We start from the raw sequence: 59,775 nt of genomic DNA on the forward strand, positions 1-59,775 counted from the left end.
TGACAATATCATGCACCAAAGATTTACGACCAGAAGAGTCTGTAAAGATCGTCAAATTTGTATAATTTAGCAAGTAAATTAATGGTATTTATGATTTCGTAGTTTATAGGTGGAGGTTGGGCGCTTGTTATCTCGAAAGAGATTCTTAACATTGAATTATACGTTTCGTAAAAATCGCACAAGTAGAAACAGTACAGGGACTAATCAGACACTATATATATATATATATATATATATATATATATATATATATATATATCTAAACACTCAAAATAAAAAGTATGTATAACAATCGAATTAAAAAGTATGGATTAAAATTAATGTTACTTTTAAAATTAAAATTAGAATAGATGCATAATTAAGATTTATTCATTTATGTCTTAAAAGCTAATGAAACTTCGTATAATTTAAGCAACCAATGAGTTTATCACTATTTCTAAAGTAATCTTGATACAAAATCAAGCACGCACATACACAAGTTCCTGTTTGCTATCCAAATGCATGTGCAGCCGAATCCTTGGTTCACTAATACTATGATTAATCATCAACAGCCGCGTTCCATTACACCCAAAAATCCTGGCACTCCGAGCAATGAGAACAGGTAGAGAATCACATCGTTGGAAGACACTGACACATAAGCATAGGAAGAAAGCAAAATCGCGGTTCTGCTTGCGGAGCGACAAAACAACACGGCATAAGAAAGAGAGATAGAGAGGGGGAATAATGGTGGAAGGAGTAAGAAATGCAGAAATATACAGAAAGAAGAAGATAGAGAGAGAGAGAGAGAGAGAGAGAGAGAGAGAGAGAGGAATAGTAAGAGAGAAAGAGGGAGAGTTATCGTAACTGACCACTCGTTTACCACTCGATGGCCAGAGCCAGACTGACGTTCCTTTTACGCATACAAGCAATACAAGTCTAAAGAGCAAACAGCTGGAGCGCGCGCAGCTTTCCTACGCCGTCGTGCAAAGTATAAGAGAGAGAGAGAGAGAGAGAGAGAGAGAAAAGAACGTGCCGTTGAGGCCGAAGTCCATTTAACAGCGAATCTTCGGAAATGTATACTGTATTTAGAAATGTCGTAAAAGAATTAAGAATATTAATTATGGGAAATTATACAAGCGATAGTGTATATTATAACACATTATTCTCCCTTTTTTCGTTTAATAATTATAAATACAGTCACAACATATTTTTCAGGTTAATAACGTGATATTGGCAAAAAATTTTTGGGAAGAGTCAAGTGCAATGAAATCAATATTAAAATCATAAGTAATAGAATTTTCTATTTTATTTCTTGTTTCGTATTCGTTTTATTAATAGTTAATAATTAATTCAACTGTATTTGTATTTATGATTAATATTTTATAAGTACCGGCTCCTACCAATAATAATTACTTATTATAAGAAATGAAAACATGCCAAATTATATATCTAATTATATCGAACAATAATTTCTAAAAATATTAATGCATGGAAATATATAAATGAAAATATAAAAATATATAGAAATATAGAATATTAAAGAGTAATATAGTTCATTTAAAAAAAAAATTTTTATTTGCAATTTATTTATGTATTTAGAAAATAATTAGAATGTGAAAGAAGAACTAACGCTATTCTAACATAAACTAAAAGACGTAACGTAAAGAATAGCCGATTATATATTCAGTTTTTCCAAGAAAATATTTTATGCTGATGTTTCCATTATTAATGCCATTATTGATTAATAAATAATTTACATATAATTATTAAATTTCATTTCTTACTTTCTCAATTTTATAAATAAGTAGACTTTTAAGTATCTGCGATTTTTTTTTTTAATACAATATTCATATAATACTTATTTAAACTCACTATTTTTCTCTTTTTTTTTCTCACAAATATTGACTTTTTATTCGAAAATGAATACGCTTACCTTTGCAGATATATTCATATTCTAAAATAAGCTTATTAGGAAGGTCAGTTTCAAACTCGTATAGAGAATTAAATAAGAGGTGCTATTCATTTATAATGCATAAGATAAAAAATTTATCATTTAAGTATTTTGAATTACTTGTGAATATTATTAATTTTGGACCAAGTAGAATCATCTTTTTTTGTATTAATTTTGGATTACTTATTTGATTTGTGTCCGATACATGAACATTATAATTGATTTCGTATAAAACTTACTTATATATTAGATGAACAATACGTAAAAATAATGCTAGAGAAAAATTTAATAAAAAAAAATCTTTCTAATTTTGTAGTAAATATTAATAATTATGTATACAGAATTAAAGTGATGATAATCTTATTTGTCACAATATTATCATTCTAATTTCTTCAATATTTTTACACATTGAAAGTCATTTTTAAATTTCATCATCGTCATATATATATATATATATATATATATATAACAAAATAATAATATTTTCTATAATTAACCTAACATTTGTAATAAATTTTTCAAAAATGATTAATTCATACTGAATAATTAATTCATGTTCATACTAATATTTTGGATGCGATGAATAAGAGATATAATTTATCCATTACAATAAAGAATTTAAAATATGAATATTTAACGTCTTTTTATATTTAAAGGAAATAATAAAATATATTCTTAAACTTTATTCATTATAAAATTTTCATAAAAATATTGTAAATAAAAAAAATTGCTGAATAAAATTAGGCTTACACATACACTATATATATACAATAATATATATAATATAATGATTAAAAGTATAATCAATATTATCAATAAAACTTACATGAAAATTAAAATTTAAGATTATGTTCTGAATCCAGCAATAAAATTATTTCATACTTTAGAGATTGAATTGTCTTTTTAATCATACAATATGTTTAATGTTTATAAAATAATAAAATAATGAATTAGTTAAAAATAAGTTGTAATAAATATTACATTTAAAATTCTAACATATTTCTACTATAATTCCAAAACAATTACGTATGCTTACATAATTAGGTTATAAATTTTGTATTTAAAATATACACAAAATGCATAATATATTTAATATATTAAAATAATTTTCATCAAATTATTATAAAAGTTAAGATGAATTTTTGATTAATGAAAAGATTAATATATAAACCATACTTAATATTATTCTTTACTTTCATTATATCACTCAATATTAATGTAACTCGAAAAAGAAATTTGCTTGTACTGTATCAAACGCCGAAGCCAAAACTTTCCATTTACACATTTCCTTAGCTGAAAAAGGGATTTTACAAATGTTCTATAATTTTGATAAATATAACCTGAAAATATAATAACAGAAACTATAATATATAACACTGTTCCACTAACACTAAATTTATATCATTGAAAAGTTTTTTATGGAAAATGAATATTTTTCAAAATGTTTGATAAAAATTTAGTCTGTGATTCATATTTATTACCTGAATTTCTACGTAATTTGAATACATAAGTTTAAATAACATTAAAAACTAATTAAGTATGTTTTAACTCATAACAATTCGAGAAAAAATATAATAAAAAGCGTTGAAATAATTTCCTAATTGTGTTTATAATTTGAAAAAAAGAAAGTATTAAATAGAATATAATTTTTGTGTAAATTGTTGTTACATATTAAAGTATTTTCAAATAGTAGAATGTGCAATACTTAAAATAATAGTGAAAATTCTATGAAATAATACATGTTTTAACTTATTAATATGCATTATAATAATTGAAGTTCATTGTCAAATTAACAAATAGCATTTTGTTTGCTTCCTTGTAGCGGAATATTACCATTGGCATTAAAACTTAATTAGTCTGAAACAGAATAAAAAGAAAGATACGTACAAAACTTCATCAGAAATAAAAACATTAACCGAAAATATTAGTATGTATAGTTAAACAAATATTTAGTAACATAACACAAAAGGACTAAAAGGTAAGCGTATACAAGGATAATAAATTAAGAGATAAAGAATAAACAATATTTTTACATATAATAGAATATTCATAAAAAAAAATTAGAACTATCTTACATTTATGTCAAAAAATATCCTTCAACTCTCTCTCTCTCTCTCTCTCTCTCTCTCTCTCTCTCTCTCTCATCTATGTTCGCAAACAGTTGTGAGTGAGCACGTACTTGCTTGTTTACAACAGAATATAACAATCGAATCAAAAACATACGTTATTAAATATACATCTTTATATAAGTATAATTGAATATGTCGAATGATTAATCAAATTAAGCAAATAACTAATCCAGAAATTATATTCATTTGATTTAATTGCAGTGGAAACATTTTAAATAATAATCATTTCTTTAAAATAATATATTGCTAATACTTTTAAATATAAAAATACGATGTTTTTATATTTGTTTTTATATATGTTATTTTTATAAAAATAGAATTTGAAACTTTTGTTTTAAATTTATAAGTACTATCTATATTTTAAAATAATAATATATGGAGCAAGAGGAGGAATAATTAAGTGTGATATCCTTAATTTAAAATAATAAATTAATGCAATTATGTCTTAATATCGTGATTATTTATAGAATTTATAAAATTACTAATACACAGTTTCTAAAGACCATAATAACTCTTCATAAGTATGATAACCTACTTAGGTTGCTTATTTTCAATTAAATATATAATTCTATATGCATAAGAATAAATTAATAATTAGACGTATTTTAAAAATGATTCGATGTTTTATAAATTAATTATGAACTTAGTAAAATAATTTTCTGTATTATTGAAAATTAATTATTAATACGTGAACCAATCATTTTCATTGACAATACTCCATGCGCTTCAATAAATATAAATGGCACGTTATATATATATATATATATATATATATATATATATATATATTTATTATTTATATATTTAATATTTATTATTTCAATTATCCTTTTTTTTATTTATAATATATTTCACAACAAAGAAAACAATATCATCTGAATATTTCGTAATCAAACGATAACATTTATATATTTGCATTGTTTGGTAACTTATTTTTATTGAATATAGAGTAGTAACATATATTTTAACGTATATATGCGTGCGCATGTGTGAGTGCGCGCGCGTTATGCGGTGACAATTAAATAGTATTTACAAACATTTTCTAATTGATTTGAACTCGAGTTGTATAACCTAGCATTGTTATTTAAATTTACTAATTAAATTTATGTAATAGATATTTGGCATAAATTTATAATTGGATGTTAATGTTCATGCTACAGCATCATATGACACGTGTTTAATTCAATAATTTTAATCGAATAATTTCGAAACAAAAAATCATAATAAAAAATCAGCATCGTGTCAACAGATACTATGCACACAATATTTATCAAATTGTTATTTGATAGTCTTTAACTTAAACATGATTTATTTTATTCAAATTTCATTCAATTCAACTTTATTTTTAAACTAATCTCAAGATTTGTCGGTAAATCGAATAAATTTTAAATTAATATTTTAAATAAGATAAAGAAAATATAACTTCGTGCTTAATCAGTTTCAAAATTCCGGCACGAAGTAACTTCAAGCAAGATAGTTGTGACTTTTCAAAATTGATTATGTATTCGTTAAAAGCATATAATGCAGAAGCAATCGAATTCTTTCGACCATAATTACAAAATACTAAATCGAATACTAAAATAGGCTGTATTCGTTTAATTTACTACCTAGACATTCCCTACGTAGATATCAAGCTAAAATTATAAAGCCAAACGATTAGACTCACATATACAAGCAAAATTAAGTAGATAGAGGTATATTTTGAATGGCAAAATCTTAATTTAAAAGAAATTGTTAATTTTTTATCGTGTTCATTATTCATTTTCATAATTCATATCACGATCATTGCTTTTGGTATTTATAATTAAAAAAAGTTTAATAATATTTATTTAACAGTCGAATTATACATCGGCATCCAAAATTCAATTCATCATTTAATAACATTTTTAAAGAATTCTTTTACAAAATGAATCACATGAAAAAGCTTAGTACTTTAACAATTGGGAGATTACGTTTATATTATATATAAACGAATATAGATATTATTTATAGGATGTCTTTTATGAATAATGTTCCCTCCTTCACATCCGCCATTCAAAATGCTTATCAGATGAGATTATCATAATAAATTATCAAAACTCGAGCTAGCGTATAGCCATATTGAGCTACACTGGAGCTGAGCAGGTAATCCAGAACCATTGCCATTCCAATGCAAGTACCGGATATTCATGTCGGATAAGATAAATGGCGAATAGTTGGCGACGAACGAAGATGGAATGGAAAATCCGATTTGCGTGTAACTCAAGTCAAGGTTAAAGCTACGGGCACGTGCAGAGTGTAGCAATCGTCATCTTCAAACTTTTCACGTCCATTAGAGGATCTCGTATTAGCGACTTTGCGTCTCTTCACTTTTCAAAAATATAATTAGCTTGATTATATTATACTCATTTTTGCAGCTTCATACCATACCTGCAATTTACTATTGTAATGCACTCGCTATCACGTTAAACGTGTCGCCTTGTGACGTTCAAGTGGCCATATACTACGCTTGACGTATGTTCTCCGATCTAAGAATTGATTTAGCTAAGGAATGAAACTTTACGCAGATATACGAGCAAACGCTATTTTTAACATTGGACTTTAAGGTTTGCAACAATGGAAAATAAGAGAGGAAAGCCCGTATTTTTCATTAAAGTTATTTGTACATTATGTAACTATGACCATTTTTGTTATGCAGTATAACTTGTGTTTGTTATTGTGTTAAATATTTTCTGCAAGTTTTATTTGAAAAAAAAAAAAAGAATCTTTTAATTTGATAATATTTTAATATGATTATTGTGTTAATTTATAACGTGTATTATAAAAATACTTTGTACAATGTAAACGATGCCGTAATTTTAATTCTATAATTCAATATATTCTAATTAAGAATGGTCATAATACATTTTTGCATACGTCATATCATAAATTTATGGTCGATTTAATAACGCTTTAATATTTTTCAAACGTTTACTCTTAATTATAATATTTTGAAATGACTAATCTTTAAAAATACAATATTAGTGCCATTGTAGTGAAATCCTAGTTGTTGAGCATATTTTTTAATATTTTTCTAAAGAGGGAATACTATGGCCATCAACTGATTTTTCAAATAATTAAAGATAAAAAATTTATATAAATACCATAATAATTACTGCGAAATTAAAATCTTATTCATTTATAATTTTATTTAAAATATATTCTACGTTTAATAGAAGTCAAGCACTAATTTACAAAATTTATTAATATTTTTTATACTCATATTACAATTGTATTTAAAATTAATATAATAAATTTCAGTAATCAATGATAATTCATTTATATTGTAGTAGATGTTAAAATTGTAATATTATAAAACTAAGTTTAATTATTTTAGTAAAGTAAACAAGGTTCAATTATGGATTTGTATGCAAAAACATATATTACGAATGTGATGATTTAATGTTCAAGAAATAAATACTGTTTAATTAACCAATAAAAATAATTATTTTCAATCATTCATATAAGGTAATCAAAGATTGCTTATAACATTTTCGTATAAAACGCCCTAAATAACGTTGGTAGCTATGATTTTGGCGATGTAATAATTCAAGGAGATAATAATCAGAAAATGTACAGAAAATGCTGGTCAGCCTATATTTGACGAATTTACAGTAATTCAAGGCTCGATTTCTCTATATTTGTATGTGAAATAAATGTTATATTTATAAAAGATAACTTATTTATTAATAATACATATATATATATATATATATATATATATATATATATATATATATATATTTGTAAGATATGTAATATAATAATATAATATATATAATATATATAATTTCATCAATTTTAAAGAATAATAAGTTATTTCAAAGTTTTAGTTTTCCATAACTATTATAGTTTGATACACTAATTCTAAAAATGTATATTATCATTACTCTAGGTTAAAAAAACTTTAAGAGAATTTTAGGAAATTATATTTTATTTAATAAAAAAAATAATCCACAATTTAAAGAATGAAAATATTATTTAGACAGTTTTTGTTACAAATTTACAAAATATTTACTTATACATTTAATTCCACATTCAGTTGGCTACGTTATAAAATTTATTGTTGATGATTTTAACATACGTATAATATATTTTTATAATTATTGTCCCAATATGACAAAATCATAATATAATAAACAATATGGCGCAAATTTACCATCTTGGGAATTAACAATTCTTTCGTAAACTCAAGTGTTTGGCTCTTTATTGAACTATCGCATTTAATTGTCTAATAAATTGTTTTCAACCATTAACAATTAAGATATAATAAATTTCATTCAATACACAATATTTTGAGCTAATGTACATGACATTTAATAATTAATTACCACATAATTAATTATCACATACATATTATTAATTTATTTATTTAATAAGTTTTATATAAATAGTTCATGTATAGCATTAATTAGGTACGAAAATAATTTTCTTGTATTGCATAAAAATTCATTTCCATTAACAACATTCATAATAAAATATTATTTGTATAAAATTAAGCTCAAAATGTACGTACATAAGCTGATTAACAGCGGTAAATAAAGTAATATGAGCATATGTTTTACAATTTTTATATTAAACCTAATCGCACACGATATCACAGTTAAATATAAAAAATTTTAGTGATAAAATGTTGCATAAAAATGTAGACATTAAAAAAATATTACCGATTTTATATAAAGTGACAGAAGTACTATAAGTGTTTTTTTGCGTATATCTGGATATCTGGCCATATACTGTCTGTCGTTTTACCAACAAATGATTTGAGAATATTTCGCTTCTTATAATAATCAATGACTGGTTTTGTCTTTGATGCATATTCACGAAGCCTTGCTTGAACTATTTCCGGTCGGTCATCAGGACGTTGACTTAAAGGCTCGCCAGTTACATCGTCCTTTCCCTGTTATAAGTGTTAAATTTAATAATTAATATAAATATTTTAATTAAAGACAAAGTCGTATATTTTCAGCTGTTTTATAAAATTATACTACCTCTTAACAGTATTGGGTAATAATAACATTTAAAAGCTATATTCTACTAAATAGATTTATAAATTAAATGTTTTTTTATAATTTTAATAACTTTTTGATATTTGGTAATATAGGTAGAGCACGAAAATCATTTCGATATTAAAGTAACACCTTGTATTATTTTAATTACTATTCTTTTAAATAGATTTTTGCTAATTTGTGTCAATCGCACTTTCTCAATATACTATGTGACATTTTTATCGCGCTAACGCTTAATCATTATTTGTTATTTTTATTCTTTATGTTGTTTTTGTCACTGTTTGTATATTTTACTATTTTAATGATTAGAAGAATTAATAAAATGAAAAGTAAATGAATATGAGACTTGAAATGCAGAGTAAACGATGATTTTTCTCACCGGCACTTTCGGATCATTAAAGCCAACATTGTAAACTCTACCGCTGGGTAAATGTATCCAACGATTTTTAATTCTTTCTATAATCACAGAATCAGGTACATCAACGTTGATCACTAAGGATACAGGATGGATTTTTTGCAATGCTTCGGCTTGGGCTACAGTCCTCGGAAATCCTGTTCGACAATATAAAACGATTGAACGATTGATCAATAAGATTTGTATTCTTTATATTGATAAATACTTAATTTCCATTTATATTTTCGTTTAAATCATAGATAAATTAACATTTGCAAAAGTAAGAATTCATTCAGAAAAAAGTGATATAACACAAATTCATTAAAATTGATTTGCACATTTATCGATCATGCGTATTAAATGATAATGTAAAAGTAAATTATAGACAAAATATAAAATAATAAATGAAAAAATCTCACCGTCTAATAGCCAATTATGATTGTCGATATGTACAATTTCCGTACTTATAAGAGCAATCATCGTCTCATCTGGGACAAGACCCCCGGATTCCAAATATCTTTGTACTTCTTTGCCGAGCACTAAAAAGTAAGTAAAGAATTTCAAAATATTTATTAGCTTTCACGATGCTATTAGTATTTATTTCACTATGATTTATCTAATATTTTTCTAATAATTTCACCGTTTAATATCACAAAATTTCTATAAACTCTTATTGTCCATGATTGGTGGTATAATTAAAATTTATGAAACCATAACATTATGTTAACTATCGTTGTAAAGTCAATTAAAATTTGCATATAATATAAATACAGATTCTTGACTATATTCCCGCCAAATTAATTTTAAATTTATATACAATACGATATTCCTAATGAGCAATGCTAACAATCGTTATAATAATAACCTATTAATCTAATCAATCAATTAACTTACTTGTCTTATTAGCAATATGGAACCTAAGCTTATCACCGCTCGAAATGTGATTGACATTGAATTGCTTGACGATGCGAGATGATATGGTACCCTTTCCAGAACCTGGGGCACCCAGTATCACAGCCTTAAATGCCACCTGGGCAGCTTTGCTTAAGCGATTTGTTATGGCCACCATATCTCAGCTACCTTTAGATCCTCGTAGCACGTATAATTTTCTTAAAATGTTCACCTCGTTATTTTCAATTTGACTCACTTTCAAATTGTTGTTTGATCTTTGGATAAAATAAATACTTTATATTTTATTTATAAATGATACATTATATAGCTTATATAATAAATCAAATCAATATAATTTTTTAAATTGTACTAAGCTTGAGTAAAATGTTAGTAAAAATTAGATAACACAATTAGGCGCTAATTTGTATTAATTATATATTACATTATATATTTATTTATATTTAATTCACTAATTAAAATTAGCTTGTGTTCGCATGTATTTATATTTCAATAATTTATTTTTATTTGCAAAATCAATAAAACAATCATTTTTTTCTGAATGACATTGAACTAAGATTATTACATATTTTACATATTTATCGCTGTCTTCGATACAAATTGTCTTAATAATGATGAATCTATGACTTTTTCTTTACTTAAATCAATCGACTGGAATAAAACTCCTCTATTTAAATGATTATCTAATAATCATATTATGATAAAAAATATTCGGTAAAAAAAATCGATTGCTTTCATAAACCTAGTATTATCTGATTCATAAGAGGAAACAACTTATTTTTTGGTCTATTCTTTATCCAGCGAAATTAATTAAAAAGTGAAATTAGATTTCAAGATCGAATCATGTAATATATAATATAAATAATAATTCGAAATAAGTTAATCTTGATAAAATATTTTTGTTTATATCTCTATGTATGTGATTAGAGTCATTTAGCAAATTCATACTTATTTATTGTACTGATATTATAAATTTTGTTCTTTGAAAATCTAAGTAGATTTAACAAAGCAGAAAAAGAATATCTTGCTTAAAAGAAAAACTTATTTTAAGAGAAGTAAAAACTGCATATTTATATAATTATTATTATATTTATATAATGCCTAAAAACTTTATATATTAAATAAAAGATATTTTATTCACTTCAAAATTTTCCATGAACAGAATCATAATCTAATGGTGTATATTATGAAAAGTAAGAATATTATTACAAAGCTTATAGAACTAATAATTTGTTACATAATGAATATTTAAAAGGTATACACAAGACAACAAAGATTCACGCGAATTTAATTAAGTATTTCAATTTAAGTATAACTTACCTACATAGTATTTCTAATTAATAAATTAATAAATATATAAATATTTTAAGATTAGAAATTATCATTTGCCATTACTTATGCTTATAAACACGTGATACAGATTAGCATAACAAAAATTGTTTTAACATACAATTGGACGCGTGCGATAAATTAAAAAATTAATGTAGTTGGCTGTAAAAAAATAATGATGTTTACTTACATATACAACAATAAAAATCGTTGCATATGTGTTATTAAAACATGGATTACGTGTTATTATTTTACGTATTAAAATTTTTAAAATACAATTACCTATTACTATGATAAAATTGTATTACAATATAATTTAATATCACTAATAGTAAAATATTGTGAATTAAAAATTTTACCAAGTTGTTACGGATATTTAAGTGTATTTATTGCGAATACCTAATTAATATCCGAAATCAATATGTAAGAAGAAAAAAAACACTAGTGTACAATTTTGTGGTGTTTAACCTTTAAAGAAGTCATAGATTTCTTTATTATTTTTATCGTTGAACTCTTGAACTATTTCGACATCCATATATGAAGATAAATAAATATTTAATCGTAATTTTTGTTAGTATAACTAATGTATGAACGCTTTATAATTGCAATAAAAAAGAGTCACATTACACAGAATCAGCTGAATTTTTGAAAGCAGTGTATTAACTAATAGAAAACGAAAGTACCTTAAAAAGGAAATGAGCCATAAAAATCATAATTCTTTACAGTTTATAATAACAATAATGTGCATATAATAATAGCTTCGAGTATATAAATATAGGATACAGAAATTTATTGCACGTTGTATCACGTTGATTTAATTTCTACTTTACATAAATCACAAAAGTCGCGCTTACGCGTAGTATTTCAAATCCTAACAATGAAATTAACTATTCAGCCATTTACACTTTAGAAATATGACAGAATTCGTTCAAATCTCATCATTCTATTTAAAATAATGCAAGCATCACTTTATTTGTGATATGCTGATGAACAAATTCTCTTGCGGAAAAAGGACAAAGTTCGTGACTTTATAATCAAGATCAAGAACACGTATTAAGTATTTTAAATATCTTTTATTTATCAAAGTTCAAGTTGTTAACACCGAACTAATATTCTTACGAGCCATGAACTGTAATTACTGTAGCTCAAGTGAAATTTTTCTTTATATAAAAACAATGCTTTTATAAATATTCCCTCTCATTTCATTACATGGTAAATAAATACATACATAGTAAATAAAATAAATTAAAATATTATTAAAATTGCTTGCAAGGCTTTTTAATTTATTAAAAAGAAAAAAATTTCTATTCCAAAACAAGTATTTTATATTATTATTATTGTTTTTTTTTTTTTTATGTTAATTAATTGATTTTATTCAAATGGAGTAATAAACATTATTTTTTTATTGATATTATTTTGATTATTAACTTAAAATAAAAATATTGTTACACGATGTAAAACAGACATAATTTTATATAAAGATTTACAAAATATGTATTAATAACATTATACATTAATAATATTCATATAAATATCATTACTAGTATAATGAATATAATAAAACTTTGTATACTTTTCATTTGGAAAGCTGAAGCAACAGTAAAAATGTATGTTCGAATGATTATTTTTGTATAAATGTGGTGAAAAATGAAAAACTCAGTCTGTTTATTGCTTATGAATCTCATTTTTATTTGACCTTCTCATATGATCAAATATTTAAAAAAAAAAAAAAAAACGAGTGTTCACTATTTTATGTATATTAATCAGTACAAGTCAAATAAAAATCATTTTGTAAAATAAATAATTACGTGATATATGGGGAAATATTTCATATAAAATTTAATGTTTTTAACTGTACACTTATTATTTCTTATAATATAAAATTTTCCAGCTAATATATTTGATCTATGCTTATATGTTTAAATATAGATATAATATATATGTTATAAATATTAATCGTGCATTGTAAATGAGATGATAATGAACATTTTTTGTTTCTTGTAAATATTAATATAAATACATATTAATATTAACTCGTATTGTGTTAAGAAAGATAAAAAAAACTTCTACAATTTTTACTTATATTAAAAATTCAATGTTATAATGTTTTATTTATGATATTAAAATAAATACAAACGTTCGTTACTAATAATAATTATAATTATTTTATATTTATAGTACTGCGGGTACAATGAAAAATACGAGACAAATAAAATATTTCAGAATAACATAAAATTTTTAATTTGCTTTTTTCTAACTTTGATTATTGAGTGACGTAAGTCTCAGGCAATTTAGACTTTTAAATTCAACAGATACTACATGAAAATGAATTTTGTTTAAATTTTAATACTAATGGCCAACAGAAAAGTGACTAAAGCAACTAACGGGCTTTTACACAAATTAACTGAAACACGCAAATAATAAAGATAAAAATAAACATCAAAGCGATCGTGCGAAATCTCTGTGACGCGAAACCAGTTGGACTTACTGAATGAACGAATAAAAAACATAGTATTTCGACGATGATTTATAATGTACGATGCAGTCATTGATGCACCATGCAGTCACAATGATGACTAGCCCAATGATTTCCATCGAATGCATGCTTAGATTTTTTAACTCTTAAGGTTTCATTCCATGATTAGTGTATTTAACCTGGAATTAAATTATCTTATTACGAGCATGCGAATCGAATAAACGAATAACTATCTTTAAGCTGTTTATCGTTAATAACCAAATTCATTGTGCTTAAAGCAATTATTTTATATTATAACTATTTAGACTAGATATAGAAATAATGTATTATCTTCTCTAGGAATTAATTGAATACTTAATAGTTATATTATTATGTTCATTTTATTATTATTATTATTTTTTTTTTTATCAATTTAATTATTATTAGATTATTTTCATTCAAATAATAAAATCACGTTGGGGGAGTGTTATTAATAAAAAAAAAAATTCGAAATAAAATATTAACTTAATTTCAATTTTTTAATTCATGAATTTTCATTACGCGTTAATTTTGGATTTGGAATTCGAAATAAGATTTTTAGATAATTTGAATTATAAAGTTATATATGTTAATATATGTACACTTTTAAAAATGTATTCCAAATTTTTTTAAACTTGATTCGTCAAGTGGTCAATCTACCGTACAATGTAGAATAATAAGTTTCTTCAAATTTTGTATTATTAAGGCATCATTGTATTATTATGTTTATAACGGTTTATCATGCTAATGAGTAAATTAATTTTTAAACGTTACCCAATTCTTTTCATCCGAATGATTAGTGTTATATGTATATATATATATATATATATAATATTGCGATATAAAATTTTATTGTAATAAATATTGAATAAACTTTCCAATACTTCTTACTTACTGCGACTTTTCTAATTTGACTACTAAGTAGTAAAGGAACAAAGTAAAGATATAGTTTGAGCTTTGCTACTGCGATCTGTGAAAGAACGAAACTATAACGATATGACATTATAGATTTCTTTTTTCGCAAATAAAGAATTTACAGCGTAAAACCAAGAGATCGAACAGTTAGTGAAAATCGCTTTTAACATTTTTTACTTTATCACAAAATTCTTACGACTAATAATCAAATAAGCACATACAAAAGAATTATTTATACAATTAATACTCCAACAATTTAAATGAAACAGTACACATATTATTTAATACATTAAATTATAAAAGCCATAAAGTAAATTAATACAAAATTGACGAATTTTGAGGTTAGAACATTCGATTTCGATTCTTTTATTTGAATGCTCGATAAATATTGCATCTCTTACAATTATAACGATGTAACTAGCTTATGACTTTTTATTTAAAAAGTTAAAGTTAAACCGTTTCGAATAACTTCATATTTATACTTTAATTATTTCTTGCGACTAGTGGATTTAATTTAACAAATTTCTATATCCTTATGTAACTACGCGTATTCCCGAAAATTCACAATCGTATATAACTACATATATTTATATATATATGTGTGTGTGTGTGCGTAGGTGTTAACGTGCAATTGCAACGTGGCCAGTCCATATTAATTATAGCTATAGAGCGCGAATAATGGAAGAATGAAAACAATAAATCACACGTATAAAGATATTTTGATGATTGATCGAAGTATAAATTATATTAATTTAAGTATTTGCTACGGGAAAATTTTGTATTTTTATGTAATACTTTATACAATAATTAATAAAAAATATAATTTACGCGCAATTTTAGCTGAACCGTTTACTTAATGAAATTCATTTTTTAATTAATCATTTAAATTATTTAGGAAATACCTAATGTCATTTAAACATATCGTTCGGCAGAAAAACATCTTAGATTGCTTTAAAAGCTTTTTGAACAAATTATAATTTTATTACTTTAATCTAATTTTCTACATAATTTTTTTTTTTTTTTTTCTTGTCATTATATTTAGTAAAGTTTAATAATAGAGTAATAAATTCGTTATTTTATTATCTATCGATTTGAATTTTACTAAAATGATTTGAAATTTTTTAATTATAATAAAATTTTTAAATATAATAAAATATAAACATAATAAAACAAAATTATAATAAAACGACACACTGTAATTCCGAATTTTCGACATGTTAAAAATGCAAATTTTTTTTAGTAAAAATATATAGATAGAAAAAAACTAATTGTATGATAATCTCAATACAAAGATAAAAAACGACGCTAGACTCTCATTATTCAAAACTAAAAATCGATGATTTTAATTAATTAGGTAACTTAATTTTTATTTTAAATGCATTTAAAACAAATTTAGTTTTGCAATTTACTCAAAATTTGTTGATAACATCATAAACAATACATAGTTGCAACATGATTGATATCTTACAAAACAATTTTCATAATCTGATTATGAATAAAATTTATAAATTATTCGGTTTTTAAAGCAATTTAATTAATTTGATTTAATGTATGGAAAATAAAAAAAAATCAATTTATTGACAAAGTAGTATTTTATTCATATGAAAAACTAATACAACGTTAGGAACTAGGTCCACCTGCTTTACAAATCTCAACTTGAATTGAAAAATTGATAAAAATTAATGAAACCAAAATATAAGAAAAATTTAAGATTTTAAATTTATATTGCTTTTTTGCAATGAAATATTATACAGAATCTTAAGGATGAGATAATGGATTTGATAAAAATTATTATTTACCCATCCATAATAATAGACTGTATAGAGCATGTGCATCAAACTTATTAAAAAAAAAAAAAAAATTTCACCTAAATTATTACGAAGAAAAAATTAACATTAAAATTAATTAAATATCTAGTTGTTTCGTTTAGCAAAAGGAAATTACTTTGAAAAATACATATTTTTCAATTTAATTTTTCTAGTTTTTCTTATAACTAAATATGCATTGTTCACTGTAGAAAGACACTTTTGTGGAATTTGATACGTGAACATAACAGGAAGACCTAGGAAATATTAACGTTTTTATTTACTTTTCCCTTCCTTTTTTCACCACTAATCAGTTCTCCATTTTCACTTAAACATCAGCCAGGATATTCGCAATAAAAAAAAATCTATATCCTCATGTACTACATTCATTGAATGAACTAGTTTAACAGAATGAAATGATAAGGGAGTTATAGAAAAATTACAGAACATCTTTGATTTTACAATTATAGTAAAACAAACATATTTATAAAATATTACCAAAAAACTTTTCAATAATTTTTATATTTTATTTAAAAATAAAGAAAAAAAAACAAAAAAAAAAAATAAAACGAAGACAAAAAGAACAATTTTTGACAATTATGCAGAATGGATATAAAAAATTTAAAAAGAAAAAATAAACATGAAGGTTTCTCTTTCGTACGGGAATGGCATAGCTGTCCTCATTTGTCTTTAATTACCAGAGCTCTCCATCCTTTTCCTTTGCTGGTACTTCAATTACTCGCGGTTTGTCGATTATTCGCGCTGAACGATTACCTTTTTCAACAATACCAATGATCCAGGCCTGATAACCTTCTTGTTTTTCAATATCTTTACAATATGCTGCAGCCTACAAAGAAAAATTATAATCGTTTAGACCTGTGCATTTGCATTATATATATATATATTAATTTTGTGATAATTTTTTTATTATGGAATAAATAGATGATCAAAACAATTACTTCGTGATTTCTTTTTTGCAATAAAATTTGTTTGAAAAATCTTTCAAAAAACTAACTTTTTAACAAAATTATATTCGAATATTTTACGTTTATATATAAATTCAGAATAATTTTGAACATTAAAAATATTGTTCTTGTATTATAATTATAATTATTCTTGTTAACTTGTAAAATTTGATTACTACTTTGAAGTATTATTAGTAATGTTATCTTTTATTTTATATCTTTAACGTACAACAGCGGGACGAGAAAATAGAATATATTACTTTTGTCATTTGTTATACAAAAATATATCAATCAATTAGATATATTTTCTTCGTCTAATTATCACAGTATCTTTTCAACAATTGTAACTGGTCTATTAACCTGCTCTCGAGGTAAGCAGATAAGAAGACCGCCACTTGTCTCGGCGGAGTGTCCTTGCAAAAGCTGAAACATATTACCACAAGCTTTTGCGACAGCAGCCATCTTTGCAATGACTGGGAGATTATGAATGACGAAGGACACCTCGTTCTTTTGATGCTTTGCCAAATTTTGGGCATGACCTAACAACCCAAATCCGGTGACATCCGTAGCGCCATGAGCATTGTATTTGTGCATTAAACGCGCAGCTGCAAAATCATTTATATTCTATTATATTGTATTTCTACGTTATGCATTCCTAATGATGCCGATATTAATTAGCACAAGAAAAATTGAGCCACGCGAGGGAAATACGATCGATAATTACATAATATTAGTTATACACAAAAGATTCTGAATACTTTTTATAAATATAAAATTCGTTTCAATAATTAATAATAAAAAGAAAAGAAAAAAGAAAACACTACCCTGTAACGATTAATCACTTTATTGAGTTGTACGTTGTAGTAGGATTTTATAAATAATATAAAATAATTTACACCTTGTATTATAAAATGGTAAAATAGTTATATTTAAATTGCTTGGATACTTCACCTTCTATTATTAACATATTAATAAAAAATTGATATGAAATGCTTCGAGCTATGCATTGATTTTTAAATGCCTCTATACAATTACTACATAGAAAATAAAGCACATTAGTTTTAATATTATAATAAAAAAAATAAAATGCTTCTTGAACATTTTGTTTCTTTCAATTTAAGAATAATATATTTAGCCAACTAATAAATTATATATTGGAAATCTTGGTAAAAATAAAAAAAAAAAACAAAAAAACAAAAAAACAAAAAAAAGATTAGAAATTGCTCTATTTTAATAAGATAATTTTCGTAGTCCATAAAATGATGCAGATGAAACTAAATTATTTGACAGAGTAATTTTGGATTATTTACAAGCTCCTATTTTATAAACTGAATCTGGAAAACTGATCTGGAAAAGACTTATTTAATAATAATTTTATATCATCATTTTTAATATTAATTCGATAAGCTAACATTTTTACATTTGATAATATGTACATACAGACTACATAAGTAATTTAAAATTTCGTAAATAAAAATACAAGATAATATTATCAATTAAAAACTATTAAATACTATTATTATTAATATTATACCAAAAAAATTTCGAATATCAATCGTAGATAAAATTCATTTAAATGTATAATAAAAATAAAGTAATTAAACAAATAAAGTAAATAAATAAGATAAACAATTAAAATTCAACTACTTACTTTTCTTAAGAACATCAAAAATTAATTACAAACCTATTCTGTTGAGTCTAGCCATACTGTCCATTGCACGTTGATAAGCCTTACGAACGTCATCCTCGCTAACTACAAGTTTTATACGATTCCAACGATCCGGTTGGTCCAGCCACTGATGTGCATTAACAGCCACTTGCGTACCAAGGGGTTTTGTTAATACTAATACATCTCCTACTACTGCATTATCTGGGCTATGAATAAATAAAAGTAATTGCGAAAATGTGTAATTCATGATTTCTCTTTATTCAATTATATATAAATTATAAATAAGAAATCTAATAACAATCTATATTTAAAATGTCTTATAAACCATGAAAAAGCATTACAACTTTTTCAATTATACAATAAAATTAGATCCCTTAATGAATACTGCAAAACACACTTACACTATATATTCGTTTGGTTGACAGACCGTCGTAGCCACACCACCAATGGTGCACCATGGATTTACAACTGTTTGACCACCTGTGACCGTTGTTCCAGCTTCCAAAGCGGAGTCCTTAAATCCTCTCATTATCAGTGGAACAACTACGTCTCTTTCCTTCTCAGTCATTTTCGTACTTACTCCCAACAACATTAGCATGTTATCGCATTCCGTTACGCCCATAGCATAAAGATCACTAACTACATTGGCACAGGCAATTTTCCCTGAAAACAATTATTTTTTGTTTTATCCCTTTAATAAGCCATTTGAATATAAACGTTTATAGGTAAAAAATAAATAAAAAAAAAAAATTTTTATCTAATATAGTGAAATAAAATTATAATAAAGTATAATCAAATTATGTCATCGATATAAATATTTGATTTTTAGCTCACCCATCATATATGGATCATCGACAAGTGGATAAAAAAAGTCTGTTGTTTGAACTAAGCTCAGCCCACCGTGTCTCAGTGGAGTTACAGAGGAATCCATACCAATGCCTATAAGTCAAGTTTTTTCCAATAAATGATAATATAAATATTTGATACTATATTGCATTTGTTATGTATTTCCATAATGGGAAGACAAGTTTTTTTATTTTTATAAATTAACAATTATCAAGATATTCTTTTAAGCTTATTAGTAAATTTAATGATTAGAAACTATTTTCTAATATATTATTTTACCAAAGAACTTGCATCGAAAGAAGCGTAGAAATTTATAAAGTAAATAGTAAGAAAAGAAATAAGCGTACCGATGCGTGGCGTGGCCATATGCATAAAGTGGGCATGCTCATGATCCTGGGCACCACCATCGTCAGCCTGCAGTCCCTCAAGGAGTTTACCAAGAATCTCCTGAGGGACCTTGCACCCTCATCCTTTTAAGTCGGCGAACCGCGTTAAGCGGAAGGTTGCGTCCAGGTCATGAGCAGCCGGATCGAAAGGCCTACGAAGCGCAAGGGCATTGGGATTACCACCGAGCTCCAGTTGAGCCACGGATAAGGCATCCTGCGTTACAGTTACTCCCTGTAAATCTGCCATCTTAGTCCTTTGTTAAATTTTTCAGTATAAAAGCCTAGAACAAACATTTAAACGGAATAAAAAAATTAAATATGACATTGCACGAAAAAAGCCGAGCTCATTAAATATGACTGATATATGAAATTTATGAATAAACAATTCTTAATGATAAAATGATATATATGAACTACTCAAAGTTTCTCTTATTTGATTAAAAGTAATAGAAAATAAATAGAAAACTGAAGAAACAAACTTTTGATTAAATTTTGAACTTTCGACTCTTTAAGACTCAAATATATATGTTTAATTACAATTATTTTTTTTAATACACCATAAGAAATTCAAATTTTCAAATTTTCGAACTACAGGATAACTTTGTTTGAATTCGGTTAGTTTAACAATGTTACTTTAAAGTGCTTATTATTAAGTTTGTTCATAATGTGCATGAATATACGTACACGCACGTACGCACGCATATGTACATGCACATAATATCAAAAAAATAACTTTTTTACATTTATCTGAAGGAGAATTTAAAAAACAGAGGAAGAATACATTTCGATTTCAATAGTAGTATGTTCCTACCAGCCAATGAATATATCCCGAAATTTGTCTTGTAAAATGGTAATCGAATTTTGCTTCAATAGTCATGTTGTTAATAAAGACGCGAGGCACTTATTATTAAGCAAGAATCAAAGACACAAAATAACGAAAGAAAGAAAGAAAGAGGAAAAAACGACACGCTACCGTAACGCTCAGAGATACTTTCAAATATCAATTTGTTCATAATGCCGAAGGGCCCAAGTTGCGAACGAGCCATTGCAATACAAAGGTACGAAGAAAAGCAGCCTGGACGAAAAGTCTGAAAATTTGAAAGGGCAATTAATCAAGGAAAGCACATGGTGCGGAAGATTATCCGCCGTGCACAACCCAAGATACCGACTGTAGACGAAACCTTAAGTGTGACCTACGCGCGCCTTGCGGTACGAGAGCTGCACACGCCGTCGTATACGAAAACCCGAGGCAATACGGCAATACGGCAATACGGGCACGCACACAAAGTAAAATTCGCCGCCGAACAAACCTAACGAAACGAGAGGAAATCCAATGGCGCGCTTTTCTGATGTCCCTGCCCGGTTTCCCAACGAGGCGTACCAAATAACATACGAGACACCTGCGTCGCGCGGCACGATTAAAGAAGAAAGGGCGGGCACCGCCGAACATCAAACGAGCCTTTTATTAATAAAAAATAAAAAATAAAAAAATAAAAAATAAAAAAACAACGACGACGACGACGACTACGACGACGACGACGACGACGACGACGACGACGACAACGACGACAATAATAGTAACAATAACAATAATAATGATAATGATGATGATGACAATGATGATTATGATGATGACGATGATGGTAATAATGATAATAATAATAATAATAATAATAATAATAATAATAATAAGAATAATAATAATAACAATAACAATAACAATAATGATAATAATAATGATAATGATAATGATAATGATTATGATAATGATAATGATAATGATAATAATGATAATGGGGATACCTATATGCGGGAACGAAATCACACCGCGTCGTGCGTACGTGTAACAAGTGCAACACAGCCTCGAGATTATCGAAGAACTTACTGCGAAGGGGAATAGCTTGCACCGGCGTCGACGAGGCGGGATCCGTCGCTTATTTCGGCCAAAATGGACGCGGCGTCGCCGGCACTCGGGCGAAATCGGACGAATCCGCTAACGGCCAGGGCCGTAAGATTACCCGGACGTCGGAGACGGGCGGCCGACACCGGCTGCTCGGCCATTGGCTCGGTTTCGAACGGCCCGCTTACCCCTGACCAGCGACGTACCTAGATCGGGAATTTTTTACTTTTTCGTAAATGAAGCCCGGGGCCCAATGGGCCCGCCGCCTCGACTCCGGTGACGCGGACGATCGGGGTCTCGAGTCCGCGGAGCTCCGCTAACGAGAGTACGAGCGACAGCTCCCGTTTTCGGGCAATTTTTTCGCATGATCCAGCGGTCGAGCCCTCAACGCCCACACCTATTGCGCGATTAATATTACCCCATTGTTTACCTCGTATTTTACCGACCGTGTCTTTTACCTAGAGAACAACGGAGAAAAATTTGAGTAACAGCCGTTACTGCTGGATAACCTAGCGCTTTAACACCGCTATTCGCTTTGGCTGTTTAATCAATTAAGTTTTTACGTCTCTCTTAACAAAATGTGTATCGTTAATACTATTTGACGTGCAATCCTTGACGGCCACTTTATCTCTCCCCGACAGATTTACCTGCTACGCGGTAATAATTGCTTGGTGAGGCGGCCGGACTCGAATCAATCCATTGCCCTCATTAATAAACATCGTAATTACTTATTTCCAATGTACCTGCGCGCCCAATACTTACTCTCGCTTAATTTTTTATAATCATAAAATTTACTTTATTAAATTGCCCGCCTACGCACTCTTCGACTTAATTGTTTGACATTATGCGTTCATTGGTGTAATCCTTATAGCAATTATGAAAAGTTTATGGCCCTTGCAGTTGTTGACCGACTTGTCGACGGAAGAAATTTACTCGCACACGTTACACAAAACTTAATTTGTTACAATAATAGTACTACAGGATCCCTAAACCCAAATTTCGCACCTTTTAATAGGCCAATTATAAATAACACTATTACTTATAATAACATAAATATCCTTTTATTTTACACAAAAATATTCATATATGTACAAAGATGCGACGAAGATAATAAATTGTTCGTTTCATATTGCGAATACATATAATATTCGAGAGATATGTAAATTTACAACAAGTATAGCAAATTTTGGCAAAATATTCAGCGCCAATTAAGAATCGTCCATTCATTAAATATTAATACACTAATATTGTTAAGTTATATACAAATTTTAAATTAACGTTCAATGTTCTTCCATTCGTATAAATGATAATATCTGTGAACCGTTAAAGACTTCTTAGCGAGTTCAAAATTTGTTCATACACTGTGAAATGTAATGCCGTCGAAAGGGCGGCTTTAAATAAACTTGGGACTAAACCCTTGAAAAGACCTTGAATGCCTTCTTTCTTCACCGTCAATACTAGGCAGCTCCTTAAACTATTGCACAGAAAGAATTCGCCAAAGCCTATTCTGCTTTTCTGAAATCCTTGAATCTGTAATCGCTTTTTCACCAAATCCAATGGGTAAACAATGCTTTTTGCCAGCAGACCAGTTAAACAACCAGCGATCAAACTGTTTATGACTGATACATTATTATGATAATTCTGTAATGAATAATTTTTGTAATTAATAATAAAGTATAATTCTAACGAAATAAAAGCGATGAAAATATTATAGTCATACTTATGGTCGTAGTAAGAAACTAAGGAAAATACTGACAAATCTTATAGTACTTTAAATATTTTAATTCTTACGAAATTCTTAATAAATGATAGAAAAGAAAAGAAAAAAAAAAAAAAAAAAATTTGTAATATTTGAACATAAAATGCAATGTACAATACTTCAGAGTTAATTGAAAATTAGATATTCGAAATTACTTACTGGTTTCTTGGGTTGACTGATTAGCAAGAAATTGATATTCTTTAATAATTCATACGACCAGAATTGTATACCTGTGTGAGGTGCTATTTGAATCAACGCGGGTATCAGTCCTCGATAAAGACCTCTCATCGATTCATGCTTATAAATTTTTCTATAAATTTACAGATATATACGATCGATTATGGGAAAATGTAAACAATCATCACACATTGATATGCAACGATTTCTTCAATTCATTGTCAATTCATTATTTCAAAAATGAATTTCTTAATATCGAATATAATTTTATTCGGTTAAAAAATGGAGTGTTTACATGTGCTTACATACATGCAGGTACTTACATAATGATACTTACATGCAGGAATGTAACATTCCATTGTACGCTTGATTTTGAGACGATTGTGCAATTAATCGAGTCCTTACTATATCCAAAGGAAACGTGACAAAAGTAGCAAACGAACCTGCCAAAGCACCACTCAACAAGTGCATTGATTTTGTTTTATCATTTAAAAAGCCAAATCTAGCAAAATGATTATTTACAATATTGTACACGTAGAACTAAAATAAAAATAACATATTAAGAGAAAGTCGTTGAAAGATATTCATTTATTAAATTGAACGCGTTAAAAGTGCATACTTGACAAGTTCCATAAACAATAGACAACATCTGTGCTGGAATATGACCTTTCCAAAGGGCATAAATATTTTCTTCCTTTGTAATGAGCACGATTGTTTGACTCATTGAATGATATTTACTTGTGCTACTACTTTTTATCGGCTCAACTTGCAACTGTAAATTAAAATCTTCTTGTAATTATTCAAACGTACTTTTTCAATTCACACAAATATGTCTTTTTGGTCTTAATTTTTCGGTAATGGACTCGTGCATTTACTTACATAATCAAACAATAATTTATTAATATTAATAAATCATTATTAAACGGGGCAAATGAAATATAAATGATTATTTTATTACCTATTACATAACGTTTTTTGCCTCAGTATATTAATACTTTATTTATATCGATATATAAAATTACCACGAATGTGCGAAATATATTGCAAATATTATTAAACATTTGGAAATTACGTGTAGTTGTAAAAAAACAATTTCAATTAGCTCAAAATATATCTTCAAGATATATCAATATTATCATTATGATATTCTTACAGTTATTAAACATTATTAAAAACTGTATTTATCGTCGATTTATTGAAAAAAAAAAAAAAAAAAAAAAAAAAAAAAATGCTAAATTTTAATAATTCAATGCCAATAACAAAAACTGATATTTTGCAAGACCAATTCATTTTATCGTCTTGTATATTATGCTTAGGTTATATCAAATGAAATTGTACGAACGTATTTTATCGCAACTTTCTACAAATTTCAAATATTTATTAACATTGACAAATGTTTATAACTATTGTCTTAACGGAACCTTGTAAAAATAATCTTTTGTTTCAAAAAATATGAAAAAGGTGATCGTAATATTCATATTCTATATTATTCCATATTCTACCACGACGAGGAGTTTGATAAAAAAAATTTTGGTTACATTTATTTTAATGTTTTATGATAAATAAAGTCTTGTTAATTACTTCTTTGATGAATATACGAATTTAATTGCACATGTGTAAAATTTATTATTTAAATGACGCCATTATTGCCGGTAAAACAACAGACACTTCGAATGAACTCTGTAGCGCTCTTAGGTCATAGTAATTTTTATTGTTCTATCGTTAATATGGTTTGACAAGGCTAGACAAATTATTTCTTATTAAAGAAAATTCATCCTATTACGAGAGCAATGTCCATACCTGAAATCTAATCTTAACGACATCCAAAGGTTGACAAATAAACCTTGTAATGCATCCGCTAGCTGCACCAGCAATGGCATAATAATATCCTGGCACTGTTAAATCATTATCCATTATCTATATTAATGGTTGGATGAATTTCGAAAAACAAATTAACTATTCATATATTTTCTTATTCTTCGAAATTTCAATTGGAATATCATGAAGCGTAATGATATTTCAGAAAATCGCTATTTATATAAATTAATGATTTATTTGGCTTTGTTTACAATCTCGCACGTGCACTGTTCTTAATTTCTATGTTACTTGCGTACTTTCAGACTTGAATTTTAATATTGCCATTGACAAGTTTCTTTAGATTATAATTTCGATAGAAGTGCGGCGAAAAGTGCTATGCCATTAAATAATATACTTCACTTTTTATAAATGACTTATCGATACTGAAAATCAGCATGGATTCTTATGATAAAAAAACAAAATAAAATTCATGACATTACGGAGCACTAGCCGGCTCACTAGACAATTTTTTTAAATGGTTTTCCTATTTTTGATACACTTAAGATTAAATCAGACGAGGCGGGAAAACAGTGTAAATGTATACGTTGAAAAAAGTAGGTAAATGATTATTCTATGACGTAATTTCACGTGTCTTACATATCCAAAAAAAAATCACAGAATTATAATATCGCTGCTATAATCGTTTGTAAAACGTCTTAGCCTGTGTACAGAATTGTAAATTCATATTAAAATAATTTCTGGACTCAATAGTAAAATATATAATAGCTTCTACTTTTTCACGTAAGTTTCGATTTTAAAAGAATATATGATAAATTAAAATTATAATTGAATGATTATATCGAAATAATTGTAAGTAATAAATTAGAATCACTGATGGCATATTATTATCTAATATATCTTAACATATTTTCAATATCACGGCAAATGGAATTTTTATATTCTAGTTCGTATTTCTAAAGTATGGGGGGGGGGGAGGGAGAATGGGATATAATACAGTTATTTATTGTTTATTATTATAAATGAAATTATCATTTTGATTTACATTTAAATAAATTTTATACATAATATGTTAAAAATGTGAGCGTCCAACTAATGTTAATTGTAAAATATAGCCAAAGCTCGAGTTTATTTTAGAATCTATAAATCTAAGATTAAATAAAAAAAAAATAAAGTAAAATATCTAAGATAATTTATAAATATAAGGACTCTGTCATTCGCCACAACTTTTTTTCTTTTTTTTTTTTTTTTTTTCATCTACGTCACTATCTATTTTTGAAAATTGAAACTAAGCATGCTCATATTATTTTTTCTTTAAACTTCGATATTAAGGTAACGAGAAACAACAAAACTGCTTACAAACAGTAGGTTTGGTGAAATCTAAGTGCACACAAAATCAGTATTATTCGGTATTATTCCTTAATTTACTTTATAAAACCGATATAATACGTGCAGATAAAAATATAAAAAGTAATGTTTAATAATAATTTGCCGTTGAATATATTTTTAAATATAAAAAATATATAGATGATCGTTATCGTGCGAATGATTTCTTATGTAAATAAGTCTCTTTACAAATACAAAATCTAGACATATTACACAAATTTTTAAATAAGTTATTTATTTGTATTTTTGGATTATCGTCTAATTCTTTCTTTAAAACATAATAAAAACAATGACATTATTTATTTTCAATTAGTCTATAGTATAATTCAGGCAAAAACACATAAACACACCCGCGCATAAATATATATATAGTTCATTCTATTTAATCCAGTTCATTTACATTTTATCTTTTTTAATTAATTTTATTCGAAAGTAAGAAAGTAAATATTTTAATTGGGCTAGGTCGCCAATTTCATTTATTTAATCATGAAATTTTCACTTCTCTTTACATTCGATTTTAATTTTAAAAACAACTAATTTTTATATATTTTTTTTTTTTTTTTTTTTTTTTTTTTTTTTTTATATTATATTACTTTGGTCTATATATCTGATGCGTATCTCGAATATATTTATTGTTTAATGTGATGACGAAATAGAATATGCAGTATTTGCAGCTGTTAAATTTAACCAAATAAATTCAATATTACAGCAATAATCATTATACTTATTAAAAGGAAATTTTATAGACTTTTTGTTGTATTTCTTTGCTCAGACCTCAACCTGTGAAAATATTACCAAGAAATAAATTAATCAGCCAAATCAATCAATCAATCAAAAATAAATAAAGAAATACGCTATTTCTTTTCATTAGAATTAATTCTATTCTAATTTAAATTCAAAGATCCTAAAAAATGAAAGAATTTAACACTCACTGTATATTCTAAAATAATATCTATATTTAATAGTGTATAATCAATTTTTTACATTAAATACATCTATGAGCATAAAATAATGCTAAATATTGATAATATGGCACAACGACTAAAGTGTATTATTTATCATGTATTTTCAAATGCAATACAAAATAAATATTAAACTCAAGAATTCCTTTAATTAACTGCACATAACATTTCAATACGTTTATTGTTTTATAATTATGTGCTGCTTTAGAAGCTAATTAATCATCAAGTGGCATTTCTAAATATTTTATCATTTGCACCAACTCTCTTTATTATAATTTGATAAATTACTCTAGAAGTATCCACCTTGTATTATTAACAATTGATAATGAGGCATAATTATGTGAACATTAGAGTCAGTCTAATCTACAGTGTAATTAGAAAAAGAAAAGAAAAAGAAAAAAGAAAAAAAAATTACTCAAGATCTTATGATTTTGTATTGATCAATTTTATAAGGGTACTAAAAATAAAAAGAAAAAAAGAAATTTGTAGAAATCCACAGTCGTTACAATATTAAACTTGTAATTAATAGTAAACGTTTATTCGATCGAAGCGATATTTATATAAATTATTAAAACTTACGTAGAGAAGTTGAAGGAATGAAAACAATGAATCCGAAAAGTAATTTTATCACGATAATATATACAGTGAATCGCTTCTTGATCTTCTCATGTACGTTATCCTGAATAATGCGAATTTAATTTTGGTAAGTTAAAAAACTTTAGATACTTTTTATTTTATATTGCAAAATCTCATATATATATGAAAGTAATCATGAGCAATGGTTTTACAGATGCAATTTATACATCCAGTGTGATGTTTAAAGGCCACATACAGTACATTACATTTTATAATGTGATATTATAAAGCAATAGAGATCCTTAATTGCAAGTGATATAAAACATTAAATTATAAGACTATTATTGCAGAGGAATCAATGATAAACTGACCAAATTAAATAAAAAATAAATCATCACCCTCATCCTCATGTAAAAATAAACGGCATTGCATCTTCCGTTCTTATGCGTAAATTGTTTTTATTGTTATAAAAATTTCATCATTTTATCGTTTAAGTGAGAAATTTATTAAATGACCTTGTTCTAATAAACATTAACTACATATATTTTATAGTTTTTATGTTTAATATATTTGAAATTTCGCGCTCTCTCATACTAATTAATTAAGGGAAGCACGTGTTCTTGACAATGCTTACGTATAGGAAGTTACTCGACTCGTAAACCAACACAAATAACGTCTCATCATGATGTAAAGATTTTTTGGAATTCAATATTATGGTGTGATAGAACCGAATGGTTTCTTTTTTTTCTTTTTTCCTTTTTCTTTTTTATATAAAATGTGTTAACTTTAATTGGTACGACAAATTTGAAAATGTTATTATTTATATGCATAAGTGTAACACTAATGACAATGCAGTTTTTATTTCCTTCCACTGTTGCATATTTATTTATAATTGATAAATGCGTAAAATTTAAGGGAACTTTGAAATTCCACTATAATATTATTTATTGAATCAGTATTTATCAATTATAATTATCGACATTCTCAAATTAATGTTCTTAATGGGTAAATACGTAGAAAAACACTCTAGTTTTAAACGATAGAAGGAACTATCAAAATTATTAGAATTATTATCGTACTTGCAAAAGTATGTAAGAAATTTCATTTTTAATTTTCTGAAATTGATTGAGCCAATATCAACCAAATATATAGTATATTAACAATAAATAAAATAAAATTCTATTAATATTGCAGGTGATATAATTAAGTTTGGTCATCAATCGCTATGAGACCACTGATTTTAACTTTTCAAGCATCTAATCTTGCTCAACGTTGCATAGTTTTTGATTTTCTTTGTAATAAAATAAATGTCAGAAGGAAGGCCAATTATGTAATAGAAGATAATAATATTGATAAAAAGCTATTAGAAATTATCAACTACAAAACAACAAAAAATAGTAACTGGATTATTGAAGTATATATCATTTTAAAATGTATCGTAGCTCTTAACTCGTGTCTTTTAAATTATTTGACATTTTAAATTCATAAAAATATTAAGATTATTATGCTTAGGTGCATTAGTTATTTACATATTACCTATATTATTTATTATTAAATATAATGAAATTTTATAACAGAAACATTATTTGTTTGTTTAATTTTAATGTTCTTTCATATTAGAGCAAACATTTTCAACAATGAATGACTGCTATTTAATATGGAATTTATATATTTTTCATTTTTATTTTTTCTTTTCTTTTTAGAGTAAAATCAACTCTCTTTGTCAGTATTATAAAAAACTTGTTCAAGATGAAAAGATAGAATTTTTGTTATTGATAGCCACTAAATATTCTGTTAATCATGAGAAAATATGTGAACTTGTTAAAAAATTATCTAACACCGAGGTTTGCAATATAAATTGTTTAAATTAGACATATTTTAGTAAATCTAGCTGTATTTAACTGTTAAAAAACTGTTAAAATGTTCTCAGGTACAGAATACAAATCAATTGATTTCGAGAGAAAAATCACTCAAAGATGCTCTTACGCCACCTTATCATTGGCTTTTCACACGAGTCGGAAGATTGGGCAATGGCGTTAAATTTCTTGTAGATTTTAGATCAAATGTTTTAGTATGTTTTATCAATAATTTAGAAAATTATTAGTAATACTAAAATAATCACTGATTTTTCAAACATACTTTTCAGGACGTACTAAAAAATTCCTCGAACAATTCTCCTGATACTTTTGCTCTAGTGCAGATGGATGCAACATTAAAAGAGCTATTATTTTTATGGTTTTCAGTGGGATTTATGAAAGTCGAACGAATTACTTGGCAAACTTCATGCGATATTCTACAAAAAGTATTAATTTTTTTTTCATTTAAAAAAATGCAATTGGTTTCTATTAAATAAATGTATCGTGATAGATTTCCGATTATGAAGCCATTCATCCTGTAAAAAATTGGATAGATTTGAAAAAACGTGTTGGACCATACAGAAGATGTTTCATATTTACTCATCCATCTATGCCAAGAGAGCCTTTAGTTGTTTTACATACGGCATTGTGCGATGTTATTCCTGGTAAATAATTCACATAATTATTCTCCATAATTTACATAATATCTTTAATAATTATCCGTAGATAGTGTGAGTAGTATTCAAGATTCGGACAATAGAATATTTAGACAGAAAATATCAAATGAAGAAGAGATAGAGGATAAATCCAAAATTAAGGCAGCTGTTTTCTATTCTATAGCATCGACTCAAACGGGTCTTCGGGTATATGCATTTCATTAAGATTATATTGCTTTTAAAATTAAAACATATATTCATAATTACATACAGGGTATCGACTTGGGAAATTATTTAATTAAGGAAGTGGTGAATCAAGTAACTTCGGAATTTCCAATGGTAAATCAATTATCTAGTTTATCACCTGTACCAAAATTTCGACTATGGCTTCTAGATCAAATGAAAAGAGGTATTTCTTATTTCTTCGTGGGCAATTTGTTTAATAATACGGTTGGATAAATTTTATTTATTCAATGCTATTGAACAACTACTTTTAATAATGATTAAAGACGTATAAAATAAAATGGTGTATATCTTTACAATTTATATAGATATTAATACAGTTTTTGCTAAGTGTGAACAAGATAGTATTAAAACTAATTTAAGTTATAAAATAACAACTACTGAAACTTTAGATTTATACGTGTGTTTCAAAGAAATTTTTAGTAATTCTCTATGGTTGAATAACAAGCAATTGGTCGCTATTTTAAAAGAACCATTATTGCGCTCCTGTGCTTGGTATTTGTATAAAGAAAAACATAGAAATTATAGTTTGAATAATGTTGGTAAGTAGCGTACAATAATCTAAATGATTTTGTTTAAAAATTTGCAAAAACTTTGACTTTTTTAAATATTTTTTTCATGATTATAATTGCCCATAAATATTTTCCTAAGCCAATTTTCATCTTCGAAATGGAGCTGTTATGTGGCGGCTGAATTGGATGGCAGACGTTTCTAAAAGAGGAATGACCAATAGTTGTGGAATCATGGTTAATTATCGGCAAGTATAGAATTGCACTGAAGTTCAATGTAATATTGGCAAATTTGCATATATGTGTAAATATATATATATATATATATATATTTATTTGTTCATTTATAGATATTACATTGAAGAAACGGAATCAAATAGTATAAACTATATTGAAAATTATCATATTAAAGCTTCAGAAAGCGTGATGGATTTAGTCAAAGAATCTGAAAGATTCTATGCTACCCGTACTAGTATTAGTACGGAAATGTAAAATATTGCTTAAAAATAATTCTAACTAGTTAATTATTGTAAAAAATATATATATATATATAAACTACGTTTTTAAATTAATATTAATGGATAATATGTGATATAATAAATTAATCCATGTTTTTCAACATTTAATTTCTTTTATTTTCCAAATTAGATAATTATACCTTATTTCTATTTAATTATATTTATTTAATATTGTCAGAACTCTTGTTCTGACTCGTACTTACATCATTTTCAGTTTCGTCATCTGAAAATAATTTTAATTTATTTTCATTGTTAATTTGATTAATTGGAATTATTTCTTGCCCAGAATCATCAATAGAGTCATTTATAAGATTATTATTTAACTCGTTATCAACAGTTTCTTCGTGCCATATCGATACAAGTTTGGGCTTCTTCTTTTTCCTTTTTACTCGTTTTGAATTTATTTTTACTTCCGATTGTTGAACGGATGGCTTGATTTTCTTTAATGGAGTTGAATCTTCCAAAATAAATTCCCCCTTTTTTACTAAATATTCAGCATACTGTTCTGGTATACTTTTAAATTTATCTATCTTTTTCTTTATTTGATGCCAAGTATATTGATTATAATTTTTCCTATCTTTCACCATTGCCTTAAAAATAGAAGAAAAAAAGCAAATAAACATATATCGTAATCACCTTTTTACATCCTATGTATGGATAAAATGTTAATCTTACTTTATAATCTTCTCCGTATTTATCGATCATATAGGTGGCAAATTGTACTTCGTTATTGGGTAAACGAAACAGCCTAGCCCTTGGATACTTTGCATCTTCTTCCAAATTTTGTGCCACGTATAACTTTCTCTTAATACCCTTTTTAACATTTTGCGAATCATTATTTTCATCGCTGGTCGTCACTGCTGTTAACATTTCTTGCCTTCTATTTGGAATTTTTAACACTTGATTTGGATCATACGCTAAACCCATTTGTGATAAATTGCTAACCGTTGATTTCTTTAAATTCCATGCATTTTTAATTTCGTTACTGTAATAAATAGCATAACAATGTAGTTAACAAAATATAAATAAGTATAAATAAATAAATCAAAAACGTATATTATTAAACGTACCATTCAATATTGGGAAGTTTCCTTAATTTATTCCTCAGTCTTTTTCTATTAATATTTACACGAAATCTTTTCTTTCGTTTCAACTTTTTTATTTTAACCATATTGTGTCTTTACTTATTTACAAAGAAATTTAATGTTTTCGTTACATGAACAAACACGTGTTAATATAATGGTTATATCTCTATCTTTGTTCATTGTCGCTGTGCGCGTTTATCTTACAAGAATGACTTAACGCTCGAAATACAAATATGTTTATGCTACATCATAATTTATAATTTCACATGTAAATATTCCTCTTTCAATTTCCTTATTATAAAATAATTATAAATATAAATATTATAAATATAATGATTAAATACGATGAATTGAAGGATTGAAGTTTTTAATGTAGAAAAAAAATATACAATATTAAAGCACACTTTGGAGTGGAATTTTCAAATTCAACTTTTGTTGTTTATATTTTGTTAAAAAATTTCATACAAAACATCATTATTCATTGCTAATTTATTATCAACCCTAAAAATTGTTATTAAAAAAGTATTAGTTTCATGTGAATATTTCATATTTTTTTTTTTTATATTGACTTTTATTCTTAGCCACGAACGTTCAATTAACACAATGTTTAAAATAATTAAAATAACATTTGCATATACATTAAAGACTCTCCGTACTCCTGACATGTAAAATAAATTTAAACAAATTATGTTGATTGATCATCAATGTGTGTTACAATTTTCTCGTTTGCGTGATATGCTTCTTTTTTTTTTCTTTTTTTTCTTTTAAATATTGTATATATATCTTCAGAAACGCGTGAATAAACGAAAAGAAGAGGAAAAATCCGTCAAAATCACGTAAATATAAATTGCCATCAGTTAACAAAGCATTGTCGTCTTATCACTGTTTCCTATAATACATTATTTAAACAACATACTTCCGCTACGCATCGCTTGTCTTGTAAAGTTTACGCTAACAAGCGTGTAATAAGTGTATTTCATTTGTTTCATTATAATCGTTTGAAGATAAAAATGTCAATATATATAGAGATTTATTATGGCGATAGAAGTTTAATCGAACTCGAATACGAAAAGAGTAATATTTTGAAATTTTCACACGAAAGCTAACTAATAATCGATCTTATTGGAAAATGACGGTCAACAGACGCGTCACAATTATCGGCAAAATACGCTAAAAGTAATTTCACAATCGTTGTGTCTCTCGTTCTATTGCTAGTTTTTTTCATCGACTGTCGTATTAGCTCATTAACCGTACGTTTACGTCCGTTAACGTCGATTTAATAAACGAGCCTTGATATTAAACAAAGTGATTGACAAAGAAATCGAAAGTATCTAAATGTAGAATTAATTGGAATTGGGTAGGTTGAAAAACTTGCAATATAAACCAATGACCAATCCAACCAATAGGATAACAATTTGGCTTGCGCATTTTGAAGTTGGACAGCGATTGGCTAAGCTGATGATTGTCGGTTTGACATCTTGGAAAGTTGGAGAGCTGAGTATATAACAAAAGTAAAAAAGATCGAACGGAGTAGTGAACGGGGTAGTGGTATCGCGGCGTAGTGTCAAAGTAGTTGGGAAGTTTTTTGTAGATTGATTCGGTACGATCGACTGGTTCTCGCTCATTCCGACGTAAATTATGGGGGCTTTTTTCAAAAATTCCACAACTTGCAGAAAAAGTCGGGTGAGTATTGCTTTTATGCGCGTTCTAATTTTTAATTTCCAAGAAACGTCCATACGTGCGACGCACTCCTCAACATGGCTTTTGCTTTGGAACAATTTACAGCACTTGATGTATTGACAAATTGAACGTTGTTCGATAAGATGTTGGGAGATATTACAATTCTATCGAGACTTTGGATTTTCGATCTAGTTAATATTATTTACTTATTAGTATTTTTAGACCGTATTTGCTTGAGCATTTTTGTATTACTCAATGGATTTCACAATGAGCAACCAATGTTAAAAGTTGATGAAACACACACAAGAGATACATTGTTCTTTTTCATTAAAATTATTATAAAACGCTTAATGATAGTGCTATTTTGTAACAAAAAAAAAAAAAAAGAAAGAAAAAAAAATATATATATATATATATATATAGCTAAAGCTTCATATTACATAAGAGATAGCGATAAAACAAATTATAATATCTAATATATGTTTATGCTTATGTTTAATGAACGTGTAATTGCAAATGTAATTTGTTCTTACAAAAATATGACCTTATTCTTACATCTGTACGCAATTATAATTAATACTACAGACATTATGCAAATGTATTAAACTAAGCATTGATATTTTTTATAAAGCCACCTTAATAATGTTCTATCGTTTATTATTGTAGAGTAAATTATAAATCGTAAAATATTAGAGATAATATTAACGGATTGTTTCAAATGAATTTAGTTTAATGTAAAAAGAATTATATCTAATAATCGCTACATTGAAATTTTAATTAAATAACTTTTAAATAATTTATCTTGTTTTTTAGATCGGTAGAATGGTGTCAAACTCATATTCTTAGGAAGCGTATACTCAGTAAGAAGAGCGGGAGATAAATATTTAACTATACCATACAAATTTATTACTTCTACATACATTTTCACATTTGTAAAAGTTTTAAGACATTCAGTTAACAAATAAAGAAGTACTTACATAAAAAATAGTGATTTTTAAATTTCAATAAAGAAATGGGTTCGTCAAGACCATCTGATAGATTCATTGGAGAAGCTACATTTTTACCTCAATGGATGAAAGGAAAATTAGATACCAGGTATTTATTGCAATAATTTAGATTATAAGAATAAATCAATCATATACCATATAATTAATATTTAACATTACTTTAATTATTAATTGATTAATAGTAATTAAATTCCTATTCATATAATCATAAGTTAGAAACGAATAACAAGTTATTTCTTTAATTAGTAAAAAAATTAATCACTAATCGTTTTCGCAAAAAATGGTTATTTGTTTGATGTTTGATAAGTTTAATTTTATATTTCAAAGTAAATTTAATACGTTTATCATAATTTCGCAAAATAAAAATTTATATTCTCATGTTTATTAATATTTTCTGAACTATCTCTTTAAACTAATAGATTTATGTTTAACATATTAAATGGATATATTTTAATATTAGACGAGAAAACTCTATTATTTTAAAATGAAAAATTTCATTGAAATATTTTTAAGTTAACGCTGAAATAGTTTTTTAAATTTTATAAATTTCAAATATATATTTTTATAATGAAGTTAACTTTAAAATCATTAATGGTCTATTTATGAAAATTACTTATTAAATTATTTCATTTTTAAATAGTATTTCTTTATAATTTCAATGAAAGGACATTCATGATTAATAATTAAAACTTTATATTGTCTTCGTTATTTAATAGTGTGGATGACTACTAATAATTATTTGTCAAATACAAGAAAACATTAATTTTTTTGGTTTTTAATTATTAGCTACACATTAATTGTATACTTTATTTATATACTCTATACACATTTATTAGAAATACTTTTGCAAATTAAAATCGTGATAACTATTATTCGTGTATTTTTGTTTGCATATATTAAGTAAGAGAAAGTACAATATTTTCACTATTAATCAAAATATGTTGAAACCAATATGAAAATTTTAATCAATCAAATTTTAAAAAATCATCGAACCAATTACGTGCGTATGATATATTAATAAATTACGTATAAATGAACTGAATAATTAAAAAAAAAAATTTTTTAATTATTTAAGCGCTAAAGAATTTTCGTTTATTATTTTATGTATTAGTGGATGTTTTGATACCAGTATTACTTTAAAATAGAAGCTAATATATAAATATTTATTATTATTTATATTATTCAATATTTTAGAATAGTTCAAAGGTGTTTTCAAGTTTCTGTTAAATTTGATAATTATAAGACTTTAAGAGCATTTCGATTAATAAAATGAAAAAATACAAAAATTATCCTTAATTTACAATGCATACGTATATTTTAATTTCCATTTCATATACTTAAATAATAGTTAACCGAATGATTTTTTGTAGTATAATAATACACATTTTTTTTAAAAAGTCTATAATTTCAATTTGTTTAATTTTCTACGTATAGTTGTAAATTGTAAATTCTATAAAATAAAAATCTTATCGTTTTACAAGTAATTATAAAATAAAAAATAAAATATGTCGTTAATTTAATATTTAATAGTAGCATTGCGCAAAAAATATTTGACGCGGTGTCGTTATTTTTTATAAGAATCAGTAGTTCTGTAGAATGATGTTTATAGAATATTGCATCACACATTTAGATAAGTAGAATAATTTACATCAAAATTCATAAAATAAATCAATACTATCTAATTTAATACTCTCACTTTAATAACAAGAGCATAATACGGAGTTATTAATATTATTTTATACTGTTAATGATAGAATATTCAAATATTTCTATATAAATTAATTGTTATAATATTGTTTTGAAATTTAATTAATATATTAATATTTTATAGATTATTTATATTATACATTAAAAATGTATATAATATATTATTTTTATTTTTTTTCAATGTATGTTATTTGAAATACGTAGGAATATTATTTTTAATAAGTGAACTGAAAGCTGGCACTGGCATTAAAGAAAATTATTTTCAAGAAAAATCTAACATCTGACATATATTCGAGCCTTTTCAATATCTGTGTTGTAGTGTCAAAATCAAATACGTATCGAATAGATAAATCTTCTATTACTATAGAATATTATTATGTAAAAATTAATCATTAAACAAATTCAGATGTACTATTATTTCAATTAACAATTTTCATCACATTTATTCGTAAACGATTGCATAATAATATATCAACTATTTGTCATCGCAACCATATTGAGTTTACTATTTAAATTGGCCTTAATTTACGGATAAGAATTCTATAATAAAGTTATACAATTATTCTAACGAATGAATTAACCTTACGTTTTAATATGAAAACATTAATAAATATATGAAAAATATAATATATATATATATATATATGTTTATTTTATTTGATTTTATAGCATTATTTTATGTTCTTTACTATAAATATTTCACGAAAGAAAAAGTATATTATTAAAGTTAATATTTTTATACTGCTGTTTTTATTTTGAAATATTTTATTACTATTATAGATATCTTCAATAACTTTCTTCATTATTCAATGATTCGAGAATGTCTGAAAGATTTTCAAACATTTTAATATCGAACATTTTATTTATACAGTAGTATATTTAAGAATTTAAGAAACTTAATGCAGTTTTGATTATAACTTATTAATATTGTAAAAATGCAATGTATGCTAAGGTAATAACAGTAAAGTAATTGTCAAAACGGCATTATTGTCAGCGAAAAAATCTTACATCATTTCTTTTCATCCAAAATTATCATATTGACTTTTACAATCCAGTATAGATTATAATTTAAATGAATACTGTAAATTACATTCGTACATCAATTCCAATACGAAATAAGTAAATGATTCGGCACATTTTATAATTGTTTAGTATTTTATGATATTCTCCATAAAATGTAGTCCAATGTAGAAAAATATTTATAATTTTCATTAGGACAGTTAAGATATTAAGATAGTTTAAATTGAAAATTGAAAAAATTTAGTGCAAATATATAACTCGTGATTATTAATAATTTATAAATGATATCTTTAATCAATAAAAGTTTATATTTATATTTATTTTATTTTATTTACCTTATTCATGATTATCAAGCACTCGTTGATATTTGGCAAAATGTTTATGAATTCATTGTGTTTGTTTTTAAGTTTCTTACAATGATATATTATTCGTATAAGAAAGTCCTTAATTATTAATGATGACGTGTGCCATTCACAGTATTTCCATAATTATCTTTGTATTTCTTTTATTTTTATTTATTTATTATTTTTTTTTATTTATATTCTGATAAATTTCTCTTATCTTATCGCTTATTTATTATTTATGAAATCAAAAGTACGAATATTATCATATTATAAAAGAGTACAAAAAACAATTAGTATATTATAGATATTAGTAAATTTCGTAAATTAAAAAAAAAAAAAATACATCTAGAAGCTTGAAGTATTTAATGAAACATTGTTAAAAAAAAAAAAAAAAAAAAAAAAAAAAAAGTTGTTAAATGCTTGTACATTTAGTGAAACTGAAAGAAAACATTTTATTCTTGTTGGATTCCTCGCAAGCGGAGATTTATTGGCAAATGCATTTATATAACATATATAAATCAATAAATAACTGTGGTAATTATATATAATATAAATTTAGTTAAAAATATGAATGAAATTTTAACTATTATAATGGAATATTTTAAATTACATTGCCCCAAATATTGAAAAAATACTTTATACATACAGATTACAGACAATACAGATTGCAAATGGTTTTCTTTTTATTAAATGAATAAATTAAAATACATCATAAAATTTACAGCCAAATAAAAGCAAATAGTAATAGTTTGCAGATATAAAAATTAATCTATCTATAATTAATAGAATTAAATTAATTAAATGTAAGCATTGAAATTCAAATTTATTGAAAAAAAAAACAAAAAAAAAAACACGCACCCACACACACGCACATATTACGCTTTGTAGTTACTAGTTTTAATTAAGGCAAAATTGAAATATAAATAATGGAGAATCGACAATGACAACTGTTATTATTTTGTAAGTTGTTGTTGAAATTAATACCTTCGCATATTATTCATTTGATCATTCCCTTTAATCTAACCTAAAAATGATAATTTGCGAACTCAATACTTAAAAAGAATGCAAAAAAATATGGTGATGCTGATTTATTAAAGTAAGATAAGAAATAAGAATGCATTAATAAACAGAAATGTTGCCGATTATGTAAATCGGGCATTCAATATTCATTTTGAATTCAATATTCATGGATTTAAAGTATATAACAGTGTAGGAAAACAATATTATTTTTTCATTTATTTATTATTTGTTCTCGAAACTCTAATTCTAATTTACATGTTTGTGATACTCTCTTACATAGTTATTATTTTTATATGTACATCGGAAAATAAATTTAATTTATTTACAATCATTAATACTCGTTATTTTTTAATAGAATATAATGAATAAATTACGATGTACTGAATAATACATTACAATTGCTTTAAACTTGCACATATTACTCGGCATATAGAAATATTAATACATTCCTACACTGCATATTTGCAACAATGCTTGTATAATGCTCGATTACTCGAGTTAAATATAGTTACATAAGGCGTACGGAATCATCGATGAACAATTATATATTTTGGAATTGTAATGATGTATCGAACGGATTCATTGATTGATTATCGATTTTTCTTTCGTAATATAAAAATTACCCTTCAAAAAATGAAGTAACTTTTACTTTTTTTATTAATGCAAATTTCTTGGTTTAATGTATCTGCCAGAAGGAAGTATTTCAAGCATAAATCGATGGTAGGTAGTGTGCGTGAAATTGCTTTAGTTGAAAACAAAAACAACAACAACAACAACAAAAAAAAAAAAAAACTGAAAGTCCATTGGTAATTTCAAAATAATTCCAGCGAACCCTTAATCAGCAATTTGTTGACAATCATAACATTGTTTTAAGGCCTTAAATTCTTAACATCTGAGTCGATAAATGTAACTCCAAATTGTTCAGCTGAAAATCAATCTAAATAGTAGTGAAATAAATCGCATAAAATTACTCGAAAAAAAAAAATCCAGTATATTTATTGTTAAAGTTCAAGAATACGAAACGATCCTATTCCTCGCACGTGCGTGTAACTTTTGTAAATCAGTGGTAGTCGATATAATAAGTCAGCGGACGCTTCACATGATTATCGGAGATCCCAACATCAGAGCGTTCGTTGCTAAATCGAGTCAGAGCTTCGAAGCGCGCACAAAACGTCCTGTGCGCGTAACGAAAAGCGCGTAAGAAGAAGAAGAAGAAGAAGAAGAAGAAGAAGAAGAAGAAAAAGAAGAAAAAGTAGAAGACGAACAATGGTCGCGCTCGTTTACCTTTCAGCGAAATAACAGCTGGTAAGCGTGTTTTTTCTTCCCGATCGGTCATCACGAGCGATACTACTGTGTGACTCGCTTTATTTTTAGGCAAAGGCGAGCGCGTGGGCGCGTCTTTTAAAGCGCGATTAATCGCACGTGTGCCTTTGTTTCCCCTCCTGCTCTTGCGATAATGTCTTCCTCGTCGGGTGACTATTCTAAAGAGGCGCGTCACTTCGGAGCGGTTCCTTGGCTGGGCGGCTGTTGCCGATTTATTTGCTCGCTCGTTCGCGTTAATTTAAATGCTTGCGTGGCTCGTCACGTGGCTGCTACGTCCTGGTGGGGTAGAACAGATGATGCCATGTCGAATTATGCCTTCTTCCTTCATTTTGCACAGCTACCTTGGTGTTTGTATTTATGTTGACGCGCTAGAAATACGCGCTGAAACCTTGGCGCTCGTGCTCGCACGAAATCAACTAGCGGAGCATTTGCTTGGTAAATCGTGCTTTTTGTCGAGAATGAAAGGTTTTAAGCATTGGATATTCTTTCTCCCCGGGTGATAATTCACGATCGTCGTCTATTACCGTCATTATAAAAAAATTTATTTCACGACGAGCTTTGGACCTTGCGCAATTTAAAATTCGATTGGCACATTCGGTATTTCTCTTAAGTATTCTTCTTAAACCTATTTATTTATATGCGGCTTGTGTAATTCTCAATTTTGCTGTAACGCTCGTGATAAAATAATTTTATTATTAAATGATATTTGAATTCATTAGGAAAATAATTGGCTCCAATCCTAATAACAATTTAAAAGGACAAATTTAAATGATAATTTAAATTGATAATTATTAAATGTCAATATTTGCAAATATAAAACATGTAAGTCTTATGTTACTACTAGCAATATCAACATTTATCATCGTGCATTTGTCAACGATGAGCAACCGAATCTATTTTAATAGGTTATATATGCTAAGAATTATTTATTAATTCTTTTTAAAGTAATAGATAGGATAATTTTTATATTATATAATTATAATTAAATATTATGAAAAGTATTGAAATTATCATAAGTTGCCTACTTTGAAAAATTCAAGAAACATTGATGTGGTAATCTTCAATTACTAAAATAATATTTCTAAGTTCTTAGGATATTTTTACTTTTTCGTAATGGCTAGTAAAATTTTACGACTTTTAAATTCATTAATTTAATAATCAATAGTCAAGTAATTTCTCTCTTATCAATAACTTAGCAATTAACCCAGTAAATTTTTTTACTTACTCGTTAATGTAAATTAAATCACTGCCTTTTCAATTTTATTAAAACAAATATCCGATTTTCGCAATTAATTAAAAAATCATTGTTAAGTGCAATTGGCATTATGCTATATATTTTATGTATAAAATTATTAGCGTTCCATTCGAACACTGATAGCTACAAATTGATAAAAAGAAGAGAAAAAAAAGAAAGAAAATGAAAAAAAGAAGAAGAAAAAGAAAAATTTGACCACACATACCACGTATGAATTTACACTCGATAAGCGCATGTGTCGTGTACATGAAACATCATACTTTTCAATGTATTAATCAGTGTCTGATAATTAATAGAAGCATAGCTTTAATAATGCATGTGCTGAGAATTATTTAAATTTTCATTGCCAAAACATTGCCGTTGATTTACCTTTACCGTTAATTACTCCTTAAATTTCTTTCCTATTCCATTATATTATTTCGTTTTGTATTGCATTTTATTTTATTTTATTTTATTTATTTTTTTTTGTTTGTATTTGTGATTTAATTAATTTTACAATTTGAAAAGAAAAATTATTTCCTTATGCAACAGTTCAATGTTTCATATGTTCTTGGTTTCGTGTTTCAAGGTCCAATACTTACTAATTATAATTGAGCATTTTAGAATTCAAAATAATTAATTTATTATTGAAATCTAAAATTAAAAAGAAAAAATTCCTAAATATCAATATCTAGACTTTTGAGACACTGGTTTGAATTTCGTTCTCGGATGTTGAAATTCGTTATAAATTTATCAAACTTACTTTAAATTGTAATTTTAATTACTTTCCGTTTAAGCTCAAATGCACTAACATAAACATTCAATATAATATATAATCTTTAAGTATATCTCACTATAAACATTACTAGAAATATGTAAATGGTTTTTAAAATTGGCCCTTTCTTTATTATTATACTTCTAATTTATCAGAATTTAAACTTTGAATGTGTTAAAGAAACTTATTGAAACATGAAACTGAAAATACTATGGAAAATCTCTAAATTTAAAAGCATTCAAAGTTATCCATAAAAGTTAGTTAAATATCTTAAATGTGTTGAAGCTTTAATATGAATTATTTAAACTATTTTACGTATTTATACGAATCATTAATTCATTTTATCGACTTACCTTGTACGTTATACCTATTACACATACGCGTCAATAAATCGTGGAAGCAGTGACTTTGTCAGTAGAAACAAACTAAAATTAATTTTATATTTATATGCTTTTTAAATTACTTCAATTCATAAATATAATTATATATTAACAAGTGCTTTCCCTTAATGTAATGATTTATTTAAATTTAATCATTCCCTGCAGGCATTTTGTTATCCGCATGGAATTAAAAAAAAAAAAAAAAAACATTATTTATATATGCATAAAGATAAAGATAAATTTACTGGCATTTTATACAATTTCGTATTATTTATAAGTGAATTAATGATTTGAGCTATAATAAATACTTATAAACAACTTTGGAACTTTGGAACAACTTGCTTATGTCATTAATTTTGAAAGTTTATTAGATTTAGAAAATGTTTAGGTCTATTAAAATTATTATTTATATATTATAAATATATTATAAATATGTACATTTAAAATTGTTAAATATAATTAAAATATTTGCTGTCAATTCTCATTTAAAATAAATATTTTTATTATACTTTAATACATCGGATAATATGTATACGAAATAATATATATAGAAAATATTTTTTGCTCAATATTTTAAATAATAAACAAATTCTTTAACTAAAACTTTAAAAGATCAACAAAATTTATTGCAGTTTAGTCTCTTGGATGATAAATACCTTTTTTTTTTTTTTTCATAACTATGCATATTTACCCTTTCGAATGTACTTATCACCATAAATTCGATGTCCTATTCATATAATTTAAGGTATATTTTCATCATCCGAAAGATTGTATTGTATACTTCCCAATGGTATTTAATGTATTTAACAGAAATGGCGAAAACATGTGCAGGAAACATATGCTGAACATGTGATTTACAACATTCACGAGGTTAGAATTTTCATTGTTAAAGATATTTATATTTAAACAATATTTAATTAGAATTTTAATTAGAATGTAACTAGAGTAATTACTTAGAATTAATAATCATTACTATCATTAATTTTAATCGTCGCATTTTAACTTTGTTACTTGTTGACTTTTTATATTTAATAAGACTTGTTATTAGTATCAAGACGTAATTAAAAATGTATTAAAAATTTGTTATGATTTTAATATAAAGTCAGCAAATATATATATATATATGTGTGTGTGCGTGTGTGTGTATATATATATAGTTAACATTGTTAAAACAAAATAAACGCATTTAAAAATGTACGCATGTGCATGTCTTATTTGTATGAGAGTCAGTAAATAATAATGGACTAATAAAGATTATAATAATAATGAAGATTCAGTTTTAGAATAATTGAATAATCTAGGTTTTATTATAATTAAATAAATAAATTAGTCATATATATAAATATGTTTATCTATTTTAGATAAAATTAAAAATAAAATTTTTTGTGTTATTAACCTTTTTAACTTTACAAACTTCACGCACATTCGCTACTCTATTATAAAAATACATAAATATATCCGAGGTAATTGTTATCCAGATTATAAAAGATAAAAATATTCATAATATATGGAAAAAAAGTATTAAAATATATTTAACAATTTGCATTTAAATTTATATTAATATAAGGATAGGCTTTGAGGATAAAATGATACAAATATTCAAAAATTATTGAAACTTTCTAAATTACATATAAAAAATAAATATAATTATAAGCTTGAAAATAATTTAATATAAGTAAAAGAAAGTGCTTAATAATAATAAGCGTAATATAATTATAGTCATATTTTGTTTATATTCTATGGCCTTATTTAATAATTTGGTCTTTTGAATTTATGAAAATCTTATGTTTCATACGTGATAAAGGAAGTATACAAAAATTAATTATCAATTCACTTTTTAACAATACCAAAGGCATTCTTATAAAAATTTATAATATAAAGTAAACTCTGTTGAAATGATTAATAATTCGTAGTTCAAATATGTTAATATTTAAATTGAAGAGCGAGATTAATAGAATTATTCGTGACATACAATTATTTTCAATGTTCTTCTTTTTCTTTTTTCTTTTGTTTTTTTGTTTTTTTTTTTTTTTTTTTTTTTTTTTTATCTAAAAATTGCATGTCATTAATCATATCTTATATTAGTATGAATAAAATTTTGAGATACTATTTTATCTAGTAATTTGAATATTGATAATTTACTTATTTTTAATATAATAATTACAGCTTAAATATTATATACATTTTAACATTAAATATTAAATAAATTGATTTCAATTGGAAACATTTGTTCATAACATAAAAAGACAATTATGTAAAATGTAAATAAATAAAGTAGAATTTTTTATGCAATTATGTTGAATGAAATATACGTAGAGCAAATTCTTCAATAATCAAATTGTAAATAATTTCATTATCGATAATGTTTTCTTTATTATGAAAACGAGTGACACGTAAAAATAACAAGAATTTATGTTATTAACTTACAATCGACCTGCTTATAAATTACAATTATAATTTGATACCTGTTTTATATGATTGTTTAATCTTCTAGAATTGCATTATGAATCTTGTGTACAAGATCAACTAATGGTCCCACTACTAAATATTATAAGATAATTTATGACCAATAATATATTACGATAATATGATTAACAATAATTTATCTTAAAATTGATGAATTGATATTGAATTTACGTATTGATAACAGAAAGGCTCTTTAATATGCTATTAACGTTGTAAATTAACCTATACGATAATTTTAATTAATGTGCTTTTTACTTCTTACTCATTTAATAATTTATTGCTCAAGTATTTGCAAGTTTCAACAATATTATTACTATAAATTGAAATACTTGTTTAACGTTATCCTTAGCTTACGCATTAAGATCATACGAACTACACCTTTATATTGTGCAGACGTTAAAATATTGGAAAACCATAATATTGCACACGCTTCGTGTATAATGCTTTGTAATAAAGAGAGAGAGAGAGAGAGAATAATAAAAAGCGCTAAAATTGATAATAAAAAAAAAAAAAATATTTAGACGTTTAAATCAGGATTTAAAATGCTTGTTCTAGGTTCGATTACACAGACAGTACTTTTAGTCCCCCAGCTGACGACAACTTCTTCTACATCCGTTATCCGAAGCAAGAAGCCACATCCACTCCCTCCACCACTAATAGCAACGAAGGTTTCATATCCATAAATAAGCTTTTTGGTAATAAAATAGATTTAGACAGATCGACATCCACTAAACTGTTGTACGAGCAAAACAACAGTACGAACAATAAAAATACTCACTCGAGTGACTACAGCAAACATCTATTATCCTCACAGCAATTAACACCATTCTCGACTAACGAAGGTGTGTGTCGCTTCGATATTAACGGGATTTTTTCATGATCATCTTAATCTTTTCGTTTCATCAATAATATATCATTATTAATTTGACCTTTTAAGTAATATTGAAATTTACAATAATTTCTACTGAAACAGAAAAAAAAAATTAATATGCAAGGTAATGGCCGATCTGTTAAATTTATTTACATATTTTTGTTTACATAATTATTTGCGTAATTATTTACGCAATTATCGATTTGCTTCAATATCATTACTTGACGCATTCATGTACACAAACGGCGACTGTATTATAAAATTAAGGAAAACTACGTTGTATTTAGGTATTATTGGTTTTATTTATATATATATATATAAAGTTATTTATAATAATACCTAACGATTTGTCTGGCTTTCCATGAATAAGTAGACATCTCTTATGCCGATATCAACATATAATTATAAATGAGAATATACATTTCACATTTAAACTACATTTAAATAACACTCCCATAAATATTACGTCTATTATTATTATTTTTTTCTTTTCTTTTCTTTCAAGTATTGGGCAATAATTTTATAAATTCAAATAATCTTCTAACCTCAGCGATACACCACCGCTAATATGCTAATATTTGCTTGCTTTATAATATGTAAGCTAATAATTAGCTTGGATGAACATATTTGAACTACATGCTACAAGTAGTGGAATATATATAGTAAGGTTATACGTAATCTAAGACGACATAGTTTGTATTGTAAAATAATAAAAAAAATTTATAAATCTTATTGTCAAATGCTAAATAAATCGTCAAAATTTGAAAATTAATTTTAGCGTCATTGTTCTTGTTAAATTTATAGCTTAAACATAAAATATTATATTATGTTTATATAATTTTATAAGTGGCAAAAGAAACGATTAGCATATATGCTTCGAAGGAGGTTTTTCTTGCAATAAAAATATATAGTTTATATTGGTAATTATGAATCGATATTGATTTTTTCACTGCTTAAAAATTATGTATTATGCTCGAGAGAAAGTGCAGTATTTCATATACAATGATATTAAAGCAATACATATAAATCGCTCGTTTGACTATACGCATGAACATGAAATAATAATTATTACGATGTTAAAGAAAGAGCTATTTACTATTTCTAGGAAATGGGCCGAAGGTCGTTGTTGCAAACTCTATAAAGTCTAAACAGCATAGCGATGATGAGTTTCGTAATGAAAAAATCACCGAGAGTAGCCGTTCGATTGTGTATGTAGCTAATCAAATAATGTCGTGCAAATTCGGCAAGTTCAACACCTCGGAAGCTTCGTCTTCGGCTGCTAACCAAAATCAAGCCAACGAATTACCAACTCAGGTAAAGTGTGCCAGAATTCTGTTCTACTTCTAGTCATAAGTAGAATCTCTAGCTACATAAGCACCATATTGTTATTTAATCAGCAAGTATACTATAACTATAGGCATCGGCAATTAAACGAATTTACGCATTATAATAAAATTGCCCTCTCACGTCGATCTAAGATATATTTCTCATGATTTCATAAATATGTAAATAAAAATGATTAAAAGAGAAGAAAGTTTAAAACAATACTCCGCGATAATATTTAATTGGTAAGTAATCGGAGCTTTGGACGGCCGAGTAACGATCGATCGATCGATCCATCGTTCCATCGTTCCATCGTTCGACCGTTCGATCGATCGATCGATCGATCGCGAGAGCTTTTAGAGAAGCGAGGCGAGAGGCTTCGATCGCGAAAGTCATTGCGAAAGTTACGACCGTAGCGACCATAATCGCTCGCTAAAGTCGTCATCTAAAGTTCGAAATTCCGTAAATCAGGTGCTAAATACTAGCGAGGAGAACTTATCTTGTCGATAGCTCGGAGAAAAACATCGATCCCAATACTTCACCTTTACATCGCGTTGATTTTACGTATGACGAGGATGCTGTTAATAATAATAGAATTATCGAGTCTATCCAATATCCAATAGCAGCAGAGGAAGGGGAGCAAGTCACTGCCAGTGACGCCGATAGCATCGCCGAGTGTCTCCCCGGATAGTTCCCCCAAGTCGCGTCGTCGTCAGCGATTGTTCCATGAGAGCGAACGTGGCAGAAATGGTTGGCTGCTCAGCAGCATCCTTGGACAGTCGCGCGAGCTCATCGCCCCGAAGATCGCGGAGGAGGACGAGCAGCAGATGGAGCAGATTCCGCAGCGGGCGCTCAGCCGTAAGAAGTCGATATCGTCCCAGAACTTAACCTATTTCGGGACCGAGGATAAGGCTACGGGTAATAAGGAGGTCGCCGCTAGTTCCACAACCCACCTGAACCTTCTGCAGGCGAAGCCCTCGGAGTTCCGTGAGATGAACTTCTGGTCGCCGACGTCCATGTAAAGCGGGCGCTGCTCATCTCACCCATGCTCTACCCAAGATTTCCAAACATTTTAGCGATTATTATCGTTTCAATATATGCATCGAAGCTGCGGAACATAATTAATTAAAATGAAATTTGAAAGATTGTTGATTAAATAAAGATAAATACACTTTTCTTTTTCATATCGAAGAACGTATTCGAGCCCTATCTTTAATCGACATATTTTTAAATCCCATGAGTAAGATATCAGTTATAGAAAGAAGAATCCTACTCAGCATTGCACTGAGCATTAATTTTATATAACTTTATTGGCAATCGTTACAAATTCATTCTTTATGGCCATACTTTATAACATCGAAATTTACAGTACGATTATTATTATGTCTAGAGAAATGTTCTCATGACGCAATTATCTTTTATAACACGCATATAATAATATTTATCTCACATTCTTAAATAATAAGTTCAATAGTTATTATCGTAATCATTGTTAATCCGTTTTTTTTTTTTTTTTTTTTTTTTTCATAAAATTAGAGTATTTTATGCAAATTATGTGTCTTTACTATAACATAATGAGATATCAAACTCCCCTAGTAAAATTGATTTGAAAAGTGTTCTTCTATCTCTTATATCATAAAGAATTTAAACGGAAAATTTATACAAACTATTAAAAGAGATATATTATTTCTAACTAGAGACAAGATTTTTCATAATTGTAATAATTCATTTTTACCTCTATTTTACAATTTTATCGTAACAGGTAATTATATTCAGCATAATCAATATTATTACCATAATAAAGATTTTCGTTAGGTATATTTTTATCTTTTTTAATCGAATATGTAGTGAAATCCACATTATTTTCTTATACATTATAAAAAAAAATATTCATAATGCATTAAAGTGTAATAATACACCAGTTGTCGAACCGCATTTCTTTATAAAAAAAAAAAAAAAAAAAAAAAAAAATTAAAAAAAAAATTAGACAATAAAGAAGATTCCTATAAACCTATCGACCAATACTGTATGTTATGTGTATGTGTTTAGCCAATTATAGTTTTGCGACTGAACAATCTTCTGTTATTAACTGAAAATCTTGTATTTTTCATTTCATATATTCATGTCTTGTTCTTGCTTGTATCGCATATAAGCATGTCTCTAAAACAAATATTTTACATATGTTTCAATGTCCTGTATTAGTTTTAAAAATACCTTTTTTTTTCTTTTCTTTTTTATCGCTCCTAATGAAATTACAATAACCAACACTAAGAGGAATAAAATAAAATTGAAATATTAATATTAAAAAGAAGAAAAAAAACAATAAAATTAAAGGTTTTAAATATTTTCAGAGAATCATCTTATTGTAATTAAATTTCATGTATTCTACATAGACTTGCTTTGTTGGAAATTTGTTTTTAAGCCGTTATTGATCACCAGCATTTCAAAGTATAATATTTCATTTATATACAATCTTTTTACCATTTCTTAATTATTCTTTTTGCTAAATCAATTATATGTATATAAAGATGATGAAACTTGTAAATTTTTTAAATAATGATTATTAATAACGATATTTGCGTGTCTTAAATGTATAAGCACTAAATTGTTGTTTGCAAAAAAATAGTTCAGATAAGGAACAAAAAATCAGAGTAGTTAGATAAAAACTGTTTCTTTCGGTTCTCATATGAGTCATTTTAAATTCCAAAATACCGCATCAATAAATTAACTCGCTTGTGCAAACTCTGCAATTTACATTCTTAATATTTTCTTAAATAATTTGAAGTTTAAAATAATATTATGAATTCAAACTAGCAGCATTTTATATTAATTTTATATATAATTTGAATAATTCTTGAGCCAAATGATCTATTATTTGAGTTTAAATGTTTAAAACATATTATTTTTGTCTTTTTCAACGGTAAATTTCAATATTTATTCAATGTCCAAGTTAGCATATCGTGAATGATCAATAGTTTATGTTTAGATATATTTTTTCAAAATTTTCATGATAAACTATCAGGAAAATATCACATTATTTACGGTAACATAATTGTTTTTGCGTTAAATATAACAGAATGAGATGAGAAATTCAATGCCTCGTATATTGTAAAAAAAAAAAAAAAAAAAAAAATTGCAAGGTCATTGTAATGACAATGTAACAAATCCAATATAAACATAAATTAAACATTTTATCAAATTAAATAATCTTAATATTTAGTAAAATATTTTAAAAAATAATGATCGATAAGAGCATCAGTTTCAATTGAATAAACGATATTTGATCCAAGATCATTTAATAATATTTGTGCAATTTCAAAATAAATAATTAATTGACAAATTCGAAATTTATGAATATTATACGATGTAATTGTTAGCACATTAAACAGTATTTTTAATTTAAAAAAATAGTAAAAATAGAGATTTATTGTTACGGTAATTAACCTGATCGTACAATTGTGATTAATTTGCTAGTTAATTTAATTTCCTATGAATTTTTGATCAATACTATACATAATTATAATTTTAATGTATATCTTATAATTATATAAGATATACTTCCATTTTATTATTGCAAACTATACACACGCATATCATTAACTTTTATGTTTTAAGGATCTTATGACTCATTACGAAATAAAAACTTTATTACTATTTAAAATGTTTATTCGTATCACTATTAATATAACAATTAAAATGAAGGGTGTAAGGAATGCCTTAAATGACCATCGCACTCGATATCAAATTTAATATTGGAAACCAATAAATTAAATATATAATATATACTTTTATTTATTTAGTTAATATATGTAAATGAAGGTATTCTATCCGTCTAACTTATTCTTACTCTTTATTCATAAAAATTTCTAATGAAATAAAGAATCTCGACAATTCATAGAAAATTACGGAACTGATAATAAAATTTATTCAGCATACCAGTATTAAATGTGAATTAATTTTTATTTTTAATATTAAATACATTAATTGTCGTAACACATTAATTTAAATAATCCAAAGGTAAGTAAAAAAATTTTTTAAATATTGTATTGTCTAGAATTTGTTAAGACTTTAAGTATAGAACTTTATAAAACGAAATTTTACGTATACTGTAAATGTCATGGAGATACAGCAAATTGAATTCACACAAGACAAATGTTTCGTTAAAAATTAAAAACGAACCTTTGCATAAAATAAAATCAAATACATATAAAAATTATTCACCTAATAAATTTCTGTTGTTGAGTTGGAATTAATTTACTTACTACGAGGTATTAAATAATAAATTAATTTTATTTCTTGTATTTTAAATTTTCTTATGTTAAAAGTAATTTATTGCAAATTTGTAAACGTACATAAAATACATCGTGTAATAAAAATATTCGTATAAAAATATATGTGTGTGTGCGTGCGTGTGTTGTACGTGTCGTAAACCTTATACGATAATACTGTTTACTATCATTTCAACTTCAAACAAGTAACATTTTTTTCTTAGTAACGACGAAATACGAGGATGGACACGTTATGGATAAGTAAATCGATCGATAATATTTTATTAGATACACAGTTTTGTATTTAGCAACGTATATTCTGTTATAACGTATGCATGTATGTATTGTTATGCAGTATAGTTTAATTTCAATGGATATATTTCGGTTCGAATTTTCGAGCAATAAAAAAAAAAAAAAAAAAAAAATAATAATACATTTTCCCGTTGGGATATCGATGATAAATTTTACAATAATAGATCTTTGTTAACATATTTGTTTTGTATATAAAACGTTATTACATAATGTCGTTGTTAAGAAATTTAGTTGTGTATATGCATAATGATGTTTATTTCCCGACTTTATACATCAGAATATAAAACAATTTTGAGTCTACTATAACTTAAATGTGAAATCATAATTTTGCCAGCAAAAAATTATTTATATTTTTATCTGTAGTTGCTCTTAAACGTCATTGTACGTTTTGATATATTATACACGCACGCAAGCACGCACGAACTCACAGAAACAAAACGTTAAAGAATATAAAATATTTTAAAATATCGTTAGTGAATTCGATATAGTTATTAAATAATGATGTTGGATAAATAAAGCTTTGATAAATTCAATATTATAATGATAAAATTTTTAATGCATAGTTTATGCTTAATTAAATATGCTTTAAATTTTTTTAATTTTTTAATTGATAATTAATTAAGCGCGCAATATGTCAAAATTATTTCAATGTTATTATTATTACACGCTATTTTACAATTTTAACTTTTTCATAGATTAGAAAAAAAAAAAAATAATAAAATAAAATAATAATAATAATAAAATAAATAAAAAAAAAATGCTTTTATTTCTCTAATTAATTTCTTGTTGCGCTTTAATTCTTTGATTATGTGATTTCTTGAATATTTTGAATCGCTAAAACATGAAAAATAATGCTATTCCTATTATATTTAGCTGTGAATAGCTTTCACATTAGAAATTCCAGAGAGTCGATCATATTCCCTATATTATATATAATTAAATATCAAAGGAGATAATTAATATAAAAGTAAATGGAGATTGAGCTTCTTAAAGAGTAAATTGAAATGCAATGGCACGCTGTTTCGACACTTTATAAAATAATCTGTGAAGGTTTCCAATGATAGAAGCTCACATTGGACATTAGCTCCTCCTCCTGCTTCTCCTCCATCTCTTCTTCCTCCTTCACCTCCTCTTAATCCAACAAACATTAATGATTCGCCTTAGAACCTGCGCTGCTCAATGTAAAAACTTCGTAGTTAACAACCGAGAAGTAATAGTCCCCCATGAGAATGGAATTCGAGGCGTATTCACCGTCGTAGCTGTGTGGCAAATTGCTATAGCTTTCCTTGTTGATGTTACAATTGCTCGATATACAGAGATCGGCACCGGCTCCGAAAATTGGCCCAATTTCCGGGTGATGGCAGATGGCAAATGGCTTTTTAACGACATCATACTTGGTTGGAGGCACGTCTTGATTGTTTATCAGAGTGTAGAGGAAAGCCTTCTCCGATGGAATGTACTGATGACACTTGGTACTCGTCTTACCCCAGGGTATGTCACAGAAGCCTCCGCAAATTTCACCCCTCGAGCCTAATCGAGAATAATTCGCAAGATATTCTACCATTTAATCTTATTCACTTGCATTAATAGCATAAAATTATCATTACTATGCGTCAATTTTTTTTTTTTTACTTTAAAAATTAGCGGATTCGTGAGCTATTATTTGTGTTATTTGTGCATAACTCAAAGTCTTATGAATTTTTAACAATTTTTTTATTTTTTTTTTTTTTTTTTTTTTTTTTTTTTTTTTTTAAATTAAATAGCATAAAATTATCATTACTATGCGTCAATTTTTTTTTTTTTACTTTAAAAATTAGCGGATTCGTGAGCTATTATTTGTGTTATTTGTGCATAACTCAAAGTCTTATGAATTTTTAACAATTTTTTTATTTTTTTTTTTTTTTTTTTTTTTTTTTTTTTTTTTTTTTTTTATAAATTAAATAATAATTTGTTATAGGTTGACATTGAACAAATGAGCAATCAGTTTTTTAGTTGACGACGATTGATGTCTATAATCAAGGAGGTACGTAACTTGTTTGTTTTATTGATGATATAAAATTGGAGTGACAATATGTGTACATAAATAAAAACTGCGTGCTCGTATAATCATTTGTGTTTGTGCGTTTGCGTGTAACCTACTACACATTAATTACTGCACATTCATTTAGAATACAATATATAAATATTAAAGAAATTAATTATTACCTTGATTTGGCAATGGATCACACCACAAGTTCACATTAATATTGCTTTATATAAATTTGTATTATTTGTTTTTGTTGTGTTATTACTTTGTTATTATTTTAAATGAGAGTTTGTTATTTTTTTTATTTGTTATTATTTTGTTATTATTTTAAAGGTAGACGTTGAAAATTATGTGCATATTATATAAGTATAAAAAAAATCAGTATCTCCTATCCATTATTTACTGTTTACTGTTTCTCCAAATGTCCTGTCAAATGCCCATTAACGCGTTGTCGAAAGAATAGTACAAGTTTATCACATTCAATTAGCCTTGTATTTTTATAAAATTCAAGTGTCTCGTTGTTTGCATTTGTTGTCGGATTCGAGATTGAACAGGCGAAACAGCGGCTACAAGGATCCAAATGACAAAAGTAATTTGCTTACCCAGAATGATAACGTAAGTGGGGGAGACTCCGTCACAGTAACGGTGAAAGGCCGAGGCCGCGTAACCGTGGCTCGATGCCCGGTAAACGAGGCGCCAGGATTGCTTGGGCACACCGTACCATTGATTCAATAGCCTCTGAAAACCCATTTTGTCCTTTGAGAGGATTTGAGAGCCTGGGAAGAGGAAGGGTCCAATTCGGGGTTGTAGACGTTTGTCCGAGCAAATGTCCGTGTGTTTGTTAGGTAGGGCAGCGTACCTAATATTTAACATTCGTCGTTAAGTAATTGACGTATTAATTTTTTCGCCAATGTTGCCTGAAAACATTGTCCAGTCGACTAAATGAATATGTCAATAATTTTCTGTTTACAAATATCGAGGGAAAATTCAATATTAAAATACGACTATTTTCATATTCATAGTTGATGAACTTTTTACATTGACAAATATTTATAATTTTTAATAATCGATACCTGCCTACCTGTACCTCTCCAATGATAATTCAATAGGAACTGCTCCCGTGGGTTCCACCTCTTCCGCAAACACTTGGCTATCTATTAAAAGCAGCCGTACGTGATTTATAACACCGGATAGATGCTGACAAACTCTAGCTCTTTCTTCTTCGGTCCAGTGTTGAGTTGGCTGAGTAACTCCAGTCTGATACTTTGCCCAATTAAGGACAGCTCTCCACACATCTTCTTCCTCTAAGCCTAGGTAATCCGAGGAGATAAGTTTAATTATGGCATCCTTAGGTAAGTTACAAAATGCATTAGTTTTCACTGTATCCACAGCATTTTCCCCTATGTAAGCGAAACATCGCTCAATAAAAGAAGAACATGCTCCTTTAACGCTAAGAATTCGTTCTTGAGCATCCAGCGCAGCGCTCAATAGTGCACAAGCATTGCTAGGACTTAACGTGACAGATACGTGTTCTTCGCAACTTCGCCACAATTCTTCGACTCCCAATTCCTGTGCTAGGCCTAGCATTTCGAATATACCGCTGTCTTGTAGCATTATTTTACCAGTGTATACATAATGTATAAATTGACGAAAAGTTTCTGGATAAGCGTGAGGCATTCTAATTGGAGTTGGATTTCCAGCAGTACCGATACACTTAGCGGATGAAAAGTTTTTGCATCGAGCTTGCATGATAATTCTGTGTGCGTAGACTGGACTTTCTTCTCTACCAAGTAAAAAAACTATGTCTGCGGATTCTTTATCTTCGGAAAGCCTTGCCAAATCTTCTAAAAGTCTTAGAACACCGGTTAGATTAGCTTCTCCGGGCAAAACAACTGCGCTCGTGGTCGAAGTTACAGCAACTGCTCTGGTTCCCATGTTTCAGGTTAACTAATGTTTGAAAATTATTTTCATTACTTTTACAGCCCCATTTTAATTATATTATTATTTGAAACTATAACATAATAATCAAATTTAAATATCAACATCAAAGTATTCCTATAGGATAAGAAAAATACACGTATTCTCCTTTGTTGAAAATATTTAAGGGAATAATTAAAATACTTATGAGGACACGTAATAATTATAATAATTAATATATCGTTATTAATTCAACGATCAAATTAATTTTATTTATTACCGCGATAAACGCAATAATGTAAATAGTCGTTTGTTTATATATTTTTTTTTATTAAATACTTCATCACTGATTATTTCAAACAGAAGTATAAGTTATTAATGTATACAATTTTAAAATATAAATGCAAGGAAATTAACTTTCCAATTATTTTTATAATTCTACTATTATGACGTATTTTTTAATTTAATTCAACAAACATATGAACAAAATCGTTGGTAAAGAGCGTTTACAATAATGTATAAATAACTTACCAAACTATATTATTTGAAATAAATAAGCGATTGATAATTGATGCTATTAATCATTGAATTTTTCTAAATCTTTAAACGTTATTACAAAATCTCTAATAGATTAATAGATTTATTAATGTATGACTATTTCTTAAAAATCTTTTAGTAAAAAAAAAATTGTTATAGAATGAATCGAGAGAGCGGCTCAGGTGCATGACAGCATTAGGTTATGATCATTATGGTCTTGTTCTTTTACTTTTTGTATAAATTTTTCAAGAAAAGATCAAATTGCTTTTAAACTGATGAAGATTCGATAAATTCAGCTCCAAATAAACTTATATGAGCTCTGACGCGTGACTTTTCAAAGTACTTAAGTTCTTAATTACATTTGTTTTTCAAGAATTTGTAAACACAGGAGAAAAATATACATAAATCGTCCCTTTACCGACACCTGTTGAATTTTGATAACTCGATCGGTAATGCACGAAATTTCAATTTCAATCAATTTCTTATTTAAATCTCAGTCAAACTACTACTATTCATGAATCACAGGAAACACTGAAAGGACATAACAATTTTCTATTAAATTTTTGGAATGGAATTTTATTAATAAATAATTTACAGATAATTTTCCATTTTTTATTTATTCATAATCTTAAGATCTACTTTCAATAGGAAGCGTGCATACATATGACACTCGAATAGAAAAAGGAAGGCTTTCGTATCTTGTCTCATATTTCGACATGTTAAAGCATATTTTTACCTTTGAAGTTTCATTAACTATGATTAATCTAATTTTTTTCTGTTAAGTAAAACGCGTGCCCATACAAGTTTCTTCCACTTGAGTACGTCGATTATATAAAAAAAAAAAAAGTCAGTCAACTTGAAGAAGTTAAAAATAATAAAAATTCTTCATGATACTCAAAATAAGTAGCAAACTCACGACTCGAATTGAAAACAATTCTTTTAATTAAAAGAAGAAAATTAGATTATGGAAAACAAATCATTGATATGAACATTTTGTAACGTGAGAATAAAATGACAAAATTACCGAACGTTTTTGTATTACAAATCGTTAAGTGAATTGTAAAAAATGAATGCATAACTTTAAATCAAAGTTGATGAACAATAAACTCAAGTAGATGATAATTTGTTCGTTACAAATTAAATTAGTTTCAATTGATTATATATCAATTTTTTTTTTTTTTTTTTTTACGATTATTGAAAACTAATCAATCGAAGTGTCGATAACATTATACACGCACCCAAGCACATGTATAAATATTTAAAATAAACTAAATTGTCAAAATGGAAAACAAAAAATACTATTACACTTGAATGTCAATGTAAAA

At 26.4% G+C, this 59,775-nt stretch overlaps 8 protein-coding genes and 1 long non-coding RNA gene across 13 annotated transcripts in view; 3 read left to right on the forward strand and 6 right to left on the reverse strand.

Annotated features, from left to right (window-relative positions):
* Positions 1 to 792, reverse strand: part of Cerk (Ceramide kinase) — a 24,205-nt gene extending 23,413 nt beyond the window's left edge. Inside the window, exon 1 of the mRNA XM_011506533.1 lies at positions 471 to 792. The gene's annotated coding sequence lies outside the window, so the exon portion shown is untranslated. The remainder of the gene's footprint in view (positions 1 to 470) is intronic.
* A 7,913-nt stretch (positions 793 to 8,705) lies between these two features.
* On the reverse strand, positions 8,706 to 15,693 carry Ak3 (Adenylate kinase 3). Of its 3 annotated transcripts, XM_011506537.1 has the most exons (6): positions 15,108 to 15,224; positions 14,207 to 14,373; positions 10,375 to 10,646; positions 9,900 to 10,019; positions 9,466 to 9,638; positions 8,706 to 8,977 (listed from the first exon to the last, which is right to left on the reverse strand). In XM_011506537.1, exons 3-6 carry the CDS (start codon positions 10,547 to 10,549, stop codon positions 8,771 to 8,773), a joined length of 675 nt encoding a protein of 224 aa, XP_011504839.1. In that variant the 5' UTR covers positions 10,550 to 10,646; positions 14,207 to 14,373; positions 15,108 to 15,224; the 3' UTR covers positions 8,706 to 8,770. The 3 variants fall into 3 exon arrangements, with proteins under 3 accessions (XP_011504839.1, XP_011504838.1, XP_011504837.1); XM_011506536.1 differs by lacking the exons at positions 14,207 to 14,373; positions 15,108 to 15,224 and adding an exon at positions 15,529 to 15,693; XM_011506535.1 differs by lacking the exon at positions 14,207 to 14,373.
* A 1,819-nt stretch (positions 15,694 to 17,512) lies between these two features.
* On the reverse strand, positions 17,513 to 22,771 carry Sps1 (inactive selenide, water dikinase). Its single transcript, XM_011506538.1, is given in 7 exon segments — positions 17,513 to 17,779; positions 18,258 to 18,502; positions 19,582 to 19,772; positions 19,968 to 20,229; positions 20,401 to 20,505; positions 20,760 to 21,079; positions 22,602 to 22,771. Coding segments are annotated over 6 exon segments (1,242 nt in total). The 5' UTR covers positions 21,046 to 21,079; positions 22,602 to 22,771; the 3' UTR covers positions 17,513 to 17,626.
* A 1,183-nt stretch (positions 22,772 to 23,954) lies between these two features.
* On the reverse strand, positions 23,955 to 26,898 carry LOC105367762 (Thiamine pyrophosphate carrier protein 1). The gene is made up of 5 exons (XM_011506539.1): positions 26,435 to 26,898; positions 25,254 to 25,406; positions 24,972 to 25,174; positions 24,617 to 24,767; positions 23,955 to 24,339 (listed from the first exon to the last, which is right to left on the reverse strand). The coding sequence occupies exons 1-5, from the start codon at positions 26,546 to 26,548 to the stop codon at positions 24,022 to 24,024; spliced, it is 939 nt and encodes a 312-aa protein (XP_011504841.1). The 5' UTR covers positions 26,549 to 26,898; the 3' UTR covers positions 23,955 to 24,021.
* A 2,541-nt stretch (positions 26,899 to 29,439) lies between these two features.
* On the forward strand, positions 29,440 to 30,709 carry LOC105367763 (uncharacterized). The gene is made up of 3 exons (XR_913072.1): positions 29,440 to 29,500; positions 29,588 to 29,820; positions 30,568 to 30,709. It is a non-coding gene; the product is annotated as an uncharacterized LOC105367763 (long non-coding RNA).
* On the forward strand, positions 30,710 to 33,151 carry LOC105368333 (malonyl-CoA decarboxylase, mitochondrial; the record flags this gene model as incomplete). The annotated part of the gene is made up of 10 exons (XM_011507334.1): positions 30,710 to 30,787; positions 31,077 to 31,217; positions 31,304 to 31,444; positions 31,520 to 31,675; positions 31,741 to 31,894; positions 31,956 to 32,092; positions 32,159 to 32,294; positions 32,437 to 32,670; positions 32,780 to 32,885; positions 32,988 to 33,151. Coding segments are annotated over 10 exons (1,425 nt in total), but the record flags the coding sequence as incomplete, so codon positions are not given.
* Positions 33,152 to 33,275: 124 nt separating this feature from the next.
* On the reverse strand, positions 33,276 to 34,417 carry LOC105367764 (nucleolar protein 16). The gene is made up of 3 exons (XM_011506540.1): positions 34,226 to 34,417; positions 33,831 to 34,140; positions 33,276 to 33,745 (listed from the first exon to the last, which is right to left on the reverse strand). The coding sequence occupies exons 1-3, from the start codon at positions 34,324 to 34,326 to the stop codon at positions 33,317 to 33,319; spliced, it is 840 nt and encodes a 279-aa protein (XP_011504842.1). The 5' UTR covers positions 34,327 to 34,417; the 3' UTR covers positions 33,276 to 33,316.
* A 1,266-nt stretch (positions 34,418 to 35,683) lies between these two features.
* Positions 35,684 to 50,858, forward strand: LOC105367765 (uncharacterized). 3 transcript variants are annotated; one of them, XM_011506542.1, is made up of 5 exons: positions 35,684 to 35,923; positions 36,734 to 37,015; positions 47,752 to 48,038; positions 49,173 to 49,381; positions 50,014 to 50,858. In XM_011506542.1, exons 2-5 carry the CDS (start codon positions 36,933 to 36,935, stop codon positions 50,410 to 50,412), a joined length of 978 nt encoding a protein of 325 aa, XP_011504844.1. In that variant the 5' UTR covers positions 35,684 to 35,923; positions 36,734 to 36,932; the 3' UTR covers positions 50,413 to 50,858. The 3 variants fall into 3 exon arrangements, with proteins under 3 accessions (XP_011504844.1, XP_011504845.1, XP_011504846.1); XM_011506543.1 differs by having other exon boundaries at positions 35,687 to 35,923; positions 47,752 to 47,891; XM_011506544.1 differs by having other exon boundaries at positions 35,688 to 35,923; positions 47,752 to 47,864.
* Positions 50,859 to 55,071: 4,213 nt separating this feature from the next.
* LOC105367766 (kelch-like protein 17) lies at positions 55,072 to 57,970 on the reverse strand. The gene is made up of 3 exons (XM_011506545.1): positions 57,078 to 57,970; positions 56,599 to 56,855; positions 55,072 to 55,500 (listed from the first exon to the last, which is right to left on the reverse strand). The coding sequence occupies exons 1-3, from the start codon at positions 57,929 to 57,931 to the stop codon at positions 55,118 to 55,120; spliced, it is 1,494 nt and encodes a 497-aa protein (XP_011504847.1). The 5' UTR covers positions 57,932 to 57,970; the 3' UTR covers positions 55,072 to 55,117.
* Between the last annotated feature and the right edge of the window lie 1,805 nt (positions 57,971 to 59,775).

This window comes from Ceratosolen solmsi, unplaced genomic scaffold, assembly GCF_000503995.2.
Source record: "Ceratosolen solmsi marchali unplaced genomic scaffold, CerSol_1.0 scaffold6, whole genome shotgun sequence".
Classification (NCBI taxonomy): Eukaryota; Metazoa; Arthropoda; class Insecta; order Hymenoptera; family Agaonidae; genus Ceratosolen; species Ceratosolen solmsi.

Coding starts and splice junctions, on each gene's coding strand:
- Ak3 (XM_011506536.1), bottom strand. CDS start 10,549: ATGGTGGCCATAACAAATCGCTTAAGCAAAGCTGCCCAGGTGGCATTT. Junction 10,020..10,374: donor CCATATTGCTAATAAGACAA/GTAAGTTAATTG, acceptor CTTACTTTTTAG/TGCTCGGCAAAGAAGTACAA. Junction 9,639..9,899: donor TCATAATTGGCTATTAGACG/GTGAGATTTTTT, acceptor ATTGTCGAACAG/GATTTCCGAGGACTGTAGCC.
- LOC105367762 (XM_011506539.1), bottom strand. CDS start 26,548: ATGGATAATGATTTAACAGTGCCAGGATATTATTATGCCATTGCTGGT. Junction 25,407..26,434: donor TCGTTAAGATTAGATTTCAG/GTATGGACATTG, acceptor TTTAATTTACAG/TTGCAAGTTGAGCCGATAAA. Junction 24,768..24,971: donor GGAATGTTACATTCCTGCAT/GTAAGTATCATT, acceptor GTAAATTTATAG/AAAAATTTATAAGCATGAAT.
- LOC105367764 (XM_011506540.1), bottom strand. CDS start 34,326: ATGGTTAAAATAAAAAAGTTGAAACGAAAGAAAAGATTTCGTGTAAAT. Junction 34,141..34,225: donor AAACTTCCCAATATTGAATG/GTACGTTTAATA, acceptor TATTTATTACAG/TAACGAAATTAAAAATGCAT. Junction 33,746..33,830: donor AATACGGAGAAGATTATAAA/GTAAGATTAACA, acceptor TCTATTTTTAAG/GCAATGGTGAAAGATAGGAA.
- LOC105367765 (XM_011506542.1), top strand. CDS start 36,933: ATGGGTTCGTCAAGACCATCTGATAGATTCATTGGAGAAGCTACATTT. Junction 37,016..47,751: donor AAAGGAAAATTAGATACCAG/GTATTTATTGCA, acceptor TGCTTGTTCTAG/GTTCGATTACACAGACAGTA. Junction 48,039..49,172: donor ACCATTCTCGACTAACGAAG/GTGTGTGTCGCT, acceptor TACTATTTCTAG/GAAATGGGCCGAAGGTCGTT.
- LOC105367766 (XM_011506545.1), bottom strand. CDS start 57,931: ATGGGAACCAGAGCAGTTGCTGTAACTTCGACCACGAGCGCAGTTGTT. Junction 56,856..57,077: donor TTATCATTGGAGAGGTACAG/GTAGGCAGGTAT, acceptor GTTAAATATTAG/GTACGCTGCCCTACCTAACA. Junction 55,501..56,598: donor CACTTACGTTATCATTCTGG/GTAAGCAAATTA, acceptor ATTCTCGATTAG/GCTCGAGGGGTGAAATTTGC.